Source organism: Benincasa hispida, chromosome 8 (assembly GCF_027475165.1).
Source record: "Benincasa hispida cultivar pf3 chromosome 8, pf3_genome.v1.1, whole genome shotgun sequence".
Classification (NCBI taxonomy): Eukaryota; Viridiplantae; Streptophyta; class Magnoliopsida; order Cucurbitales; family Cucurbitaceae; genus Benincasa; species Benincasa hispida.
The window spans coordinates 26,991,164-27,062,938 of NC_143485.1; the positions used below are offsets into that span (position 1 = coordinate 26,991,164).

The following is a 71,775-nucleotide window of genomic DNA, read 5'->3' on the forward strand; positions in this document are numbered from 1 at the left end:
CTGATGCATTAGCCAAAAGGGTTGAGAACATGGTCATTTCACATCTGATCATGGACTCATTGCAAAAATTGTTTGAACGTAAGTTCTGTCTTTTGAGCAAAAAGGGATGGATGACAAAGAAACTAGTAGTGTCAGTTCCAAAAAAAGTCTCCAGTCTTTCTTGAATGTCAAGAGACTAAAAGAGAAAGCAATTGTTGCTGACTCTGATAAAGTTCATCGATGAGAATTTTTCTCTGACATGGAACTTGGAGCTTATATAAGTTCTGATACTGATCTCACTACTTTCCAGAAGAGGAAGAAGTCTAAAGACAAGTTAAAGTCCTTAGACTAAAAGAGACGTGTTTGGTAGAGAATGATGATTCTGCCTGAATATTTGATTCAGGTGCTACTAATCACGTAAGTTCTTCCTACCAAGGATTTAGTTCCTAGAAAAAGTTGGAAGATGGAGAGTTGACTCTTCAAGTTGGTATTGGTGAGGTTGTTTCAGTTGTTGCTCTAGGCAGGCTAAAGTTATTTTTGGACAAGAAACGTTATCTGTTACTGGATAATATTTATGTAGTTCCTCATATCAAGAAGAACTTAATTTCAGTTTCTTGTCTGATTGAACAAGGTTATACCGTCTCTTTTTCTGAAAATAAAGTGTTTATTTTTAAGAATGGTATGGAGATTAGTTTTGGTTCAATGGAAAATCACTTATATGTACTAAATTCGTTACTCATAAAAGTCTTGCTTAATACTGAAATGTTCAAAACAATGACATATGAAAAAAAGACCAAAGGTTTATCCTAAGGAAAATGTCCATCTTTGGCATCTAAGTTAGGTCACATCAACCTCAACAGGATTGAGAAGTTAATGAAATGTGGACTTTTAAATGGTTTAGAAGAAAACTCTTTGCCGGTATATGAATCATGCCTTGAAGGAAAAATGACAAAACGACCTTTTACTGGAAAAGGTTATAGAGCCAAGGAGACCTTGGAGCTTATACATTCAGACCTCTGTGGTCCAATGAGTGTTAGAGCTCGAGATGGGTATGAATATTTCATCTCTTTCATAGATGATTATTCAAGATATGGGTATCTACACCGAATGCAATGTAAGTCTGGTGCTCTTGAAAAGTTCAAGGAGTATAAAACTGAAGATGAAAACTTGTTAGGTAAGAAGATAAAAACACTACGATCTAATCGTGGTGGAGAGTATATGGACTTAGAATTCCAGAACTATATGATAGAACATGGAATCACGTCCCAACTTTCAGCCCAAGGTACACCTTAGCAGAAGATGTATTAGAAAGGAGAAATATAACCATGTTGGACATGGTTCGTTCTGTGATGAGTTATGCTCATCTTCCAGACTCATTTTGGGGATTTGCAGTGGAGATTGCATGTTATATTTTGAACAACGTTCCCTCGAAAAGTGTTTCTGAAACACCTTTTGAGCTAAGAGGCTGTAAAGGTAGTTTACACCACTTCAGGATTTGGGGATGTTCGACCTACGTGCTTTTGAATAACCCGAAAAAGTTGGAACCGCATTCGAAAGTTTACCTATTTTTAGGCTACCCCTAAAAAAACGAGGGGTGGATACTTCTATGATCCAAGTGAGAACAAGGTGTTTGTATCGAAAAATGTTATCTTCTTGGAAAAAGACCACATCAAGGATCATAAACCACGAAGCAAGCTTGTTTTACATGAGATTTCTAATGAGACTACTGAGAGTTCAACAAGAGTTGTTGAACAGACTGATAGATCAACAAGAGTTGTTCATGTTGGTTTATCTAGTCAACCATCTCAAGAGTTGAGACTGCCTCGATGTAATGAGAGAGTTATAAACCCACCAGAATGCTACATGGGTTTGACTAAAGCCCAAAACATCATGTCTGATGATGGAATTGAGGATCCACTGTCTTATAAGCAAGCAATGGAAGACGTTGACAAAGATGAATGGATTAAAGCCATGAATCAGGAAATGGAGTCTATGTACTTCAATTCCGTCTGGGAACTTATGGCTCAGCTTGATGGGGTAAAACCTATAGGGTGTAAATAGATCTACAAGAGAAAACGAGATGTAGATGGAAAGGTGCAGACCTTTAAGGCTAAACTCGTGGCAAAGGGTTATACCCAGATCGAGGGAGTGGACTATAAGGAAACTTTCTCACCTATTGTCATGTTGAAGTCTATTAGGATTCTCCTATCCATAGCCACATTTTATGATTATGCGATATGAAAAATGGACATCAAAACTACCTTTTTGAATGGTAATCTTGAGGAGACCATCTACATGGTTCAACCAGAGGGGTTCGTTGTTCCAGATCAAGAGAAAAGTTTGCAAGCTTAATAGATGCATTTATGGGCTGAAACAAGCATCTAAATTTTGGAACATTAGGTTTGATAATGTGATCAAATCATTTTGCTTTTATCAGAATGTTGATGAGCCTTGGGTTTACAAGAAAATCATCAATAGCTCAATAGCTTTCCTAGTGTTATATGTGGATGATATCCTACTCATTAGGAATGATGTAGGTTTACTCGTTGACATTAAGAAGTGGTTAGCTGACCAATTCCAAATGAAATATTTAGGAGAGGTACGGTTTGTTCTAGGGATCCAGATCATTCGGGATCGTAAGAACAAAAGGTTGGCCTTGTCTCAGGCATCGTACATTGACAAGATGTTGATCAGGTACTTGATGCAGAATTCCAAGAGGGGTTTATTACCTTTCAGGTATGGAATTATTTTGTCTAAGGAGCAATGTCCTAAGACACCTCAAGAGTTGAAGAAATGAGACGGATTCCTTATGCTTTGGTTGTTGGAAGCCTTACATATGCAATGTTATGTACTAGACTTGAAATTTGCTGTGTAGTAGGGATTGTCAGTCGATATCAATCCAATCCAAGATTAGATCACTAGACAACGGTCAAAACGATTCTCAAGTATCTTCGGAGAACGAGAGACTATATGCTCGTATATGGAGATAAGGATTTGATCTTTACAGAATACACAGACTCTGACTTTTAAATTGATAGAGATTCTAAAAAATCGACATCAGGGTCAGTGTTCACTCTGAATGGAGGGGCTGTAGTTTGGCCAAGCATCAAGCAAGGATGTATTGTGAACTCCACCATAAAAGCCGAATACGTAGCAGTTTGTGAAGCTGCTAAAGAGGTTGTTTGGCTTAGGAAGTTCCTTACAGATTTAGAAGTTGTTCCAAATATGTCTTTATCCATCACATTCTATTGTGATAACAGTCGGGTTGTGGCAAATTCTAAGGAACCTCGGTGTTACCAGAGAGGCAAGCATATTGAATGGAAGTATCATTTGATTAGAAAGATTGTGCATCACGGTGATGTGATAGTCACGAAGATCGCGTCGGAGCACAACGTTACTGATCCATTTACAAAGGCTCTCACGACTAAAGTGTTCAAGGGTCATCTGGAGAGTCTGGGTCTACGAGACATACAACACCTTGTATAGTGGGACATGATATTGGGGTATAGAGTATGCCTTAGTTTATTGTATATTGTACTGTTTTTATGTATTGTACATTAGTCTCCTAAGGCATTGTGGGAGATTGTTGGGATTGGTGTCCTAATTCTCTCGGTGGTCTCGTAGTTTGTAAATATTTTGTACACACATTGTTATTAATAAAATAAGTGTTATTTTATAAGCATTTACTCAATCCAATAAACTAAGATCGTTGGTTATTTCATGTAACTCAAATATGTATGTGAGACATACAAGTGGATCATGCCTTAAGTAATAACCTAAATGGTTTGTAGTATAAGGATAAAGGAAGGATACCTTATCCTGGTGAGACTACAGATATGGCCTACTTTGTAGATGTTACAAGTATTGTAAAGTGCTACAAATGGTCTGATCTTGACCATTCATGTGAAGACATGCGAGCAGGGGTATCCTATACAAAATGTTTGTATAAGACTGAACCATGTGATGATTACTCTCTTTATATAACATCGTTGATAATTGAGACTTACATTTCACTAGGATGACCATAGGTGACATGATCTTAATCCTGAGTGAATTGGAAACTCCTGCCTATGAGGGTTGTCCTTTGATTAGTATGGGTGAGAGTCGCCAGATTTTCAACTCAACAAGCCTACCTGGGGATTTGTCTGATTGGGGAGCTGAGAACTCAGCTACACAAGACGAAATTCATTCCTTCCCCAAAGTAAGGGTAAGTAGATAAATTGCTCATTTAAGGGCTGATTTCGAGTCCTGAACATAGTGGCCACACCCTCTCTTTGGAAGAGATGACTCAATCATAGTAGGAATATAACTTATTGTACATTAGAGGAATCAGCGGTACTTAAGGAGTTAGATGTAACTATAGAGGCAAAACGATAAATTGGCCCAGTTGTACTTACGAGAAATTTATGAAGGGTTATTGCACTGTTGACTGATTATATCCAATGGACACAAAAATACATCTATAGTGCAGTTAACGGATGGTGGATCTCGTGATTAAAGAGTTTAGTCAGTTACCGTTAGAGCTTCAAGCTACAAGTCCATAAGGTCCCCTTGGTAGCTCAATGGATTCAAGTTGAGAATCAGTGTTTGGGTTAGTTTGAAGTATTCAAATTAACAAAAGGGAATTTGATTATATATGATATAATTAAATTGGTTCAATTATATGTGATACAATTGATTTGATGTATTAGATACATTAATTGGAGGAAGTATATAAATATGATTTATATTAAATAAAGGAGAAAAGAATTTTGGTTTAAATATTACATATGATGTGATATTAAAACTATAGATTATAAATATAATATGATAAGTTAGTTATCATATGTATTTATAATAAAAAAATTATGAGATAATTGTTTAGTTGGTTATTTTCTCCATTAACCGTAAAATGGGAAATTAATTTCAGTTTTCTAATAACTGAAGGATAAAATGAAAAGAGTTTTCATTTTATGAACGATCGCTTCATTTGAGTGAATTGTTAATCATTAACTCACGAAAGACTACACGATATCCTTCTAGCGAGAGTCTAAACGATTGACCGAGATTTGTTAGATGATCGTGTAAACGATTGAGCAAGATTTGCTTGACGAGCGAGATTTGCTAAACGATTGTTTAAACAATCTAGCAAAAGACTAAACGATTGTGTAAACGATCTAGCAAAAGTCTAAACAATCAAGCGAGAGTTAGCTAGTCGATTTCTAGCGAGAGCGAGATTTACTAAACGATCAAGTACTCAGTCTATGCGATAGACAGAACCTTTCTCCCACTTAATTGATCATGTAGTTCGATTGTTTTCTTCCTTCTTCCCTCTACCAAATTCACACAGAACCCACACCTCTTGGATTCTCACTCTGAGAATACCAAAGTTGTCGAGTGGTAGTGTTAAGAGGTTGCTATTCGTGGAACAGATAGTTCATGATTGCTAGTCGATTGGCTGTTCGATTGTGCACGAGAGCGAGAGGTTGTTGATCGTTTGTTCACGAGAGCGAGAGGTTGTTGATCGTTTGTTCACGAGAGTGAGAGATTTCTAGAAGAAGAGTTCTTCAAGGGAATGTCTTTCAATTCCTTTTGTATTTGTTTATGAAAGCATGTTATTATGTTTTTGAAGATGCATAAATGTTCTGTATGTTTGTGAATGTATTTATTCTTGCACAATGGGCTTGGAAAAATCTTGCTTCCACTCATTAATAAATATTTTAATTTTAATTTTTGAATTAGTGGGAGGGAAATAACTTCCTTCCCCTAATTTCTCTTAACTCATTATGTGTGAGGGAAAGTGGTTTTGGGATTTACGTCTTCTTCACAAAATTGGATGACAAGAGAATTTGACAAAACGATCTCTCTGCAAGAAATCTCTAGAAAAGTATACACCTTCCCTCTTTTCTCCTCTCAATTTTCCCTCTCTTCCATATACCTAAGAGCCCACAAAACTACTTAGAGATTCTCTTCCCTTAAAAAGAAGTTCTAAATGGTGGTGTCCAAATTAAGGTTGAGTTCGTGGCCATTTTTGGAGAAAAGGATTAATAGAAAGAAGATTAGATTTTCAAGGGTTAGTTTTCTATCTACTTATCTCTTTTCTTTTCTTCTAAAAGTATGCTGTAATTTTAGTTAAATGCATATTTGTTTGTATGTTTACTGTAAAATTGTGTGTTCTGTAAAATTAAGATTTAGGTCTGATTCCTGCTAGGTTTGATTCCTACTAGGTCTGACTCCTGCTTCTGCTCAAGAACCTTTTTCGGTTCCTTCTATAACATCCCACACCTTTTTATTTATTTATTAATAATGTAAAACTTTTCCCTTTTCAGTAATTGTCCTTAGTTGAAGGGCATGTTTGGAATTCTGAATTTAAAGTATAAATGCGAGGATTTAAGTGTTGTCATGGAATTTATTAAAAAATTATTCAATTTGAAAAGTTATGGCAGGAATTATTTATTTTTTTGGAAAAAGGAAAGGAATTAAATAGTATAAAGTGGGTTAAGGAAAGGATCTAATTAAAGTTATACTATTTTCCTTTTATTATTATTATTATCATTACTTTTATTATTTTTATTATTATCATTATCATTATTATTATTATTAGTATTTTTTTAAAAATAAAAAGGACCCCCCTCCTCACCTTCTCTCTCACTCACGCGAGCCCCCCCCCCTCCGTTTCTGCTTCCTCGCTGCCTCTCTACGCCACGTCTTTCAACAATCCTATCACAACCATTCGCCGGCTGGCCAGATCCCGTCGGTCAGACACGCCGTCAGTCCGCCCAGATTCGAGCCGTCGCACGTCCGCCGCTCTCAGTCCGCCCAGATTCGAGCCGCCGCACGTCCGCCGCTCTCCGCCGCCCAGATCCGAGCCGAGTCTCTCCTCCACCACCCACCGCGTCGCTGCAGGCTGCTTTCAGCGCCGCCAGCCCTGTTCGTTGCCACGACCCGCCTACACCACTAGACTTTTGCTTTGAGTAAGCGATTGATTATTTTTGGGCAAGATTTTGGTTGTTCTAGTTTGATTACCCATTTGGATTTTGGGTTAAAAATTTGTTATCTCTATATTTGGAATCTAGATCCAAGATTGGAGTACTTCAGAGTGCGCAACGTGTTGTTTAGCAGATTCGAGTTCATTCGGCAAGTATTTTTCGTAAGTGTTGTGATCCTTGTTGTTGATTGTTAGGCACTTTTGGTTGTTGAACTGATGGAGAGTTTTTTTTTGGTTTCTCAAAGGTTCCAAGTCGTCGTCCTTTGGGTTCTAAAATCTGCTAAGAGGAAATTTTGAGTTGAAACCTCGCAAGTGTTGGTTGATCAAGTTTCGTTGGGTAAGTTCATTGGTGATCCCAAAATTCAATTTGTATGTATGGATCTTGGTTCCAAGAATTTAAAATTTGTGTTATGTTATGTATTAGGGGACTTAGTTCAGGGGTTTTTGGTTGGAGATCATTAGCTTAGATTAAAAATCGGAATTTAATTTCAAGGTAAGTAATCTTACTACTGTAACTGCCCACGGGCCAGGCTTTAGTTGTATGCTAGCATGATAAGCGTATGTTATGATAAATGTTAGCATATTGATTGACAGTATGACCTGAATCAAAGTATGTTCTGGCACGAATTCTGAATTGTTTACATACACACCTAAGTACTTAATCGTTAATATGTGATAGTATGTGTTTTCATATGTCGATGTCTGATCTGCTGGTGTTGAGGCATACTTGCATGTTGTGGATTTATGATGTAAGTTAGGCATGGATGTGTATAATATGTTGTTAAGAAATATGTGTATGTGATGAAGCCATGGTATCAAGGATTTTTATGTATGTTTTAGAACTATACAATGTTGAATCTTAGCATGTTAAGACTGTGTGAATATCCTCATTGATTAGTTAGATGCTCACCAGTTTGTGTTTCCTTCGGGATCCACCAGTTTGTGTTTCCTTCGGGATTCACCAGTTTGTGTTTCCTTCGGGATTCACCAGTTTTGTGTTTCCTTCGGGATTCACCAGTTTTGTGTTTCCTTCGGGATTCACCAGTTTTGTGGGCATACTTAACTACAATAAGATAGGACTCAGTCTCTTATTTGTTACATGTATTTATGTGCCATAGGCGGGTATCTAGAGGACATAGATGCCTAGTTTAACCCTAGTGGTGGGGTTACTTACTGAGTATTTCATACTCATTCTTTCTGATGTTGATGTTTCAAGTAAGGGTAGAGATGCACCAGCGATGGCACAGCGAAATTCATGATCGAGCCACTAGGACTAGTTTTTATGCTTCCGCATCATGACCCAAAATCTTTATAGACAGAACCAATCATTAGTTCCCAACCATGGGGCGTATGGATAGAGTCCTTATTTTTCCCTTAATGTTTAGTTTTATTGTTTTAAACTTATTATTAAGGATTATTTCTTTTATATACTTTTAATAGTCTTTACGAATTATGGGTACCCTATTATTGTTTTAACAATTGCATTTAATAAATGTCTTTTGAACTTCTCTTGTTTAATTAACATTTATTTCAACATAATTGGGCGTCATTTTAAATTCTATGCATGCATTTATTTTAGTAACGAACTAACCTTAGTTCTAGGGGGTCGGGTCGTTACAGTTGGTATTAGAGCCCATGTTTTAAGTTCTGTAGACTGACTTACTACGTAAGTCTGGATAGTCCCTGTGGCCAGTAACGAATTCCTCGTCATCGCCGGGTACGTTCTACTAACGAAAATTTCCATGTGTATATGAGGATAATGATGTAGTGTTTTAAACGCATGATGTCTGAGAGAGGTCCAGAAATAGTTAGCTAACATACGAATTTATGACAGGACATGGCACCTAAACGTAGAACAAGGAAAATAGTTAGAGAAGAAATACAAGCAGAGAGAGAGAGGAGTAATCAAACTACTCTGGCGGCGCTAATTCCGCCTATGACCCAAGTGGATGAAAAGGCAATGGAAGCCCGAATTAGTGAAGCTGTTGCAACCGCTCTGATGAGGAAGCTGCAGGAACTGATCCATAGCACGATGGCAGGACAGCCTGCCCAGACTCAAACTCAAAAGGAACCGGTGCCACCCAAGCCGTTACAACAAATCCGTCCGCAGGACAAGGACACGTAGAGCCAGTCTCTCGAGGCCAAACATTTAAGGGATTTTTGAAAGTATGACCCTCGCCCCTTTGATGGATCGTTAGGAGAACCCACTAAGGCAGAACTGTGGTCGTCATCCATTGAGACAATTTTTCGTTTTATGAGGTGCACGGAAGAGCACAAACTGCAATGCGCAGTCTTCATGTTGACTGGTAACGCGGCAATCTGATGGTGTTCGGCAGAAAAGATGATCGATACTGGAGGTGACCTTGTAACCTGGGAACAGTTCAAGGAACGTTTTTATGAGGAGTACTTTTCGGCCAACACTCGATTCAATAAACAGGTAGAATTCTTAAATCTGAAGCAGGGCGTTACGTCAATAGAGGAATACGAGCAAGAATTCGATAAGTTATCTCAGTTTGCTCCTGAGTTAATGGCCACCGAGGCAGCAAGGATCGAGAGATTTACCCAGGGCCTGAGGAGCAGGTTGCAAGGGATGGTGCATGCCTTGGATCTCAAGACGTATGCCGCGGCACTGTGATCCGCTGTGAGGATTGATGCTGACTCCCAAGGAGGAGAGGAATACAGGAGGTCACTTAGGATTGGGACCTTCGCAGGGCAGAAAAGGAAGGCTGAGCACAGGACCCTTGAACATCAGCAGAGGGGTCAGAACACAGTGCATGCTCCACGTTAGTGGGGACAACAGAGCACCCAGGCTGGGAATGGCAAGGAGGATAGACCGATATGCACCACTTGCGGTAAGCAACACTAGGGACGTTGTTTAGCCGGCTCTGGGAACTGTTTCCAATGTGGCCAGAAGGGACATATGGCAGATAGATGCCCAAGGAAGAATGCGCCTGAGCATAAGAGCCAGCCCGTAGGATCGTTCCAGGGAGGCCCGAACCGCCAGCAAAAGTAGGGAAAGGTATTTTCTACCACTCGGCATGAGGCCGAGAAGTCAGGCATTGTGGTGACAGGTACACTTCCCATTTTGGGAGACCATGCTCTTGTTTTATTTGACTCTGGTTCTTCGCATTCGTTTATATCTGCTATATTTGTGAGACACGCCATGTTAGACTCAGAATCGTTGCCATTTGCATTGTCTATTTCCACTTCATCGGGAGAGATCATGTTAGCTACAGAAAACATTAAGGCATGTCAGGTAGAGGTAGTCAACCGCGCATTAGATGTAACCCTGATAATTTTAGATATGCGCGATTTTGATGTTATATTAGGCATGGATTGGTTAGTTGCTAACCATGCCAGCATAGATTGCTCTCGTAAGGAGGTTATCTTTAACCCTCCTACGAGAGCCAGTTTTAAGTTTAAAGGGGTTGAGACCGTAGTCCTGCCCAAGTTGATAACCGCATTGAAGGCCAGTAGGCTATTCGACCAAGGAGCTTGGGGCTTTATGGCCAGTGTGGTAGACACCAAGAAGAATGAAGTTACCTTGACTTCGGTGCCAGTAGTGAGGGATTTTCCAGATGTGTTTCCAGAAGACCTTCCCGGATTGCCCCCGCAGCGGGAGATAGATTTTGCAATTGAATTGGAGCCAGGCACAACCCTTATTTTGAGGGCCCCATACAAGATGGCCCCAGCAGAGTTGAAGGAACTGAAGGTCTAATTGCAGGAGTTGTTGGACAAGGGTTTCATTCGCCATAGCGTGTCACCATGGGGTGCACTCATTTTGTTTGTGAAAAAGAAGGATGGATCGTTACGTCTGTGCATTGACTACAGAGAGTTGAACAAGGTGACCGTCAAGAACAAATATCCCCTTCCCAGGATCGATGATTTGTTTGTCCAGTTACAGGGAGCTACGGTATTCTCTAAGATTGACCTACAGTCAGGGTACCACCAGTTGAAGATAAAGGACAGTGACATACCCAAGACAGCCTTTCGTTTGAGGTATGGACATTATGAGTTCATAGTGATATCATTCGACCTAAGGAATGTACCAAAGTGTTCATGGATCTGATGAATAGGGTGTTCAAGGAATTCCTCGACACCTTCGTGATTTTTTTTATTGATGATATTTTGATTTATTCCAAGACAGAGGCCAAGCATGGGGAACATTTGCGGAAAGTTTTAGAGACCTTAAGGGCCAATAAGCTATATGCTAAGTTTTCTAAATGTGAATTTTTGTTGAAGCAGGTGTCCTTTCTAGGGCATGTGGTATCCAAGGAAGGTGTCTCAATGGATCCTGCAAAAGTGGAGGCAGTTACAGGTTGAGCTTGTCCAACCACGGTCAGTGAGGTGCGCAGCTTTCTGGGGTTAGCAGGCTACTACAGACGGTTCGTGAAGGATTTCTCTCGCATAGCCGCCCCATTAACCCAGTTGACTTGGAAGGGAGCAACATTTGTTTGGAATGAGGCTTGTGAAAGCAGTTTCCAGGACCTCAAGCAGAGGCTGGTTGCAGCCCCAGTTCTCACAGTACCGAACGGATCAGGTGGTTTCGTCATTTTCAGTGATGCATCCAAGAAGGGGTTGGAATGCGTATTAATGCAGAAGGGTAGAGTAGTTGCTTACGCTTCACGTCAACTGAAGAAGCACGAACAGAATTATCCTACGCATGACTTGGAGTTAGTAGCGGTGGTTTTTGCTCTCAAGATCTGGAGACATTACTTGTATGGAGAAAAGATACAGATCTTCACCGACCACAAAAGTTTGAAGTACTTTTTCACTCAGAAGGAGCTAAACATGAGGCAAAGAAGATGGTTAGAATTAGTAAAGGATTATGACTGTGAAATTTTGTACGACTCGGGGAAAGCAAACGTAGTGGCAGATGCTTTAAGCAGAAAGGTGACCCATTCCGCAGCTCTCATTACCGGACAGACTCACCTATGCAGGGAACTGGAGAGGGCAGAGATTGCAGTAGTCGTGGGGAAGGTCACGGCACAGTTAGCACAGTTGTCGATGCAACCAAGCCTAAGGCAGAAGATTATTAATGCGCAGCGAGACGACCCTTATTTGGAGGAGAGAGTTCGTAGAGTGGAGTCAAGCCAGGATAGCGAATTCTCTGTGTCAGCAGAAGGTGGCCTCCTTTATTAGGGGCGTCTGTGTGTGCGAGCGGTTAGTGACATTAAGGATGAGCTATTGTCAGAGGCTCATAGTTCCCTATTCTCGGTCCACCCTCGTAGCAGCAAGATGTACCAGGATCTGAAACGTTACTATTGGTGGAATGATATGAAAAGAGAGGTTGCGGAGTTCGTCAGTAAGTGTTTGGTGTGCCAGCAAGTGAAAGCCCCAAGGCAGAGGCCAGTAAGCTTGTTACAACCATTAAATGTACTAGAATGGAAGTGGGAGCATGTGTCTATGGATTTCATCGTGGGATTGCCTCGGACAGTTAAAGGTTTCACTGTGATATGGGTCATTGTAGACAGACTTACAAAGCTAGCACATTTCATACCTAGAAAGTCCACCTTTTCAGTGAATAAGTGGGCATAGATATACATGAAGGAAGTGGTAAGATTGCATGGAGTACCCGTGTCCATTGTGTCGGATAGAGATCCTCGTTTCACGTCTAACTTCTGAAAGAGTCTCCAGCGGCATTAGGGACCCAGTTAAACTTCAGTATAGTGTTCCACCCTCAGACTGATGGGCAGACAGAGAGATTGAATCAGATACTGGAAGACATGTTGCGTGCCTATGCCATAGAGTTTTCTGGAAGTTGGGATGCTCACTTGCACTTAATGGAGTTTGCATACAATAACAGCTACCAATCCACTATTGGGATGTCACCCTTTGAGGCCCTATATGGGAAGAGTTGCAGGTCTCCTGTGTGTTGGGATGAGGTAGGAGAGAGGAGATTAGGACCTGAATTGGTGCAAACCATAAATGAGGCCATACAAAAGATCAAGGCTCGTATGCAGACAACCCAGAGCAGACAGAAGATCAGGACCTGGAATTTGAGACTGGGGTGAAAGTTTCTTAAAGGTGGCACCCATGAAGGGTATTCTGAGGTTTGGCAGGAAAAAAAAGTTGAGTCCGAGATTCATTGGACCTTTCGAGGTCCTGGAATAAGTTGGCCCTGTAGCTTACCGTTTAGCCTTGCCCCCAGTATTGTCTTCAGATCATAATGTCTTCCATGTTTCGATGCTAAGGAAGTATGTGGCAGACCCGTCCCATATAGTTGACTACGAGCCCTTACAGTTGAATGATAACTTGAGCTACGAGGAGAAGCCCATAGAGATTCTTGTCGGAAAAGTAAAGACATTGCGCCGTCGGGAAATTGCTTTTGTGAAAGTTTTATGGCAGAACCACCAGTTTATGGAAGCCACTTGGGAGCGAGAGGACGAAATGAAAGCCCAGTACCCAGAGCTTTTTCAAGGATAAACTTTCGAGGACGAAATTTCTTTGAGGGGGGAAGAATGTAACATCCCACACCTTTTTATTTATTTATTAATAATGTAAAACTTTTCCCTTTTCAGTAATTGTCCTTAGTTGAAGGGCATGTTTGAAATTCTGAATTTAAAGTATAAATGCAAGGATTTAAGTGTTGTCGTGGAATTTATTAAAAAATTATTCAATTTGAAAAGTTTGTCGTGGAATTTATTAAAAAATTATTCAATTTGAAAAGTTATGGTCGGAGTTAATTATTTTTTTGGAAAAAGGAAAGGAATTAAATAGTATAAAATGGGTTAAGGAAAGAATCTAATTAGAGTTATACTATTTTCCTTTTATTATTATTATTATTATTATTATTATTATTATTATTATTATTATTATTAGTTTTTTTAAAATAAAAAATAAAAAGGACCCCCCCACCTTCTCCCTCACTCACGCGAGCCTCCCCTCCATTTTCTGCTTCCTCGCTGCCTCTCTGCGTCGCGTCTCTCAGCCGTCTTATCGCTGCCGTTCGTGGGTTCTGGCTGGCCAGATCCCGTCAGTCAGACATGTCGTCAGTCCGCCAAGATTCGAGCCGCCGCACGTCCACCGCTTTTCGCCGCCCAGATCCGAGCCGAGTCTCTCCTCCGCCGCCACCGTGTCGCTACCAGCTGCTTCCAGCGCCGTCAGCCCTGTTCATCGCCAGGACCCACCTACACCACTAGACTTATGCTTTGAGTAAGCGATTGATTATTTTTGGGCAAGATTTTGGTTGATCTAGTTTGATTACCCATTTGGATTTTGGGTTAAAAATTTGTTATCTCTATATTTGGAATCCAGATCCAAGATTGGAGTACATTGGAGTGCGCAGCGTGTTGTTTAGCGGATTCGAGTTCGTTCAGCAAGTATTTTTTTGTAAGCATTGTGACCCTTGTTGTTGATTGTTAGGCACTTTTGGTTGTTAGATTGATGGAGAGTTTGGTTTTGGTTTCTCGAAGGTTCCAAGTCGTCGTCCTTTGGGTTCTAAAATCTGCTAAGAGGAAATTTTGAGTCGAAATCTTACGAGTGTTGGTTGATCAAGTTTCGTTGGGTAAGTTCATTGGTGATCCCAAAATTTAATTTGTATGTATGGATCTTGGTTCCAAGAATTTAAAATTTGTGTTATGTTCTGTATTAGGGGACTTAGTTCAGGGGTTTTTGGTTGGAGATCATTAGCTTAGATTAAAAATCGAAATTAATTTCAAGGTAAGTAATCTTACTACTGTAACTGCCCACGGGCCAGGCTTTAGTTGTATGCTAGCATGATAAGCGTATGTTATGGTAAATGTTAGCATATTGATTGACAGTATGACCTGAATCAAAGTATGTTCTGGCACGAATTCTGAATTGTTTACATACACACCTAAGTACTTAATCGTTAATATGTGATAGTATGTGTTTTCATATATAAGTTAGGCATGGATGTGTATAATATGTTGTTAAGAAATATGTGTATGTGATGAAGCCATGGTATCAAGGATTTTTATGTATGTTTTAGAACTGTACAGTGTTGAATCTTAGCACGTTAAGACTGTGTGAATATCCTCATTGATTAGTTAGATGCTCACTAGTTTGTATTTCCTTCGGGATTCACCAGTTTGTGTTTCCTTCGGATTCACCAGTTTGTGTTTCCTTCAGGATTCACCAGTTTGTGTTTCCTTCGGGCTTCACCAATTTTGTGTTTCCTTTGGGATTCACCAGTTTGTGTTTCCTTCGGGATTCACCAGTTTTGTATTTCCTTCGGGATTCACCCGTTTTGTGTTTCCTTCAGGATTAACCAGTTTTGTGGGCATACTTAACTACAATAGGATAGGACTCAGTCTCTTATTTGTTACATGTATTTATGTGCCATAGGCGGGTATTTAGAGGACATAGATGCCTAGCTTGACCCCAATGGTGGGGTTACTTACTGAGTATTTCATACTCATTCTTTCTTATGTTGATGTTTCAGGTAAGGGTAGAGATGCACCGGCGATGGCACAGTAGAATTCATGATCGAGCCACTGGGACTAGTTTTTATGCTTCCGCATCATGACATTTAGAGTCCTTATTTTTCCCTTAATGTTTAGTTTTATTGTTTTAAACTTATTATTAAGGATTATTTCTTTTATATACTTTTAATAGTCTTTACGAATTATGGGTACCCTATTATTGTTTTAACAATTGCATTTAATAAATGTCTTTTGAACTTCTTTTGTTTATTTAACATTTATTTCAACATAATTGGGCGTCGTTTTAAATTTTATGCATGCATTTATTTTAGTAACAACCTAACCTAAGTCCTAGGGGGTCGGGTCGTTACACCTTCAAACAAGAGTTATTAATATACTCAGGATTAAGACTAAGTTGCCTAGGTCATCCTATTGAAATAGAAACCTAACTAGTCAATGAAGTTACATCTAGTGGTTACCATTTCGTTGTCTGGTCTTATGCAAACTCACTGCATAGGACACCTCCATTCACATGTCTCGTACACAAACGTGTTGAATCATTACGTTTGTATCAAATACAGAGTAGGTATTATCCATAGTGTCACAAGGATAGGGTACCTAGCCTTATCCCTATACTATAGACTTTTTAGGGTATATCTTGAAGATTGATCCCTGTATGTCTCTACATATTGTTCAAGACTCATAAGAAAACCTGGGATGTTAGTTTATTAGATTTTAGGGTTAATATGACAAAATAATTACAACACAATCAATAGCACTTATTGAGATAACATCAATAACTCTTTATTAATGACGGTTAATTATTTACATTTACTATCAATGAGTTTTAGGGCATAAAACCCAACGGAACCAACATCAACAACTTTTATCGATGTACTAGCCTCTTCATCAACTCTTGTTGAAGTTTCAATACTTTCATTAGAAATTTCACCTAACATTATTTTGCTTTGTATTTTGTGGTCCCTCGTGTGGTCTTCTTCCAAAAAGGTAGCATTTTTCGATATAAATACTTTATTCCTTTTAGGATCAAAGAAGTACCCACCTCTTGTTTCCTTGGGATAGCCTACAAATAGGCACACTTTTGAACAAGGTTCCAACTTCTTTGAATTTGTCATTAGCACATGTGTCAGAAATTCCTAAATCTTGAAGTGGCGTAAATTGCCTTTACGACCTCTCCAAAGCTCAAAAAGTGTTCTAGAAACACTCCTTGATGAACCATTGTTTAAAATGTAAACTACAATCTCCACTGCATATCCCCAAAACGAATCAAGAAGTTCAGCATAGTTCATCATAGACTAAACCTTGTCCAACAAGGTTTTATTTCTCCTTTCTAATACACCATTTTTTTTAGGTGTACCAGGTGCTGAATGTTGGATGTTATTCCATGTTCTATTTGAACGGAGTTCTCCACGGAAGCATGTGAATGTCGTACAATTTGAGTTTAGTTTGTATACCGAAAATTTGAGAAGAAAACGTACATAAAAAATAGGTTAAATGTTCAAAACCTAAGCATGCTTTCTACAGGGAATTTAGAGAAAAGAGAAACTCACCCTTCACAAACCACAAAACTTCTTGAGGTCCTCTCATTTGCTTTGGTCTCAAACCCTTTTCGACTTCACATGATCACTAGTTCACGAACATAGTAAAGCCTCCAAATAAGAACACCACCACAAGTGAAACCTTGTTTCATAAGGAAACAGGGAAGATGGAAGTGTGGGCTCCAAAAGAGTTTTTAGTAGAGGGAAATTTTCAGAGAGTTTGAGAGAGTGAGAGAAGACTAAGAGCTTTTCTTTGATTCTTTTGTACTATGTTTCTCTCAACAACACAGATAAAGGAAGAGGGAGGGAGAGGAAGTTACGTTAACTCCCTCTCATGTTCGGTTGAAATAACTCCCCATCAGGGGAGTTATTATAAATATTATAAAATAAATAATATTAATATAATATTTATAATATGATTAAATAATTTTTAACAAACCATATTATATGCATTTATAGTCATATTATAATGCAACTTCCTCTTGTAACCTATAATTTTAATATGAATCAAGCTCACATTAAATTTTAGTCTATAGTATAAATCCTATTTATATATATAATATTTGCATCTCATTTAAATATTTTTTTAACACATATTTTATAGTTTTAATATAAATCATATTTATAATTAACTATATATTATAATGTCTCAATATACATTATATATTATATTAATCATATTAATATAATTAACTACTTAAATTACCATAAATAATTTTAATAATGCAAATTATTCCAATAAATAATTATCCCTTGTTTTTATCTTTGTGATCTAACAAGGGGATCTTATGGACCTACAGATTAGAAGCTTCAATGATACGAGATTAATCAACTAAAATTTTTAATTGGATTAATCAACATTCATTAACTGTTGGTCACTCCACTAAAGACCGGCAGTTGCACTATTCGCACTGTAGATATATTTCTTTGTTCATTGTATATAACCAATCAACAATAAATGGACCCTTCACAAATTGCTCATAACTACAACTGGGTTAAAATTACTGTTTTACCCCTGTAGTTACATCTAACTCCTTAAATGTCACTGATTCTTCTGATGAACACTGATTCTTCTAATGAACAATCTTATGTAGTTGTGTTACTAGCTCCCTATTCTGATAAACCCTCAAAATGGTAGGCATATTGGGTCGATGAAATTGGCTACTCTCACCCATACAAATCAAAGGACTGCCCTCATAGACAGGAGTTCACAATCCACTTAGGATAAAGTTTGGGTTATCTATGATCATTCTAGTGAAAAGTTAGTTTCTTCAAGCAATGGTGTTATACTAAGAAACTTATCATTTTGTCTGGTCTTATATAAACTTTTTATACAGGATACCTCACTCTCCACATGAACAATATAAATCATATTGTCTGTAACACTTACAAGTAATGTAACAATTGCAAAGTGGGTTGTATCCACAGTGTCACCAAAATAAGACACCCAACCTTAACCATACATTACAGACTTTTTAGGTTATTACTTGAACATGATCCACATGTAAGTCTACCACATATGTTCAATTTTCAGTAAACAACCTTGGATCTTAGTTAATTGGATTGAGTTAATGCTATTTAAATGTCAAATAAAGTACTTCTTATTTTATTAAATAAATATATTGTATTGACAGCATACAAACTACAAAGTGAATGAAATTTGGGACATTAAATCCAACAATCTCCCAGTTGTCCTAAAGCGAGTGGGGTGAACAGTACAAGCTACTATATAAAGTGCGATACAATAAACTAGGGCATCCTCTAAATCCCAAAAATATTCCACTTGCCCTAGATAAGATGACACATATCCTGTAGATCCAGACTCTCTAGGGGTCCCTAAAAAACCTTAGTCATGAGAGCCTTTATAAAAGGATCAACAATGTTGTGCTCTAAAGTGATTTTTGTTACGATCACATCTCCTTATTGCATAAATTTTCTAATGAGATGATACTTGCACTCAATGTGATTTCCTCGTAATGGCTTCGAGACTTCTTGAAGTGCCACAACACCACTATTATCACAATATAGAGTGATGGCCATTCACATGTTTGGAACAACTTCGAAATCTGTTAAACACTTCTTAAGCTAGATAGCTTATTTAGCAGCTACATACTCTGCCTTTATGGTAGAGTCAACAATACAGCCTTGCTTGATGTTACGCCATACTATAGCTCCTCGTTAAGATGAACACTGATCCTGATGTGCATTTTCTGAAATCTTTACCAGTCTAAAAATCAAGTTAATATACCTTGTAAGGATCAAATCTTTAGCACCATACACGAGCATATAGTTTCTCATTCTCCTAAGATACTTGAGAATAGTTTTAATCACCGTCCAATGATCAAATCCTGGATTGGATTGACATCTACTGACTTTCCACTGCATAGCAAATATCCGACCTAGTACACAACATGACATACATAAGGCTACCTACTGTAGTTGCATAGGGAATCTATCTCATCTCTTCAAATTCTTGAGGTGCCTTAAGACATCTTTCCTTAGACAAAATAATTCCATGCCTGAAAGATAATAATCATTTCTTGGAATTATGCATCGAATACCTGACAAGCATTTTGTCGATGTACAATATTTGAGACAAGGTTAGTGTTTTGTTCTTATCTCCCTAATGATTTAGATCTCTAAAACAAACTGTGTTTCACCTAAATCTTTCATTTGCAACTCAGCAGCTAGCCATTTCTTAATATCAATCAAGAAACCTACACCATCCCAATGAGTAGGATATCATCCACATATAACATCAGGAAAGCTATTGAATTCTTGATGATCTTCTTGCAAACATAAGGTTCATCAACATTTTGATCAAAGCCATAAGATTTGATTAGTGTCAAACCTTATATTCCAAGATCGAGATATTTGACACAATCTATAAATTGATCGATTAAGCTAGCAAACATTTTACTCTTGGCCTTGTTCAATGAATCCTTCTAGTTGATTCATGTTGGTCTCATTAAGATTACCATTCAAAAGGCAGTTTTGACGTCCATTTGCCATATTTCATAGTCATAATATGTGGCGATGGACAAGAGAATCCGAATAAATTTAAGCATGAAAACAGGTGAAAATGTTTCTTCATAGTCTACTCCCTCAACCTAGGTATAACTCTTTGCTGCTAATCTAGCCTTAAAGGTTTGCACCTTTCATTCTATACCTCTCTTTCTCTTGTAGATCCATTTGCAACCTATAGATTTTACCCTAAAAGGATGATCTACAAGTGACTAGATGAAATTGAAGTATATAGACTCCATTACCTGATTCATGGCTTTAACCTATTCATCTTTGTCCAAATCAACCATTGCATGCTTGTAGGCTAATGGATCCTCGACATCATCATCTAGTATGACGATTTGAGTTTTTGCCAAACCTAAATAACGAGCAGGTTGGGTTATAACCTTCCCACTATGTTTAGGCTCCCTCAACTATTGAGAAGGATGTGTGTGATTGGATGGAGCAACATCAACAACTCTTGTTGAAGTGCTTGGTTCTTCAACAATCCCTAATGAAGATCCTGTAGTTTCATTGGAAATCTCATTTAATATGATACTTCTTAGTTTATAATCTGTAATTTGGTCTTCCTCCAAGAAAGTAGCATTGTCGATACAAACACTTCATTGTCTTTTAGATCATAAAAGAGACCACCTCTTGTTTCCTTTGAGTAGCCTACAAAGAGGCACAACTTTGAATGTGGTTCCAGCTTCTTTGGGTTAGTCACTAGCATATAGGTCGGACACTCCCAAATCCTGAGATGTTGTAAACTAATTTCCTGATCCCTCCATAGTTCAAAAGGTGTTCCATAAACACCTTTTTTTTATCGAACTTGGCTCAAAAGATAGGCTACAGTCTCCACTGCATAACCCCAAAACGATCTAGGGTTGGAAGCATAGCTCATCATCGACTGAACCATGTCTAACACGATTCTGTTTCTCCTTTCTAATAGACCATTTTGTTGGGGTAAGCCAGGTGCTGAGAGTTGAGATGTGATTCCATGTTCTATCAAATAGTTCTAGAATCTCATATCAATGTACTCTCCACCTCAATCAGATTGAAGTGGTTTTATCTTTTTACCTAATAAATTCTCATCTACCTTGTACTCCTTGAACTTTTCAAGTGTATCGGACTTGTGTTGCATTATGTAAATATACTAATATCTTAAGTAACCATCTACAAAAGTAATGAAATATTCATACCCTCCCCTTGCCTTAACACTTATCGAACCACAAAGGTTTGAATGTAAAAATTTCAAGGGTTCTTTGACTCTATGACCTTTTTTCAGTAAAAGGTCATTTTGTCATTTTATCTTTTAGACAAGATTCACATACAAAGAATTTTCTTCTAACTCTTTTAGAAGTCCATTATTGACCAACCTCTCAATCTTATTGAGATTTATGTGACCTAGTCTTATGTTGGGATTGGTTTCCTAAATCTCCCGGAGTCTCGTAGTTTGTAATTTATACACATTGTTATGAATAAAATAAGAGTTATTTTATCTGGCATTTACTCATATCCAATAAACAAAGCTCCATGGTTATTGTTTGTAATCTTAAGCATGTATATGAGATGTACAAGTGGATCATGCCTTAAGTGATAACCTAAATAGGTCTGTAGTATAAGGATTAAGGAGGGATTCCTGATCTTGGTGACACTACGGATACGGCCTGCTTTGTAGAGGTTTATAAGTGTTGTGAACTACTACAAATGGTAGATCCTGACCATTCATGTGGAGACATGCAAGTAAGGGTGTCCTATACAAAGAGTTTGTATAAGACTGGACCACGAGATGGTTCGTCTCTGTATATAACGTCGTTGATACTAGAGACTTACATCTCACCTAAACGACCATAGGTGACATGACCTCAATCTGAGTGTTTTGAGAACTTCTGCCTTTGAGGGTGGTCCTTTGAATAGTATGGGTGAGAGTGGCCAAATTGCCAACTCAACATGCCTACTACTATGGGGACTTGTCTGATTTGGGAGTTGGGAACTCAGTTATACAAGATGAAATTCACTCCTTCCCCGAAGCAAGGGTAAGTAGATAGATTGCTCCCTTAAGGGTTGATTCTGGGGCTTAAACATAGTGGCTACTGTTGGATCGACATCATCAAGCAGCGGAAGAAATCAGGATCCATATGCATTCTAATTCATTAATTTTAGTTAAAAAGAAACATGTTAAAACAGAGTATAATAGGTTTCAAAAACATACCTTGGCCGAACCATCGAAATCTCTATTTCCAGCTACTAAATCCTCCAAATCCTTATGTAAACCACCACAAGATCTTCCCTACTATCTCTTGGTGCTCTAGATTGAGTTGTGGGACTCAAAATAAGATGAAATCAAAGAGAATATGGAGAAAGCTCACTGAACCAACCTATTGAAGAACACCTTCTTCATTCGAATTTTTCAGCAAAAATTCAATCAATACATCATCCAATTCTTCACTCCAATCTCATCAATATATTGCAGACTATCATGCAAAGAGATGTGTTGCATGGGCAGTCATGCTTGAAGTAAATCAAGGAAGAGGTGGTGGGTTCCTTGTAAGCTAGTTGAAGATGAACTTTAAAAAACCAATTTTCCAAGTTTGTGTAATTTTTCAATTTCCAAAAATCTATTTTGATTTTAAAATCATATTTTATTTCTAAAATCAAATTATAATTTTACAAATAAATTTCATAAATTAATTTTCAAATAAAATTAATAAATAATTATTTAAAAATTTTAAATAATTCTAATTAATTTAATATCCAATATTGAATTAATTTTTACACAAATTCATCTTCATATATTTAAATCATATTTAAATATATTTTCTCCAATTCCGTTTGATTCTAATTTGAACATTTCAAATTAACTTATCACGATACTCTAGAGTTAATCTATTTCTGAGTTAGTAGGGGGACCTCATGGACCTACAGATCCTAGGCTCCAACGATCCGAGATTAATCGGCTAAACTCATTAGACTGATTTAACCCTCATTCGTTAACTAATGGGTCACTCCACTAAAGCCCATAGTTGAACTTCCTTCACTATAGATATATTATGTCCACTCGATATAACCATGATGAGTAAGTTAACCCTTCACAAGTTGTTTGTAATAACGGTTGGGTCAAATCTCTGTTTTACCCTCGAAATTACCTCTTGTTCCTTAAGTTCCTACTGATCCCCTAATGAACAATTATTTTGTGATCCAATCACAAAACTAAGTCCCTCTCATGCCAAATGAGAGGGCGAGATCCCTTGTTCAAGCCCTAGAATAATCACTTAAGGGAACAACCTCTCTACTATCCTTAAAGCGGATAGGAGTGAATTCCCTCTTGCACCTTATGTCCCCAGCTATCTATCCAGTCTTACACCTGAAATGGCAGTCTTATTGAGTCGGCGCTGTTGAGCCAACCCTCACCTATGTAAATCTAAGGGCAATCCTGAATAAACAGGAGTTCATAGTTAGCTCAGGATTAAGGTTAAGTTACCTAGGTCATTGCTTTGAAATAGTCAGTCTTAAACAGTAAACAACGTTATAAAGTAAGAGTGACTCATTTCGTGATCCGATCTTGTACAAACTCTTTTGCACAAGGACACCCCCACTCCTCATGTCCAACATGAATGAATTAGGATCACTTCGTTTGTAGCACTTTACAACTCCTTGTAACAACTACAAAGCAGGTCGCATCCAATAGTGTTACCAGAATAAGGTACCCAACCTTATCTATGTACTATAGACCATTTTGACTATTTGCTCGAACCTGATCCACCTTTATGTCTCCACATAAAGTTTAAGTACTCATCCAATAGTCAAGGGACTTTTAGGTTTATTGGATTTCTATTCAATCAATAGATTTATTCAATAACACATTTATTGAATTATCATAATAAGCTCCATTGTTTACATACCACGAGTTTTAGGACATAAAACACAACAGTCATCGCTTCTCTTTGGAAGATAGGACTCGGTCATAGTAGGACTATGACTTATGTTCATTAAAGGGATCAATGGTACTTAAGGAGTTAGATGTAACTATAGGGGTATAACGATTATCGGCCCAGTTGTACTTAGGAGTGATCTATGAAGAGTTATCACACTATTGATTGGTTGATATGGACACATAATATATTTGAAGTAAGGAGAGTTCAGCTATCGGTCTTTAGTGAAGTGTCTGATAGTTAATGGATGGTAGATCCCGTGACCAAAGAGTTTAGTCAGCTATTCACGTACCGCTGAGGTTTCGAGCTATAGGTTCATAAGGTCCCCTTGGTAGCTCAATGGATTTAATTTGAGGATTAGTTCTTGGTGTTAATTTGAAGTGTTCAAATTGACAAGAGGTAATTCGATTATATATGATATGATCGGTGTGGTGTATGAGATACATCAAGCGGAGGACAAATGTAAATGAGATTTACATTAAGTACCATGGATTAAAAAAAGAGCTATGGTTTATATATTTCATGAGATGAAATATTAAAACTATAGGTTATAAATATAGTATGGTAAGTTGGTTATCATATATATTTATAATAATATTAATTTCTGGATAATTATCTGTTTTTCTCTAATAACCAATTGAGTGGGAGGTTATTGGTGGTTTCATTGTAATCGTGAGATAAAAAGGAAAAATGTTTTCCTAAATTTAGTAGTTGTTGAAATGAGACTTTCTATTCTTGAAAGTTCTCATGGTGGCTATCAAGTAAATATGATTTACTAAACGACAGCTGAAGAGAGACTAGACGATCGTGGAGTGACTCTACACGATAGTCACTTAGTTGGCTGATTAGCTAAACGATCATGCAGCTTTTGCTAAACGATCGCATAGCTTTTGTTAAACGATTGGGCATCATCTATATGATAGACCTTGTCATCTCCCACTTGATCAATCGTTTACACGATTGTTTCTCCATCATCCTCTAACCAAGTCCATATAGAGCCCACACTTTTGGATTCTCACATCAAAAATACCAAGATAAACATTATGGCGGTGTCGTACTCAACTCGACTATCGAGGTTTATTTTGGAGGTTGTTCGTTGAGTTCGCGGTGTTCATGTGGTGGTTGTCGATTGCTCGTGATCTTGGAGATCGCTGAGTTCGAGCATTCGTGTGTTGCAGTCTTGAAGTCTGTTCGAGCATTCATGATCAAGGGAGATTGAAGATGAGCCTTCAAAGGTACATGTATTCTTTCCCTTGATTGTATAGTAAAGCATGTTGTAATTTCGGTTTTGCTCATAGCCTGTATGTTTTCGTTTCTTGATTGTAATTATTAATGTTCATATACAAATGAAAATTGGAACAATCATTCCGCTGCTCATGGAAATCCTCATATCCGATTTCCTTCATCTTAGATGTCAAAGATGTGCATTTTATTTTGAAGAAACTTTAAGTCTTTTGTTTTGCATGGTTGCAATGTTGAACATTTCAATGTTATGGAGCATTTTAGATGCTAATGGTCTTAGAATGTATAAGTTATTTTTGTTTGTTGTTGAACATATATTAATACCATTTTTTGAGATAAATGCTTTATCATAAACAAAAGATAAGATATGTAAACCTCAAACCCTATTTTTTCTACTTAAGTAAGTTAACTAACATGTAAATCAAGATTAAGTATAAGTTAATAATATGTTTGTAGGGAAGGATTGAAGAGGAAGAAGAAGGAAAAATGTTCTAAGTGTTGAACATTATGGGCCTCGGGTAGCAAGATATTGAAGCATTTTGTAAGGAAATTTTTGGGTAAGTATAGTAGCCTTGCGTTGGAAGCTTTGATGTGTTGCCTAGGTGTGCGGCAGCCATGTTTCATAAAGCTTATTTTGACACATGATATGTTGAAAATGGTGTCCTAAATCTCCTTGTAGTCTCGTAGTTTGTAAACACTGTATAAACATATTGTTATTAATAAAATAAGTGTTATAAGCATTTACTCAATCCAATAAACTAAGATCTAAGGTTATTTTATGTAAATTTAAACATATAGAGACGTACAGGTGGATCTTGTTTAAATAATAACCTAAATGGTCTATAGTATATGGATAAATGAGGGATACCTTATCTTGGTGACACTACGGATACAGCCCACTTTGTAGATGTTACAAGTGTTGTAAAGTGCTACAAATAAAATGATCCTGATCTTTCATGTGGAGACATGCAAGCAAGGGTATCATATACAAAGAGTTTGTATAAGACCGAACCACGAAATAATTAGTCTCTTTATATAACACCGTTGATATTAGAGATTTACATTTCACTAGGATGACCATAGGTGACATGACCTGAATCCTGATTGAGTTGGGAACTCCTGCTCATGAAGGCGATCCTTTGATTTGTATGGGTGAGAGTGGCCAGATTGCCAACTCAACAAGCCTACCATTTTGGGGATTTGCCTGATTGGGGAGTTGGGAACTCAGCTACACAAGACGGAATTCATTTCTTCTCCGATGTAGGGGTAAGTAGATAAATTACTCCCTTAAAGGCTGATTCTGGGTCTTGAACATAGTGGCCACACCCTCACTTGGGAAGAAAGGACTTAGTCATAGTGGGACTTTGACTTATTGTTCATTTGAGAAATCAGTGGTACTTAAGGATTTAGATGTAACTATAGGGGCAAAACGGTAAATTGACTCAGTTGTACTTACGAGCGATTTGTGAAGGATCATCGAACTGTTGATTGGTTATATCCAATGGTCACAGAAATATATCTCAGTGCAAAGAGTGCAACTATCGGTCTTTAGTGGAGTGCCCGACAGTTAATGGATGGTGGATATCGTGATTAAAGAGCTTAATCAGTTATTCACATACCATTGAAGCTTCAAGCTACAGGTCCATAAGATCCTCTTGTAGCTCAATGGATTTAAGTTTAGAATTAGTTTTTGGGTTAGTTTGAAGTGTTCAAATTAATAAGAGAGAATTTGATTATATATGATATTATTAAATTAATTCAATTATATATGATATAATTGATATAATGTATTTGATACATTATTGGAGGAATTAATATAAATATGATTTATATTAAATACTATAAAATAGAAAAAGAACTATGGTTTATATGTTGCATATGATGCAATATTAAAACTATAGGTTATAAATACATATGATAAGTTAGTTATTGTATTTATTTATAATTTATTAATTATATGATAATTAATATTTATTTTTCTCAATAATCGACTTGAGTGGGAGGTTATTTGCGGTTTTATTGTAACTGTGAGATAAAAAGGAAAAAAGGTTTTTCAAATCAGAAGAACACACATTTCGAATCGTCACACAAAAGAATTCACTATCAAGTAAAAAGGTTTTAATGTACAATAAGAGACTAAACGATCAAACGTCGAGTTACTATACGATAGTGCTCGTTATTACACGATCGAGTATCAAGTGTATGCGATAGACTTCTTCTTCTACACGATCGATATCAAGTCTATACGATAGGCTTTTTCTTCTACATGATCGTTTGATTGCATACTTGATCATCTACTCGATCTTTTACCTCCTCCTTCCCTCTATCCAAAATCATATAGAGACCACAACTCCTGGATTCTCACATCGAGAATACCAAGGTAATCTTGTGGTGGTGTCGAGTTCTTTTCGAGGGTTGGGGATTGAGTTGTACTCACTGGTGATCGAGGATCTTCCAGTTAATCGTTGCATTTATGTTGTTTGGACGCGTTGCTAACTGATTGAGGGAAATACGTGAAGAAAGGGTTCTTCAAAGGTATTATCACTCGATCCTTAGTATTCAATTTATGAAGCATGCTGTAATTTATTCTTTAATGCATAACCTATTTTGAATGACTGTAAATATATGTGTTCTTTCACAATGGAGTTTGGAATGATATGCTTCTATTAACAGGTTCTCTAATTTTAGAGTTCCTTCAATTGATATCAGAGTCAGGTTGTTCTGGTATTCCGAATTCCATTGTTGCATTGAATGTCATTTACAATCTTGGTGGGTTTGAATTATTCTACAATACGTTTAAGTGTTGCATGTGGTTGTGGATACTATGGTTGATGGATAATTTCAGAATAATTGCCTCTGTTTAAAGCTTTCTTTACATTTCCAAAGTTAATTTGTAAGGACCCTTGCATTTTTGGGCATTATTAACAAGCGATCGAGTCTATATTCAAGTTTTTTATGTTGTTTGCTTCAAGGAAGTAGACCATTCATTGGTTGCATCATATGGCTTAAGCTAAACGATCGTTTAGATTTAGCTATGCAATCATGTAGAAAAGTTCTACTCGATCGTGTAGTATTTGCTAAATGATCGCATAGCCTATGCTATGTGATCGAGTAAAGAGTTTACTCGATCGTGTTGCGTTGGCTACTCGATCACGTAGATGCTTGGGGTAAACGATTGTTGAGTATATGATACTCGATGCATGGCACGCATGCTAAATAACTGAGTAGACTAGCATGCTCATCGCATAGTCACTAGCTTCTTGATCACTTGGTATAAGATACTCGACACTTGCTCCACGATCGTTTAGACAATCATGCTTCATCGCATAGTCATTGCCTACTCGATCGCATAGCATGCGTTGCTCGATGTGCGCTGCATGATCGCATGGGCCTTCATGCTCATCGCATAGTCACTAGCATGCGATCCACACTAAACAATCGTTTATACTCACTAAGCGTTACTCGACGATCTGAAGGAGTTGCTACATGATCAAGTGACGAGGCTTCGCCTGGGTGGTTCAAGACCCGGTTCACCTGTTTGAATTGGTTGACTCGATGTTTTATGTAATAGTTTGCTTTATTTATTCGGCTTTGAGGCTAATTATCCCGGTCCAATTTTTATTTAATGTACATGTGATGTATGTTAGTTTATATGCCATAACATATGACATCTAGTTTCAAAACACACTATAGGTTATGCATATTATTCATGCATCATCTTTATATTATAAGTGTTATAATATAGTAGTTTGCATGATTAAATTACATTAAAGCATGATCATGCATCATATAATATAAAAATTATAATATATATATGCATTAAGTATATCCATGCATCATCTTTATATTATAAGTGTTATAGTATAAGAATGTATGTTAGCATGTATGCTTAGTTCATTACAAGTTATATAAAAGTTATATATAGTAATGAATGAACATTGCATGAAGCATGACACTTAGGTTTATTTATAAAAGTTATAAATGCCTTGTGTTTGTATAACTTAGCAATGTGATTGATTTTAGTTTCATTTTTTATAAGACTTATAATTAATGAAATTAGAATTAAAATCAATAACCAAGAGTTGCATGCAAACTTAGGTAAAATCCTGTTTTAAAAGAGTTTTAAAATTTGATTCAGATAAACCTAAGCTCATGAATTTCTAATGAGATTAGAAATTAGTTTAATCTTTTAAATCGATTTAATAAGATTAAATTGATTTCAATAAAATATTAAATTTGTAATAAATCTATCTATAAGGGACATTTTGTCTAAGGCGAGTTCTGGCTAGGCTGGGGTACATAAGCTGACGGAAACGGAACACCCCTATCTGGGAACCTACCTAGAAAAGTGAATTAGATAGATTTGCTACAAGCATGCAATTGTTGATTAATATTTGTTAAAATGTTTAATGAATGTTGATCAAAATTTGTTAACTTTCCAAAGTAAGTGTTACTTTTGGGCAAACTTAAATAGTCACTTAGTAAAAATAATTCACCGTATTTTTCTAAGTAAATTAAACCCTAGGTTGTTAAAATACTCAGTGGGAGAAAAAGATATATATGATATGTCAATTCTACTCACGTTTCTCCCTTAATGTTCACACTGTGAGTTCATGCTTGGCCTTGTGGTGCCCTGGGAGCATCCCCTTTCGAATGGTGTTTGCATAGGTCAATATCAAGGTGAATGGAGATAGTATTTATAGTAAGTGGGAGAAGGATGTGTGTCCACATGTCCTGTAGTCACTTTCATTTTTTTTCACCATGAGACCTTCTTGCACGGCCTCGTGACACCCTAGGAGCATCCCCCTTCGGATGGTTTGTGCGGTTGATCAATATCAAGGCGAACTTCAGAAATGGATACGGTCGCTTTAGTTTTTGCTCCAATCGATTTTTCCCTTCGGTTGGCTACTTAGGGCAGAACTCTAGGATCTAAAATGAAGGGTCATACTTACGGCTAATCGTTGGCAGAACTCTCCAATCAATGATGGCTAATCGTTATAGGAATAAGAGTTATTCTGGAGTAATGATTAGTTGAGAGTGTCTCAATTCAGTGAAGGGAGAAATTGACTACCCTGCGGTGGCTTTTGTCCTAAATCACTGAAGCATCATTGCAGAACTAGATGTAATATGGGGTTCATTTAGATTTTGCTAAACCGAATTGGATTTTTTTAAAAGAGTAATGTTAAAATCTAACGTAGATCAATATGTTTGTTTTTACAGCAACATGTCAATGTATGATTTTTTGTTAGTTGCCTTTTCTACTTTGACCAGTTTTAATTACATAATGTGGAAAGAGTCTATTAAAATATTTTTCATGGTAAACGACCTCGTGTTTGTCATGTTTGAGGAATGTCCTCAAGTCCCAACCCCTGATGCACCGTGAATTGTTCGTAATGTATATAAGGTGTGGATGAAGACTAATTCGAAGGCCCGACTTCACATTTTGGCAAGCATACCTGATACATTGTCCAAAAGAGTTGAGAACATGGTCATTGCACGTGAGATCATGTACTCGTTGCAAGAATTGTTTGGATGTCAGATCTCACTTTTTAAGCAAAATGGGATTGATGACAATGAAACTAATTGTGTTAGTTCCCAAGATAATCTCCGGTCCTTATTGAATGTCAAGGGACTAACAAAGAAAGCAATTGTTCCTAACTTTGATGAAGTTCATCGACAAGGACTGTCCTCTGAAATGAAACTTGGAGTTTATAATATAGGTTCTGATACTGATCCCACTACACTCTAGAAAAAAGAAGAAATCTGAAGACGATAAATGTGATTTATTTTTCTTGGAGACGTACCTGGTAGAGAAATAACAATTTTTTTATACAGAATTTACAAATTACGAGAATATAAGAAAGATTTAGGACACCAATCCCAACACATAATTTCACGAGTTAAAATTCATTCATTACTGACTTTAGGGTAAATAGATAAGTGTTCCCTTAACTGGTGTCTCTGAAACTTGAACAAAGGATTCTACCTTCTCACTGGTCTAAGAAAGGTTTCTATTTAATGGTTGGACCATAAACAGGTTGTTCATTAGAGGAGCACTAATACTTAAGGATATAGAGGTAACTCAGGGGTAAAATAGTAATTTAATCAAGCTAATGTTACGGACACTCGTGAAGGATTAATTTGCTATCATTGGTCAATATCCGTGGATACAAAAAATATATCTGTAGTGAGAAGAGTACAACCGTGGGTCTATAATGGAGTGTGCCCACAATTAACGAATATTGATTAACTTGGTTAACGAGTTCAGGCAATTAATCCCATATCGTTAGAGCTTCTAATCTATAGGTCCATTAGGTCCCACTGGTAGCTCATAAAGGGTATAAAGGTAATTAAAGTAATTTGAAATGTTCAAATTTACTAAGGGAAAGAATATAATGTATGGTGATACATTATAATATAAAGTTTATATTTTAATTAAACTTTATAATATAAATTTATTTTGAATTTGATTCAAAAATTAATTTATCGGAGAATTAAATATTTGAAGAAGTTCAAATATTAAATTCAATGTGAATAGAATTCATATTAAAACTATAGGTTAATATTAATGCACAATAGATGCACATTAAAACTATAGGTAATATGAGAGAACATAATTGAATATGATTCAATTATAAGTTTAAGTTAAATATGTGATAGAGGAGAAGAAAAAAATAGAATTATAGATCAGGAGCCCTAGTCATCATCGCGCATGGAGGAACAAGGAAACAGGGAGTGAGCCCTAGTCGTCTTCATGCATGGAGGAGGATGGAAGGAGAAGCCTAGCCGTCTTTGCGTCGCATCACCTCTCGACCAGCAGTCGCACCATCGTTGAGCTCCGATGTTCGTTGCTCCATCGAAGCTGACGGTGTTGTCTATCTGCATTTTCAGCGTTTCATTGGACAAACGTGAAGCTAGTCGTGCCGTCACCGAGACCAAGTATTGTTGTCACTTCTTCCAAATGTTGCCTAGCCCGTTTGTCGCCATCTGAAGCCACCGCGTCATTTCTCTTCTCCGTCTAGCCACCGGTGATTTGATTTTTCTTGCTGAAATCTTATTTTTTGTTGGGGTTGGATCTGGGACGATGGTGCGTAAATGGTCACCTTTAAGACTAAAGGAGAATAATGGAGCTCATATGGCACGACAACCCTTTCATCTTCTTAAATCGGAGGTTGAAGGACTTTGGGGTGTCTGATGGTCGTTCTGAAAAGGGTGAAGGGTCTGGTACGAGGAGTGTTGTCGGAGTTAGGATGGAAAGTTTGACATTCAGTGATCCAGCGACGCTCAAAGGGATGAAGACGCCTCTGTCCTCTAACCTAGAACCAGAATCGAACCGAGTTGGGGAGAACCAAGATTTGGGTGAACCAGTGGGATGGGTATTGGGTCAGGTGGTGGCCAAGGGAGTTTGAGCTCTAGTGGAGATGGGGCCCAGGTTGTGAAGAATGTGTCTGGGTTGGGTCTAGAAGGAGTTGGGGTGAATGTTGCTAAGGTGTTGGGGGGTCTGCGAGATGGGGGTGGGCCTGATAGGAGTGGGCTGTAAGAAGGGAGTAGGTTGGAAAAAGTGGAGAAGGGGAAAGGGACGAATGGCTTGGGTGTTATAACGGGTGGGCCAAGAGGTGTTGGGTCAGAGATGGGGGTCGCGGAGGGGCTGAAGTTAATCTATGAGGAGGTAAATCGGGTTGGGTTTGTGGGGAGTGTTGAGCGTCTGATGTCTATAAACAAGAGTGAGGTGTCGGTTCAGTGAGAGATGTGGTTCAAAGACGAACCGATTAGGTTCAATGGGGGAGCGATTGGGTTCTGTTGGGTCCGATTCTGGTTTGAAAGGGGGAAATTCATGGGCGGCCCTTTTTGGGTCCAAGTTGAGGGGAAATTTAGAGTTTACCCCCCTCCCCCTACCCCCTCCGGTTAGTTGAAAATGATATAGTGGTTGTTAAGCCTTGTGAAGAGGTTCTTGATGTGAGTGTTTGTTTATGGAAAAAATCTTTGGTGGGTTAGTTTGTGGATGCAAAACTCCTGTATTATGTTATTTGTCGCCTTATTCAGAGAATTTGGGGACGTAGAGATGCCAACTATTACCTTGCTAGAGAACGGATTGATTATCTTTAAATTTCAAAAGGCAGAGTCAAGGGATTAGGTGCTGGAGAATGGTCTGTGGCACTTGGGTGGCAAACCCATCTTACTACGACAGTGGTCACCAGGTATTGTTCTTGAAACATTTTTTTTATTTTGTTTCTATCTGGATCAAACTGGAGCATGTTCCCTTAGAGCTGTGAATGGTTAGGGGTTTAGTAGTGTTGGCTAGTGCCATGGGTAAGCCTGTTTCTTGATATTGCAACTAGAGAGCGACGTCGGTTATCGTATGTGAGAGTTTGTGTTCAGGTGGATAGTGATTCGTTATTACCCCCTTCATTCACTGTTAAAATGTGGGATCGAGAGTTTATTATTCCATTATATGAGTGGAAGCCTCTAAGCGTGCTTGTTGTGGCTCTTTTGGGATACTGAGACAATGTGTGAGAAACAAGGTGTGGCAAAGGGTCAGAATTTGAGTTGTGACGGTTAATGAGGGGTGTTTAGGGGAGAAGGGTGGCCTTGAGAGTGTAAAGAAGGGTTAGGAGTTGAGTACTGGTGGGAAGGGAACTAGCCTAGTGGTTGGGAATAGGAGTGTAGGGTGTGATGACGAGTTTACTATGGTTAGCCGTCTCGGTGTGATAGAGGAGCTGTAGAACGCAGGAGTGGCAGTAGGTCATTAGGATCGACTCTCTTGAGGAGCAGAGTAGTTTATAGCTTCCCTGGGATTACAGGGTTTATTAAGCATGTTGATGATCGTAATCAGTTTGACGTTCTGAGTGATGAGGGGGGAGACTCGTTGGCACTGGCATTAGTGTAGTCTGATCCTGATCCATTGTCTATTTTGGATAGGATGTTTAGGAGTTCGAGCAAAAGCCCAGTGAGGAGTGGTAAGTGTGATTTCTTACAAGTTTCATTATCTAGTGTTCCTAGAATGTTAAGGGGTTGAATGACTCTGTCAAATGTAGGGTGGTGGCGGATTTTTTTTCTTCTTCATCTGTTACTTTCTGCTGTTTGCTTAAGATGAGGGTTCGTCGCGAGAACTTTGGTATAGTGGCGGGTAGGTTTGGTGATGCTTGGAGTTGTGTGAGTAACTATAGTGTGAGGGGAGTTAGGAGGATTTGGGTGATGTGGCGGAAGAATGTCTATGCTTTTATTCTGGATGTCAGTGGGGATCAGTTCATTTCTGGTACTTTGGTGGATATTGTATCTAGTGCTAGGGTACATATTGGTGTTATGTATGCCTCTAATCACGTGAATGATAGAAGGAACTTGTGGACCCAGTTGATTGATGTATGTGCCTCGTGGCAGCTTCTTGGAGTTGTTATGGGTGATTTTAATGCTATTTGTAGTAGTTCAGAGGATCTTGGTGGTTGCCCTAACTTGAGGGAGAGGGAGGAGTTTGATGGGGCGTTGTTGGAGGTGGATCTGGTTGAAATGGGTGTGATAGGTAATTGGTTTACTTGGAATAGTAAAGTTCAAGGGAATGTTATCTTGCGCCGGTTGGATCGTTGCTTGACTAAAGAGGTGGAAGGTGTCTTTTTGGTATTCGAAGGTTAGGGTTGGGCAGTGGGGGATTTCTGATCATAGCCTTCTTCTGGTCTCTACAGGGGAGACGAGGTGTAGGCCGCCTCCTACATTTTGATATTTTACTCATTGGGTAGAGGTAGATGGTTTTATTGATACTCTAAGGATGTGTCCCCTATGGTTAGCTTTGTGTGAAATTTGAAGGCAGTGAAGCTGGTTTTACGTGCCTCATTTGGTAGGTATATCTCTATGTTATTTGATGAGGTGTGAGTTGCCAGGTAGGTTATAGAGGTTGTTCAGGCCGAGTTGGAGAGGGATCCTTTCTCATAGTCTGTGTGTGCGAAGGCAGCTCGGGCCACTGAGGTATTCTGGTCAGTGGCTAGATTGGAGAAGGCATCACTTCGGCAGAAGGCTAGGGTGAGGTGGATGGAGTTAAGCGATATGAACATGGCATTCTTTCATCATTGTGTTCGCTCTCGCCGTGGTTGTAGTGGTTTATTCTCAGTTGTGGATGTTGGGGGGATTCACCAGACGGTGCATGACAGGGTGTCAGGGGTGGCAGTGGATTTCTTTCATGGTAGTTTGGGGTCTCGACGTGTAGGGTATAAGGATCTTACTTCTCGGATTGGGGATATTGTGTAGTTTAGTTGGTCCGCGGAAGGGGTGGAGGCGCTTGGTCACCAAGTAAGTCGAGATGAGATCAGAAGGTTTTATTCTCAATGAAGTCTGGGAAGGCTCCTGGGCCTAATGGGTTTTAGTGGATTTTTACAGAGCTGCTTGGAATGTGGTTGGGGATGATTTCTGTGATGATGATATGACCTTTCTTGAGTTTTGTTATCTGCCTAGTGGAGTTAACTCTACTATTATTACTCTTATCCCAAAGAGGTGGGGAGTTTATCGTATGGAGGACTTTCGTCCTATTTCTTGTTGCAATGTTGTGTATAAGTGTATTTCAAGGGTCCTAGCTGAAAGATTGCGATTGTGGTTGCCATCTTTCATTAGTGGTAACCAGTCCGCGTTTGTTCCTAGTAGGTCGATTTTTTATAACATTTTATTGTGTCAGGAGTTTGTGGAGAGGCTATAAGGTGAGCAGAGGGAAGTTGCGTTGTGTGTTGAAGGTTGACTTTCAGAAGGCGTATGATTCGGTCAATTGGGATTTCTATTTGGTGTGTTGTTTGCTATAGGTATGCCCCTTCAGTTTGTTAGTTAGGTGAGGGCTTGTGTTATTTCGCCTACGTTCTCTGTGATGATTAATGGTTCCCTTAAGGGTTTTTCCCTAGTAAGAAGGGGTTGAGGCAGGGGGATCCGTTGTCTCTATTTTTGTTTGTGATGGGGATGGAGGTTCTGTCCAACTTGTTAAATAATTCTTCTGTGTAGTTTAGGTTCCATGATCGGCATGAGCATGTGGGCCTAACTCATTTGACTTTTCCAGATGATTTAATGATTTCTTGTGCAACTGAGAGGGGTTCTTTGGAGTTTGTGAGGTAGGTTCTGGCAAAGTTTGCAGAGTTGTCTAGGTTAGTTGCAAATGTTGGGAAGAGTTCCATGTTTGTTGCAAGTGTGGAGTCGAGTTCCATATTTGTTGCAAGTGTGGAGTCTGGTGAGGTAGAGAAGCTTGTTGCTTTTATGGGATTCTCTCTTGGTTCGCTGCCTGTTAGGTATCTGGGATTACCTTTATTAGATGGTTGGCTAAGGGTTATGGACTGTGCACCTTTGATACAGAGGGTTACAGCTCGTATTAGAAGTTGGGTGGCTCGGTCCCTCTCTTTTGCTGGGAGGTTGCAGCTTGTCAGGTCTGTCTCACAGTCCTTTCAGGTGTTTTGGTGTAGCATATTTGTGTTGCCTGCATGTGTAACTCCTGAAGTTGATCATCTGTTGCGTAGTTATTTATGAAAGTGCAGTGAGGAGAGTCGGGGTGGTGCGCAAGTGGCATGAGATGAGGTGTGCTTGCCAAAGGGTAGGGGTGAAACATGTGGCTTCATGGAATCAGGCTGCTATTATGAAGCTGCTCTGGCTTCTTTTAATTAAATCAGGCTCATTATGGGTGGCGTGAGTGGATGCATATGTTTTGTGTGAACGGTCTTTGTGGATTGTTCGGTGTGAGGTTAGGAGGTCTTGGTGCTTGAGGGCTATCTTGCGTTGTAGGGATAGATTTAAACATCTAGTGGGTGGGCAATGGAAGGTCATGTTTTGTTTGATGGGATCCTTGGTTGTCGGGAGGGTGCAATTATGGATTCATATGGGCCTACGGTGGTCTATGATGCAGAGAGTAGTATGGAGGTGCGGTTATCAGTTTATGGATGGTGAGGGAGGTTGGAGGTGGCCTTCAATGTCATGGGAGTTGCTTGAGATCTGGGGTCTTATTCAGGTAATGGGGCCTAGGGTGAGGGGGGAGGATTATTGGGTTTGGATGCCGGGTATTAGTGATCAGTTTTCTATCACCAGTGCGTGGGAGAGTTTGCATCCTCGTCGTCTTAGGGTATCTTGGGCAGGTCTTTTGTGGTCTAGGGGTGGTATTCCACGTCACTCCTTCTGTGTGTGGTTAGCTGTGAGGGACAGGTTGGGTATGCAGGATTGGTTGAGGAATTGGGATGTGTTGTTAGAGGGAGGGTGTCTTTTGTGTGGGGGAAATGTGGAGTCGCGGGATCATCTATTTTGTTAGTGTGGGTATGGGAGAGAGGTGTGGTTAGGTGTGTTGCGTCAGTTGGGTTCGACTCATCGAGTGGCGGGTTGGGTTGTCAAGTTGAGTTGGTTGTGCCAAGTGGGGTCGGGTAAGGGGGTGCGTAGTAAGCTATTTCGTGTCTTCCGGTGTGCTTCCATCTACTACATTTGGCAGGAGCATAATCACCAGCTTCATGAGGGTAGACCGAGGACAGTGTCTGCTCTGTTTCATCTTATGGTCTCTACAGTTTGTGCTCGTGCTGTTTCCTAGCGAGTTAATCTTCTCGGTCTTATCTAGTGCGTTTACAAATGCTTTTCCTTTTTTTGTACATATCGATGTTCTTTGTTTGGTTGTTGGCCTTAGTTGGTGGGGTTTTGTTTCCTTTTCTCCGTTTTCTCCCAAGTGGATGGTGTTGTTTTGTGTTTATTTTGGCTTTGTTTCGGTCGAGTCTTGTCTTTACTTGTGCTTTGTTGCTTTGATGCCTTGATCTGGGCTATGAGATCCTCCTTGTTGTTGTATAATAATATCACCTATTCTCAAAAAAATAAAATTAAATATGTGATATTTAATTTAATGATTAATTAATTAATTAATTTTAATTTAATTTATTTTAATTTGATTTGATTTAATTAAATTAATTGAATTAAAACTATAAGTCATGAGAGAGGGATGTATTAGAATATGATTATAATGCACCTTTAATTAAATATAAGATATTTAGTTACTATTAATTAAGTTGATTAATTAATAATTATTTGATTTATTTTAATAAATTAAATTTTTATTTAATTTAATTTTTAAATTAAATGAATTTATTGTTATTTAATTTAATAAATTAAGTTTGATTTAATTTATTGGTTAAATAAATTTAAATAAATTTGTTGTAACTAACTCCCTAATGTGGGGAGTTATATGGGAGTGAGAGAGATCTTCTCCCAAAACTTCCTTCTTTCTAGTTCGTTCTCGGCATCCCTGAAGAAAAGGCCAAAATTTTTTCTCTTGGCTTTTGACTTTATGAGATTTTCTGAGATTTTTTATCGGTAGAAAATTCCCTCCAAAGATAAATTCCCTCTTCCACTTGATTTGCAGTAGAGGAATCAAGATATAGACCCAATAGTTGGTGAAGCCCTTTAGAGCCGTCAACGAAAGTAAGAGATTCTAAATTTTATTTTCGTTAATTTGTTATTAAAATCTGAAAATGGTTTGGATTTTTTTCGTTGCGCTTAGGATTTCAACCCAGCAACTCTAACTCCCATCCACGTGAAGAATAACTCTCCTATGTGGGGAGTTATTAATGGTATAATAATATAAAATTACATTATATTATAACAAACTTTATAATATAAATGATTAATTAACTAACTTAATTAAACGATCATATTATATGCTTTTTAATTACATTAAAATGCACATCTCTCATATAACTTATAGTTTTAATATGAATCATATTCACATTAAATTTTAACCTATAGTAATTATATAAATCTTATTTATAAGAATAAGACTTTAATCTCATTCAAATATTTCTTTTGCATACTATATAGCTTTAATTATAAATCATGTTTTAATTAACTATATATTATAATGTATCAATATACATTATACTTTAAATTAATCATATTAATATAATTAATAGCTTCAGCTCCCTTAAATAATTTGAACAATTCAAATTATTTCAAATACCATTATCCCTTGTTTTTATCCTTAGTGAGTTAACCAGGAAACCTTATGGATCTACAAATTAAAATCTCTAGTTATACAAGATTAATCAATTAAACTCTTTAATTAGATTAATCAACATTCATTAACTGTGAGTCACTCCATTCATGACCGATAACTGTACTCTTTGTACTGTAGATATATTTTTGTGTCTATGTATATAACCAATCGACAGTAAGTTCCCCTTCACTAATTGCTTATAACTACAACTGGGTCAAATTACCATTTTATCCCTATAGTTACATCTAACTCTTTACATACCATTGATTCTTCTAACGAACAAAATAGTTTATAGTCTAATTATAAACTAACCCCTCTCGAACTAGTGAGAGGGTGAAACGCCTCATTATTCAATACTTGGAATCAGCCTTTAAGAGAGCACTTCATCTACTTTTCCTTAAGACGGAATTGAACGAATTCCATCTGGTGTTGTTGTATTCTCAGCTCCTTGTTCGAACAATTCCCCTAAATGGTGGGCATAATGAGTCGACGATTCTGGCTACTCTCACCCATACAGATCAAAAGATTGCCCTCATAGGCAAGAGTTCACAACTTATCAGGATTAAAGTCAAGTCACCTCTGATCATCCTAGTGAAATGTAAGTCTCTTCAAGTAATAGTGTTATAAAGAGAGACTAATCATCTTGTGATCCGGTCCTATACAAAGAACCTAAACTCCATGTCTCCACATGAACGATCAAGATCAGATCAGTTATAACACTTTACAACTATTGTAACAATTATAGAGCGAGTCATATCCATAGTATCTTATCTATATACTTCAGACCGTTCAGGTTATTACTTAAATATGATCCGTTTGTATGTCAAATGCATACATGTTTAAGTTACATAAAATAACCTTGGATCCTAATTTATTAGATTGAGTTAATGCAAATTAAATGTCAAATAAAATAAAACTTTATTGTATTAAATAAATAATTTGTGTATAAATAATTTACAAACTACGAAGTCTACGAGATTTATAGCATCAATCCCAACAATTTTCCACTTATCCTAAAGATAGTGAGGTGTAAAATACAAACCATAATACAAAGTAAGGTACACAAAACAATAAACTAGGACATATACTGCATAATACTTCAAATGTAAGTTTCCTTCTTCTTCTCTCTAGTTCTTATTATTTCATGCTTAACCTATATTGCATTGTGAATGCATATTCTTTTCTGCGTTCTAAATTTCTAAAATAAAATCGAAAGCAAAGCTATCACTCGCTTCCACTGCAGGATTCAACCTTAAAAACATAGACATTGTTGAAATGAGTTTAGCCTTATTATCTCATTGCTCTTTAAATCTTAAATTTTTTTACGATGCTTTTTCTACTGCAGTTTATTTGATTAATAGACTTCCTACATTAGTCCATCAAAAGATATCTCCCTTGGAAAAGATTTTTGGAACAAAACTAAACTACTCATTCCTAAAGACCTTTGGTTGTCTATGTGATCCATCATTATATAACAAACACAAACTTGATCTTAGATCAACCCGTTGTATTCTTTTTAGGTATAGTTCCATTCACAAAGGTTACAAATGCCTATCTAATATTGGCTGATTGTATGTGTCTAAACATGTCTTATTTGATGAGACAAAGTTTCCTTCCATGTCTTTCTTCAGTCAAAACAATCATCCTCAAATATCTATTCAAATCCAAGCAACTTACCAATTTTTCAACCCAATTATCCATCCATTATTCAACTTAGTATATCAACTTTATGTCCAGTCAATGACCCATCAAATCCATCTTCAACAGAGGCTTTACACTTTATTAATCTGTGTACAAATCAAATATCCAATAGTTCCTTAGCTTCTCCTCTTCCATCTGATGTTCCTTCCTCGAATACTTCACAACCCTTCTCAATGTTGCACCAACCTCTGCCTCAACTACATCTCCTTCTCTTTCTCAAACTTCCTCTGCAAATCATTTTGATCCTATTAACAGTGAGAGTTCATTCAATGTTGCACCTCTGCTTGATTGATCTCATGTTGTTAATAATCATCAAATGGTTACAAGGGGAAAGAATGAAAATTTTAAGCCCACGGTATTGTTAGTGGAATATCTTGACATTAAGCCTCCAAATGTTAAATAAGCTCTAGAATGTCCGTGCTGGGTAAAAGCAATGATAAAGGAATACAATGCTTTATTAGCAAATGAAACATGGGCTTTAGCCACAGCTAACTAATAAAAAGGTGATTAAATGCAAATGGGTATTCAAGATCAAAAGAAACTCAAATGGATCTATAGCTAAAAATAAAGTAAGGTTAGTAGCTCAAGAATATAATCAAGTTACAGATGTTGATTACACTGAAAGATTTAGCTATGTCGTAAAATTCGAGTTTTGTTTACTTTTGCTTTATATTATGGCTGGGAATTAAGACAGTTTGATATAAATAATGCATGTCTTCATGGATTGTTAGAAGATGAAATATATATGGCTCAACTACCAGGTATCATAGACTTCAAAGCTCCTATAATGGTTTGTAAACTGAAGAAAGTATTATTTGATTTGAAACAGGTTCCTCATGCTTGGTTTGATAGATTGACTTCTTTTCTACATTCACTGGAATTCACAAATTCTAAAGTTGATTCTTCTCTTCTGATTTATCATAAAAATATAATATTTTATTACATTCTAGTATAAATAGATTATATTGTCATCACTGGTAGTTCAAAATAGATGGTTGATAAACTCATTGTTGATTTAACTAATTAGTTCTCCCTTAAAAATCTTGGTTTGTTAAATTATTTTTTAGGAGTTGAAGTTTCATACCCAGAAGCTCGAGGTCTTTTTCTCTCACAAAAGAAATATGTTTCAAAACTTTTGTATAAGGCAAAGATACAAGATGTTAGAGCAATATATACTCCTATGGTTAGCGACTCAGTTCTGTCTGCAAATCATGGTGAAAGATTTGATGATATTCGACTATATAGGAGCATAGTTAGAGCTTTGCAATATGTAACTAAGTGTGCCAATTCATGCATTCTCCAAATCAATTCCATTGGCAAGCAGTAAAACATATTCTCAAATATTTGGCAGGAACTCTTGAGCATGGTTTGTTGTTTAAGAAATCAAAAGATCTAAATATTCATGGTTTTGCTGATGCTGGCTAGACTTCAGACCTAGATGATAAAAAATCAACTTCAGGAGTTTGTATTTATTTTTGAGGGAATTTAATGCAATGAGCTTCAAAGAAACAAACAGTAACATCAAAATCTAGTACAGAAGCAAAATACAAAAGTTTAGTTTTTTTTTTTTTTTTAAGAACTGATTTGGTTAAATTCTTTGTTCGATAATTCAAATTGCTAATTATGTCAATCTCCAATACTATGGTGTGAAAATTTGAACGTTGTTCATTTAAGTGCCAATCTAGTTCTTCATTCTAGCACCAAACATGTTGAATTGACATTATTTTGTGAGAGATCTAGTACAACAAAAGAAAGTTCGAATTCAACATTTTCTAGCTCATGGACAAATTGCAGATGTGTTTATCAAGCCACTCTCAATTACAAAGTTTCTTCCTCTAAAAGATAAACTCAATGTATGCTCTTCTCACCATATAGACTTGGGGGAGAGGGGGGAGTAATTAAGAGAGTTGATTAAGCTGGGATTTATGTATTTATATTTATTACAGCTGATCAGTTTATTTTCATTAGTTTGTTAGTCAGTTGTACATTTTGTTTATTAGTTTTTACATAATCTACCTTTTATATAAAAGTCATTGTGCTTGATTATTATCATCAATGAAATACTACATCATTTGTGATCCTCCCTTGTTTACATTTTGAAACTCTTTGGACCAAACCACCAAACAAAAAGAATCCACCAACGACGAATGACTATTCCATCCCTCAAGCCCCAACATAATTTCGAATTTGGCGAAAACTCTAAACATAATTTCAAATTTGGCAATCAACAATGGCTCTACAACAGTCCGGCCATTGAGGTTGTTATGTATAATACTGGTGCTACATGGGAAGCAATGGGAAACATCTATTTTATCCCTTTAATCCATCAACCTTGTTCTTCGAACCATGATTGGGATTGAGAAGACGAGGATCCATCCTTGATTTCTAGTTTGTGATGGAACTAAGAAGAGGTCGGAGAAGATGAGCAAAAAAAAAAAAAGTCTTTACTTAACCTATTTTATATCTCTTTTAACTTTTCTTAAAATTAATTTTGTAATTGTTTTTTCAAGTAATCAAATACAATTAACACATCATCAAATATGATTACCATCAAGCCCGTACTTAAATAGGCAAGGTCATCATTTTGATTTGAAATTTTAAAAATCAAAAGTGCATTTTATCCCATATATAAATAAAATTCAGATTGGTTTGATTTTTTATGGTTTTTTAAACTACTGAACCAAGGACATGACAGAGATAACCAATTCTCAATGTGAATGAACCAAAGAACTCAAAAAATTAGAAAACTAGACCGAAACAGCAGGTTGGGTCCGGTTCGTCAGTTTGGACCGAATGTTGAACCCCATCAATATTCAATCTAACACGTGGCAACTTTATGACAAAATTCAAAATTTGAAAAACACACATCTCAAACTTTTTGTCCCGCTGCGGACCCCACTTCATTTCATCATCCACCAATCAGTGTGTACATGTGGGCTCCACTCACTAGATTTGTTCAAACTTTAAACGGGCACTTCTCACTCACTCTCATTCAAAAATATCTGGTGGATAAGTAAAATAGAAATCCCCTGTAAAAGCCCCTACCACAATCTTCCTGATCTTCACTACACGTGTACAGACCAAATCAATCGATTGATCACATCCCCATAATACATCCATCCTCACCATTCAATTTCAAACGATACACCTGTTCAAAATACATCGCGTCACACACAAATATAGCTCCGCCACTCAGCCGTTTCCCAGCCCCGAGAAAAACGAGTTGAAACGGCGTCGTTTCTAGCAACGGCGTGCGTTTCAATTTTGTTCATCCCAGAGCGCCAAAACAGTTGCCAGAACTGAAGAAAAAGGATAAAAATCAGAGAAGAGTTGATAGTAGAGAGAGTTGTAGAGTCGTGATAATCCGGTGGATCTTTTTCAAGTTTTGAATTTCATTTCTCTGATTCTGTTTCAAAGATGGAGATTGGATCGGGTGCGATCGGGTCTTGCTCGAAAGAGCAGCTTAAGATCTTTCAGGAATGGTTCGGTTTGGCCGACTCAGGTATTTTTCTATCCTCAATCGGTGTTTCTTGTTCTATTTTACTCATCAACGATGTTTATCGTTTTGTTTTCTGTTCTTCTCTTTCCGTGTAGATGGAGATGGTCGTGTTACTGGAAATGATGCCATACAGTTCTTCTCCATGTCTCATCTTTCTCGCCCTGAGCTCAAACAGGTATCCCACTTGTTTTTTTTTAAGTCCATTGAGTTTAATAGCTCAATCTAGCGTTGACGCCTGGATACTGGATAGATTAGAGAATTGTGATCCTTTTCTGTTCATTTTAATTGTTGTTAAGTTTAACTTCGATGTTTTTAGTAGGATGTCCGAATTCGATGTGCTTAGGGGTGGATAATCAGTATTGAAAACTTTCTTATTTGAACGAGAATTCAAGAAACTTTTTTATTTGTTTATTTGGTCAAATATTATTTTTACTTTCATTTGTTATGTGGTCATAGATTTTCATTTGGTTTTGTTTTTAAAAATTTTGTGCTTATTGTTTTTCTATCTTTTTTTCCAAGTCACGATTGAGGATTTTTTTTTTATGGTAAACTTAGGAGCATTTTAACTATATATGCATCAATAAGTTAAATGCTAACACTGCATTTATTGCATCGAGTATATGCTTGTGCTGTCTGTTTTTCTTTGTATGACATGGGTAGTTGCACATTGAGTAAAGAGTTTTGCTCGGATCGTAAGCACAACTTTGGGGGGTTTACTTATTTGGGTGTATGATATGTATTGGATTCTTGAGTTACATCTTCTTCCCTTTTCTACGATGCCATAAGTGAAACTAATGTGATATTTCATTTCCTGTTTAAAGGTTTGGGCTATTGCAGACTCCAAACGACAAGGATATTTAGGGTTCAATGAGTTCGTTACTGCTATGCAGGTTCTATATTACTTTATTTGGAGTTTATTACATTAACCAGTACATGGAGCTTTTTCTAATTCTAACATTGTTTTGATAACAACCAGCTTATTTCTTTAGCACAAGCAGGGTATGACCTGAACTCAGACATCCTCAAGAAAGCAGGCAAGTTGAATGATGTGTTTCATATTTGTCTTTTACTTTTAACAATTTGAAGTTCTTTTGGCTTTTATTCTTGATTGTAACCGATGAATTTCTGGTCTGGCTCAAGACATCAAATAATACAGATATCTTCTGCCAGAATCTTTAATTCTGTGGCATGTCAGTATTTAAATAAGTGGTATGTTAGGTCTATAGATTAGTTTTACTTTATCTTCCTAATCCTCGAAATGTGACAATGCTTTCATGGTATATAATTCAAGAGGAAGCATAATCTAAGCAAATTTCTTGTAGACTGCCCAGGTGATAATATTGTGATTCAGGGCCAGTAATTATTTCTGACCAGTTAATCCATCCTCTAATAGTTGGTTCCTTGATTGATTTTATTGCATATTATTGAGCTAGATTATTTGAAAACTATTAGTGAAAGGTTCAGGTAGAAACGGATAAATCTGATTCATAGATTGTAACCAGAAAGTGCTTTCTTTGAATTCAAACATTGTGTTCATGTGCTTACATAACACTTTGCAAAGAAAAGGCACTACTTGTTTACTGTTCACTATAAATTGACGCCGTTCTATTTCCTTACAGCCGGCATGGAGGAAATTAAACTTCCAGTGCTAGAAGGCTTGGACGCTTTAGTTGTTGTAAGTAATATCACTCATCTGACAATGTTGAATTTCCATTGGAATACAGAAAAATTAATGTAAGCTTATCATTTTTCTGATTCTCTTTTCAGAAGACTAAGAGATTAACAATATCTAGCCAACACGAAACAAATGGTTGGAAAATTTCTGATCATTGAATTCCCATTATAAAATTGCCAACTTGGTCTGTGATTTAAATTGGTACTCTGCTAATTTAGGAACTGTTCAACCTATGCCACCGTCATCAAATCCATGGTTTGCTTCAAAATCTGGGAGCAAGGTACTATGGGTTCTTTTCTGTTGACTTTTTTTCTTTTTCTAGTTTGCCTATGTTTGTTATGTTTGTTTTAGACATTTTTTAATTTGTTCCAGATCTAATTTTTGCATGATAATAATGATATGAAATTGCAAATGTTAACCTATTCATCTGTGGTAATGTTATCCTCTGCATTATTTCTTGTTAAGATATCCCATACTGCGGTTACATCAATAATTGACGGTTTGAAGAAACTGTACAATGAAAAGCTGAAGCCTCTGGAAGCTACTTATCGGTTTAATGATTTTGTGTCCCCATTCCTGGTGAGTAGATTGGGAAACATCTTGTCCACTTAAAATTTTTAAGTAAAGATGGAAGAAGAGTTATTGCAAGGTTACTGACATTGTGTATAATGCTCTCCTTCAATGCCTTTCAAATTCTTTTTGACTTTGCAGACAAGCAGTGATTTTGATGCTAAGCCAATGGTAATGTTGCTGGGCCAATATTCAACTGGAAAGACAACATTCATCAAACACTTGTTAAAATGTAATTATCCAGGTGAGTTGAATTTTCTTTATCACCTTTTGTAATCTGCATATATAAACTTTGAATTATGACTTATTATTTATTTAATCTTTTTTTTTTCTTTCAGGAGCTCACATAGGACCTGAGCCAACAACTGATAGATTTGTAGTAGTTATGGTAAGGGAAACCCTTTCTTTGTTGTTAAATAATAGTATTGAACTCATCAATAATAAGTATTGTGTTAAACTATTTGCTTATCACTGCAGATGATCTTTCTCCTCTTTGTTTTTTTGTTTAAGGAAAGATATGGATTTAGTGTGTCTAATTCCATATTCACTTTTATATGTTTTTTTCTCCTTGTTGAATGTGTTTTTTATCAGTTCTCAACCGAAGAAAAGTTGGCAGAAAAGACTTAAAGTTTTGTTTTACTTCCCACTGTGTGAAGTTTGTTTTCACCGAAACTACTTTAGTCGATAACCCAAAATCAGATAAAATTTTGAGTCATCAAAGGGGCGTTTGGGGTAAGGAGTGTAGTTGTAAAGTTTGAGTTGTGAACGTCTTCTACCAAACAAGAAGTGGTATTCATAATTCCACTCTTCTAACTCCAACTCGTCGGGCCAAATAATCCCCAAACTTTACTCATGTAATCAAACTGGATGATATATTCTTAACAAGGGGGCATATGCTAACACGTTCATGGTTCCATTGGTTTATTGTGAATTTCTACTCAGTCTGGACCAGATGAGAGAAGTGTTCCCGGAAACACTATTGCTGTTCAAGCAGACATGCCATTCTCTGGTTTGACAACCTTTGGTGGAGCGTTCTTGTCAAAGTTTGAATGTTCTCAAATGCCGCATCCTGTATGTTGAAGTTTTTAATGGCTTAGTTAAAAAAATTTAATACCGTCAGTTCATTTTTTTCCTCTTAAATTTATGCAGTTGCAGTTTCATTTTGCTAAATTGGTATAATGAAGCTAATACTTTTCACCTATACTTTCAGCTCCTCGATCAAATTACATTTGTGGATACTCCTGGGGTTCTATCTGGGGAAAAGCAACGCACACAGAGAAGCTATGATTTCACAGGGGTTATATCATGGTTTGCAGCAAAATGCGATCTCATCCTTCTTTTGTTTGATCCCCATAAACTGGATATCAGCGACGAGTTCAAGCGTGTGATAGGATCTCTTCGTGGTCAAGATGATAAGATTCGAGTTGTTCTCAATAAAGCAGATCAAGTTGATACTCAACAAGTAAGATTTAATTATTTTCTTCTTTGCATTGTCCTTTACTGGAGGATTGTATATAATGTATAATTTTTACTTTCCATCATTCTAGTTAATGAGAGTATATGGAGCATTGATGTGGTCTCTCGGTAAAGTGTTGAATACTCCAGAAGTCGTTCGTGTTTATATTGGGTAGGTTCTTTGATTCACTCTACTCTATAGTTGTGTCTGTGTGTGTGTTTTGACGGGGGTTGCAGTTTACATAGTTGTCGTTTAATTATTTTAATTTATTGTTAACTTGATATTTCTTTTGGATATTGTGTTTGATGTTGACCTCAACCATTTTGATTCTCAATTGATTTACTTCGATCGTCTACCATATTTACTGATTTATATAAACTATAACGTCTGCTTCCTAACTGATCCATGACAGTTTGAGTGCTATTACATTCCTCAGCATTCCAGTTGTTTTTTAATCCAATTCTACATGACTCATCTCTGACCTTCATCGGTATCATCATTTTCTAGCATTTCTTGGTTAACTTTATTATCTGATTTTATCAGGTCATTTAACGATAAGCCTGTTAACGAAGCCTCTGTTGGCCCAATTGGTCGCGATCTTTTTGTGAAGGAACAAGATGACCTCTTAGCAGACTTGATTGATATTCCAAAGAAAGCATGTGACCGTCGGGTATAATTCTAAAAATACATGTTTTTGAGTGCATATGCAATAAGCATTGATATCTACCTTTTTTTCCCTTTTGGCATCACTATGGCCTAGATAACGAAGTTTTGATTTTCTCACATTCCAGATTAACGAATTTGTAAAACGCGCCAGAGCGGCTAAGATTCATGCCTATATAATCAGCCACCTTAAAAAGGAGATGCCTGCCATGATGGGCAAAGCTAAAACTCAACAACGGCTTATTGATAATCTTGAAGATGAATTTGGAAAGGTAGCTAAGCGCACTCTCTATATGTATAGGTTAAGTTGTAAAAAAAAAAAAACCCTTTTAACTTTCTCGTCTTTGTCCTATGTTTAAAAAATATCATCTATACTTTCAAAAAGTTACAATATTACTCTTGACCTTTTACCAAATTTCAATTTGGTACCGGAGAGGAGACTTGGAACGGTGTGACATTGCCCTAGAACAAAAATTTGGATCGTCACCTTGTTTTAGATCACCGTCACACTATTTTAGGTCTCAATTTTCGTCTAGCATTCTACTCCAAAGATGATTTTGAAATGTTTATGAAAAATGAAGGATAATATTGTAACTTTTGAAAGTGTAGTGTAATTTTGAAACAAAGTGTAATATTTAGGGGTATTTATTTATTTATATAATTTACTTAGATATATATCTCGATGAATTTCTATGTGAGGTGTAAATCATAATAAGTGAGAAATTCTTTGAAATATTTATGAAAAGTGAAGGATAATATTGAAACTTTTGAAGTATAGGGGCACTTTTGAAACAACGTACAAAATACGAAGTTTTGTTTTGTTTTTTTTAGACTTTTTATAATTTAACCAGATATATATCTCCATGAATTTCTATGTGAGGCATAACTGAAAGCTCGGGTTTTCACAGGTTCAAAGGGAGTACCACCTACCGGCCGGGGACTTCCCAAATGTGGAGCATTTTAGGGAGGTATTAAATGGGTATAGTATTGATAAATTTGAGAAATTGAAGCCTAAAATGATTCAAGCTGTGGATGACATGCTTGGCTATGACATCCCAGAGCTTCTGAAGAACTTCAAAAATCCTTATGAGTAAAAAAAAATATTAAATATCAATCTCAATCTCTCTAATTGCATTGCTACTTGCAATGAAAGTTGATGATGCAAAGTTTTGTTAGAATTCAAAATTTTGGGAACTTTTTATTATCTTTTTATTTCTATCTTCCTTTCAATTAATGCTCAAATGTATGTGTATCTCGTGGTTGAGCATTTTGATGTAATCTTCAAGTTTTTGGGTTTATTATAGAAACTAAAAGAGAATGGGGTTCTTCGTAGTTCATTCCATGGGTGAAAATAGTTGCTTTTTCTATTGAGAGTTTGTTGGCAGTTCGTGGCTTGTTGTAAGATAATTTATTATGTTTTATTAATGGTAACTCCATTTGTGCAATTGGTCCAAATAAATCGTTAAAACCAAGATGACGGAACCAAGGAAGATATATTAAATATCTAAGCTTGGTTTTATTGGTTAAAATATTTTTGTGGTTTTCTAGAAAAAAAAAAAAAAAAAACCTCTAATTGAATATAAATATCACGTATTTATACTCATTGAAAGACACGTACGATATCACGTATTTATATTCATTGAAAGGCATGTACGATACATGTAGCTTGAAATGTCTACTAAAGTTTAATGACAATTTTAATTTTGATTAAATTTATTTTTCATTGAATTTAATTAGTAAATATTTATTATGAACTTGAATAATTAGTAAATGTCTCTTGTTTTGAGTTAATTTACTGTGTAAATGAAATTTATTGATGTGCTAAAAAGTTTTTGAGACAAATTTTAATAGGGGAATAAGATTTTGAATAATTATACTTATAATCAAGTTTAAATTTTAAATATTTGACATGAAATTTTAAATTATAGAAAGATAGAACAAAGTATAAAAATATATGAATAAAGAAAATTAATATATGATGTAATTTGAATAAAATTTTTAATTTGGAGATAACAAAGCTACCTCTTTATCTACGAAAATAAAATTGTGGATTTTCAAAACTCTATTTTGACATGGTTCAATATTTTCTTTATAAGTAATAAAAAAAATTAATTTCAATTTTTTTAAAAAAACTTTAATCTCTTTTGCAAGAGAAACCATTTTTTTGTGACATATTGAAACTGTATTTTATTTATTTCTATGAAATGTGGTGTATAATTTTTGTTTAATGGATTGCATGAGTTCAAAATTGAATTACTAGTATTGGAAACAAAAATAAGAGATAAATTTTTGTTTGCGCTATTATGTATGATGGAAAGGTCTAAAATTAAAAAGAAAATCAAAAGGAAAAATAAGATACAAAATTTTGTTTTTGCTACTGTGTTTGTGAAAGAAATATAAATTTGGAAAAGAAAAGTTAAAAAGATTAAAAAAATGTTTTGGTCTTGAGAATTACTTGTTGAAAAAAAAAGTCTTACAAAAAAAAAAAAAGAAAAGGTACAAAGAAAAGGGCATTTTATATGGTTATTTGTCATAGGAATAATGTTGTAGTTTTATGTTTCTTTAAAAAAAAAAATGTTATATAGATGGCAACAAGTGAACCTAAGCATAATTTTATTATTTATATTATATATTTTCGATCTAGAGGTAAAAGATTTACATCTCAAAAATATATGATATAACCCATAAAACTATGCTTAGGATTCTAATTAAGATTGGTAAAAGATTCATCCATCTCCTATTCACGTGTCAAATTAAAAAGAAACTTGATGATGTCATGATAGCATTAATGAAATAAAATAAATACGATAATAACCCATTAAATTCAATTCTTCAAATTTGAATCTAGGATTCTAATTCAACTTTCTTATCTCTATATAAACATATATTCGGGAGATAATAACATTACTTATTAAAATATTAAAAAATTATTTTAAATTATAAAACTAGTAAAAATATTTATAAATATAATAAATATCACATTCTATCAAATTGTTATATTATATAAATATTTTAATTCATTTAACCATTCTAAAATATTCTCATAATTAAAATATCCGATTCTCAATATCCCAATCTTGTTCTTACTTCTTAGATAGAAAAAACCAATCCTTCCCGGCAAAAGTATATAAATAATAGTAATAATAATAATAAGGCATTGATCAGAAAACCTCGGCCCGAGATTTGTTGAACGGAGAGCCAAAAAATGGATAATAGGAAGATGGGGAAAAGGTTTGAGGGGAAGGTCGCCATTGTTACTGCTTCAACTCAAGGTATCGGCTTCCAAATTGCTCACCGTCTCGCCTTGGAAGGCGCCTCCGTCGTTATTTCTTCCCGCAGACAGGTTAATTCATACTCCCTAATCAACGCCCTTGATTCTGCTGTTTTCCTTTGTGATTCTCTTGAGGTTTTTTAAATCATCGACTTCTAATCGTCGTTTTACGTTGATCAAGTCGGAACGACGATTCTCGAACTCTTTCTTTTCATTAGAAAGCAATATTACTTGCAGGATGACTTTGTTCGTTGTAATCTTAACCTCTGCCTCAGATCTTCTCTTAGTTACTTAAATCTCGCCTTATTTGATTTTAGTCTTTATTTTATCAATTATTTTCTGTCTTTTCTTTTGAATTTTGTATACTCTTTTCGATCTCTATAGGGAAAGCACAATGTTGGATTTGTGCTTTGAAATACACAACAGTGTTTGAACATAGATCATATCAGATGTCTGTTTGGTGTAGTACAAAAAATTTTACCAACAAGGACAGAAAACAGATTTTATGAAATTTCAAAAGTTAAGACGGCATCTTGGATTATGAATATGAAAAATTGAATGAATTAGACAATTGAAGAATCAAGATAGGATTTAAGTTTTCTTTTTTGCTGCCAAATTTGAGATAGCTCAATACTATTGGATATAGCTTCTACACCACACTTAAAAGCTCACCTTCTAATCTCTTGTCATAGAGAGAAGAAATTTTCTTCATAAAGAGTAGCGATGATAAACATAAAGTAGACAAGATATCAACTTAAACAAGAATCTTACTGTCAACCACTTCTATCAATTTGGTTAATATATGTTCTATGGTAAAGTGTCATTTTCTTTTAATAACTGGTTGATGTACAAAATGTTGAAGACTTAAATGGACAGCAGGAGATAAAAACTTTTCTATTCAATATTTATGTGAAGCATAAATCATGAATGTTATGGAAACTATAACATAAAGTTTGTGGATGCTTCATTTCTTAGTCATATTCCTGTTGTTGGCCATTAGTGCATCCTTCCTGACTATTCAATAATAATGATAATAATGAGCAAATGGAGAAAAGGAAACGGAGTCGGAGGAAAGGAAGGCAAGAATTAAAAAACTAGATATATTTTGGTTATTTCGAATTTGTTTTCAGCAATCAGCAACAACTTTCTGGTTTTGCGAACGAAACTTCAATGGTGACATGTTTGCTTAATTCTTTTTTGGTTTCCCTATACTTTGTTCTTACAGATGGTTTCTTTTTGAAGTACTTTTGAAATATTTCTTTTTTTTTGGGGCTTATGAATTTGTAGTAATTTTTTTCAACAAGAAACAAAAGAATGAGTAGTAATTTTAAATGCACAAGAACTCGATCCAATTGATCACAATTCTTAAATGCAGTTTGTTTTCACTTTACTCGTTAACCTCATTACCTCTACTAACTACAATGAATTTACTTCTGCATTTACTTTTATGTTTTATGAACTCTTCTCAAATCAAATGTTCTTATAGATAAATGTCGACGAGGCAGTTGAAAAACTCAAAGCTCAAGGACTTGAAGTGTTAGGGATCGTTTGTCATGTATCAAATGCACAGCAAAGGAAGAATCTGGTGGAAAAGACTATTCAGGTGACAGTAGTTTTATGCTTGCTTTCTAAGTTCTCCTGAACCTAGTGAAAACTGAAAGTGGTTATAATAGATGATCCTTTAACATTACGTTATTGGTAGGTTCAAACTCATAAGGTTTTTGTTTCCAAAGACAATTAAAATTCTCATTTCATTAACTAAAAAACGTTGCCAGATTTTCGTTATTTCTCTTGTATTTTTGTTGATAATTAAGAATAAAGTCATATCAAGCTCAGAGTCAATGATGTAATCCTGCTACAGTATCTCTAACTCGCTGCTCTTGTATATGGTGTTATCAATAAGACAATAATGTTACAGTTTTCTTTTGGGTAAGAAACCTGTATATATGTACCTGTTCTCTTTCCCATTGCATATTTCAGTTATTAGTTTGAGGTTAATTGACATTCATTGGTTTGCTTACAGAAATATGGAAAAATAGATGTAGTTGTATCGAATGCAGCTGTCAATCCATCAGTCGAATCCATCTTGCAAACTCAAGAATCCGTCCTTGAAAAACTGTGGGACATAAATGTTAAAGCTTCAGTCCTCCTTCTGCAGGTACTACACCGAAGCACAATTTTTCAGAATATTGTCATGATTCAGGGCTTTTTGAAAATAAAGAATATTTCTATTTGAGATGGCATTCTATTTTGTATGAGAGTTCGATTATTTGTCCACTTAACACGTCTTTTGTACTACTCTCCTAACTTCTCAAGTCCTTATTCACTCACCAAAATATTGCCTATCTTCTCTATTCTTCTCCTCCTCTATTTATAACCACAAGTATAACAAACTCCCTAGCTAATTACTAATACACCCTTAATACTCTAATAACAGCCTCTAATATCATTCCTATCAGAACACTACTTGTGTATATATTTGAATTTTGTAAATTTCTGCCACAGGAAGTAGCTCCTCACTTGCAGAAAGGCTCTTCAGTTGTTCTGATTTCCTCCATTGAAGGATACCAGCCTTCTGCCTTATTGGCCATGTATGGAGTGACAAAAACAGCCCTTCTTGGACTGACAAAGGTTAAACAATGGCTTTACATGCTTTTTTTCTCCGACTCTTGTAACTTTTGAATAATAAATAGCTATATATTTTTCTGCTTATTATTCTTCTTGATTGATTTCCTTCAGGCTCTTGCTGCGGAGATGGCCCCTGACACTCGTGTAAACTGTGTCGCTCCTGGTTTCGTGCCAACACACTTTGCTGGTTTTCTTGTGACTAATGAAGCCGTTGTAAGTAACTGTTTTAATGCCTTGGCCTTTTTATTGCTCTGGTAAATATGTTTTAAGTTCTAAAGATAGTATCATTCGATTTGAACCAAATTCAGAGGAAGGGGGTTGAGTCAAAGACTTTACTCAACCGGCTTGGTACGACTGAAGACATGGCTGCTGCCACTGCCTTCCTGGCATCAGACGACGCTTCATATATTACCGGGGAAACTCTGGTTGTAGCTGGGGGGATGCCTTCCAGACTCTAGGCTCCTTTGCACTGTATCCTCAAGTTAAATAAATTAGAACTGGAGGGTGTTGGTTGGTTTTCTTTCTTGATTAGGAATTCAGAAATAAATATCTATATAAGCTCTCGTTTGCCTTTTTGCCTTCTTACTTATTTTGGGTTAGCTTTTGTAACAGAAAAAAAAGAAATCTCATTTATCTCAATAAATTTTATAGTGATATTTAATGTGTAAATATGGCAACTTCTTGTTTGCCCGTTAATCTCCAAGAAAGAAGGTAGTGCAGTTTTTGGTTGTGTTGTTTATCTAAGTGAAGTGTTTTTTTCGATTCGTCCTGAATACTTGATGGGTTGATTTATTTTTCATTTTGCTTGAATCAATATTACATTATAGACTAAATTATATAAAATATTCTCTGTGTTACGAGGTGTTTTAAAAAGCCCTTTGGATGCTGGCCTAGGCTCAAGGTGCAGGTATGGCGTCTCGCACTAGGCTTACAAAATAATTAGTTGCCTTTAGATGTGCACCTTCTTTGAAGTCCCAATGCGTTAGGCTCTGAGTTTGGGGTTTTTTTCATTATTTTTTAAAATGGTAACAATTGAGGTTTTTCTTCTTTATTAACTAAAAAAAATTAAATTTACTAAGTCTAAATGTAAAATTTCTTGTGTTTAGGTATTTTTTTTTCATATTTCCACATCAACTATGCTGTATTACATTTATATATAATGCGCCTCAAAAAAAAAAAAAAAAAAACTGCCCTTTTTTTCCAACTTGTGTTTGGTTTTATTGTGCTTGAGCTTTAAAAACATACAATATAATAAATATTATTTTTGACATGTCATAAACATTTCAAAACTATTTTTGGAATAAAAATCCTTTAGAATTTCAAATGAAAATCAAAATATGGAAGGACGATGACTTAGAACAGCATGGTAATTAAAATATTCATTTTTGTCTGAAATTCTAAAGATTTTCTAGTTCAAATGTGATTTTGAAACAAAGTTGGGTAATATTATGATTTAAAAAAAAATTAATCTATATTATGCCATTTCATTACTTGAAAGGATTGAGTGTAACAATCTCATTCTTTGGCTCTTGCACAGTACATTAATCTCTCTTCTTCTTGCATATAAGATTCCACCATCTTCATCTCAAATAATAATAATAATAATAATGTATATATGTTCTTCATTTTTAGGCATCTAAGTCCATTTCTACACACTACAAGCACTGATTTCGTTACCAACAAGGGTATTCTCGAGGATTTTTATGGTGCAATGGGAGCAAAGATTCGAACCTCATATTCTTTTAGTCATTACCACATATTTTATATCATTTGAGTTAAACTTATTTTTTCATTTTGATAATTGGGCACAAATTTCTCCCAAAATATCAACGGTATTAAATATTTTATTGGGTTAGGTGTATTTTATTGCATATTAATGATTTATGTTTCTAAGTTGGAAGTGGCCAATACTAGAGAAACAAAAGCGAGAGAACAAAAGCACATGGAAGTAATATCCAAAGAAACAATTTATGCTATGTTTGGGAGTGCACCAGAAATATTTTTATTCAAATAACTTGACAACCCAGATAATTCAGACTATCCAACAAAAATGTAAGGATTGGATTGGGTTGAATTATTCTATTTTTATTGGGTTAGATTAGATTGTGAGTTAGCTAAAAAAAATTGGAATAATAAGATAAATAGTAGTAATTATACTATCATTTGAAAAAATAGCAAACGGCAGAGTAGTTTTGAATTATAGCAAGACGCGTGGAGATCACATGAGTCAAACTTTTGGAAATCCTAAAATGTCATTATCGTCTCTTTTAAAAATGTAATTAATTCGACATTTGTATTAATGAGACTGTAATTAATTCAACTATATATTCCAACAAATTTTCAACGGCAACTAACTTGATTATTTCAAGCTGATAATCGTCCTTAAATTTCGCGATTTTAACCGTTATGAATTTATGTATCAAATTTAATATTTATTTTGAATTTTCAAATCTTCTACAACAACTAATTTTTAAATCTTTGTTTGAAATTTAAATTATCATATTTTATTAATGATCTCAACTTAAATTTATTGTTTTTATTATACTTTCTATTAAACTTAATCAAGAATCACAGTTTTAAAATACTTTTGAACATCATATTTATTATCGTTTTCTTCATCCTTTCGACATTTTCTTCTTATGATTGTTAAACCATTAAGAGTTTTGTTCAATGATAAGTAAGATGAAAATAATTACTATCATGACTTCCGATTTATAGAAGTTTCTATTGCTTCAAACACATATTTTAAACATCTTGTCGATCTAATCCAATATGAGGTTTTTCAACTTCTGAATGTATTATTTGTCGATTAACAATCAGGATGGTTGCAGAAATCCTAATGTGATTAGAATTGTGGAAGACAAAGATGTGAAATCCTAATGTGATTATAATCGTGGAAGACAACTGACGACAAGTCTACTTTGCAGGATGAAAGACTTGGCTTAATCGGTCATGAATAATAGTTCAAGTCGCAGAGTCTCTTCTTTCTAAAGTGATTCCTATCAAGCCATTGTGAAAAGGTATGCCAAGCATATAGATGGTGTTGGTATTAACCTGTTTGCCTTGGGAGTCTTATACCTACCTTGACTGATTCGATCAAGGAAGGATGTACCAACCTCGAATATTGTTTGTTTCTCTTCTATTAATTAGATCTCCATGATTGACATCAACACCACATCATAATTGGTTAGTAATTTCAATTGACGATTTTTAATTGGGATTTTCACACTCTAATCTAAATCGGTTTCTTTCTTCATGAATGCAATTATTTAGATAAAGTTTTTATTAGTCCAGTCCTCACTTTCTAAACTAATATTTTGGTCTAGAACCAAGAAAAAGTATTGTTACATAATTTTGGATAAGTTCAACATCGATGTAGATGGTTTAGTTGAGTGATTTTCAATTGCAGTGTATTTGTTTTTAAGTTTAATGTATAGTTTGGAAACTAATTACACTGTATTTATAGGTCACATAAATATCTCATTGGAAGTATCGCAAAAAACTTTCAAAAGATCTTTGATGACTACAAAACCTTTGTCCAAATTATAGTGTAATTAATTTTTCTTTAACCCTAAAATGCCCCCATCTGGATTTTCATAATTTTTAGTAGGGTGGAGGAAATTATGGTTGCGATGATAGATTTAGAGACAACAATTCTATTCACGACTAAACCATTGTTGGCGGAGGAGCCGATTTCGGAGAGAAAAATGGTGGCAACTTGGTTGGAGAAGGGGTCGGTGGAGTGATTAGAGCCTAGCCAACCGATAATCTCTAGATGTTAATTTTAATTACAATATAATTATAAATATTTCTTAATAAGTCAATTGCAATATCATTTGGATGGCTAGGGGTAGTTTAGACTTTTATAAATTCGTTATTTTTTATTTTTAATTTATTTTTCTTTTTTTGTGAATGAAATGATGATTTGCTATATATATATACATGTACATGTATTTCTCTTTATTTAAAATTTGATTACTTTGTATTAATTAATTTGTGAATTTTTAATATTTTCTTTTAAAATTATTATGATATTTGTATTTGTTTAAAGTTTGCAATGAATATCATAGATATTTAGTATTTAGCATTTGATTTTATGAGTTTTTTTAGTTATTAGTAATGTGTTGTATATAAATTTTTCATATTTTTCATTAAAAATAAAAAAATAAGTTATAACCTGATAACCCAACCCAACCAAAATTTTGGGATTGAGTTGGGTTTAGTTAAAAACTTTATTTGGTTTATTTGGGTTGTCAATTCAACCAACCCGAATTTTCAGATTGGTCGAAATAACACTCTCAATCCAACCAACCCGAATTTTCAGGTTGATCGAAATAACACTTTCAATCCAACCTAACCCATATACACCCCTACTTGTTTCAAAGTAATCTATTATAGTCCACTTGAACTTAGTTCGATAGTCAAGACCTTAGCAAAGGTTATATGTTTGACATTCTTATTAATTTATTCTAAAAAATACATGTATTAAATCAAAATGAACTTTACTTAGTGGTACTGGTATACACCTCGATTCAAGAGGTCAAAGTTTCAATCTCTTACATTGCATCTGCTGTACCAAAAAAAATGCATTATTAAAAGAAATCTTTTGTAGTTGCTTTAATAACATATTTTATTATAACTAGCAAAAAATGCATGTATATTGCACATGAAATTTCATAGTTTTATATTGAAGTATAGAAACATACCAATGATTAATAGCTATAAGTTAGGGAAAAAAAAACATTTTTAGTCTTTGAGTTTTTTTTGCTTGAAATAACTTTTTTAGTCCCAAAGTTTTTAAGAAAAGGTTTAGAATGATTAATAAGTAATTTTTTTTTTTTACTAATATTTTAAATGTAGACATGACATTTTTAAATTATTAAAAAATGAGAGTGTAAGAGAAAAGAGAATATATATATATATATATATATATATATAATTTTTATTTTTAATTTAAACCATGGTTCAAATTTTGTCTAATAATATATTTATAAATCATGAAACTAGATACCAATTAAATATTGAGTTAATATAATTTATTATTAATTAATTTTTTTTGAAACACTATTATCAATTAGTTTATGAATATGTTTTATCTATATTATATAAAGGGTAACGAGAAACATTTGATTTCTTCTTTTGCTCCTTTTAATTGATGGTCATTTAGATATCTTTGAGTAAAAGCTCATTAAAAACCATATCGTAGGGTGACACAAGCAAAGGTGTCTCAAGGTCGAGCATAAAAGTTTACTGTAAACTAATGAAGAAGACCGTGGGATGTGTTGACAAACATCCCTTTCCTACGTTGTCTCACATTTAAATCATCAGAAAGATCTCATTGTATCTCTAATATCTATTCTACATGAAATAAAGGAAGAACAATTTTTTTTAAAAAAAATCATATTTTATCCTCTAATCTCTTATTCATAATTTTTTTATAAAAAAAAAATCGCATTTTATCTCAAATATCTAAAGCTATATAAAGATAAACAAAATTAAAACAAATAACATATTATCACCTGATTTCTTATTCACAATTTTTTTTTTCTAAAAAGCGTATTTAATCACTAATAATCTCTACTTCATATTAAATAAATGAATTTTCTTTTTAAAAAATAATATCAAATTATAATTTGAAATCTAAAATTTCTATGTAAATAGCTAATTTCAACCTCTCATTTTTCATTAGGTATATTTTTTTAAAAAAAAAAAATTTGTTAACCAGTTCTATCTAACTCTTTGCTTTCTTTATTTTCTTCTTCTTTTGGTTTTTAGAAATTTTGTTATAGGTATTTTTTTTTTAACTTCTTTAATAGCAACATCTTTTCCAATATTTATTTTCTTTCTTTAAAAAAATTTAATTTCTATGTTAAGATAACACCCTTTCATCTGATTAACACGTGTCCTCTTTTTCATTTTTTTTTTTCACTTTTAAATTTTGTAAAAGCATATAGAGTGATTTAATATAATTTTTTTATAAGCTTTTATAGTTTTTTTTATGCACGCATTAGATTCACCTAGTGATCCTACTAATCCTCACATATTGAAGAGGATGGAGAAAAGACCTTACTTTTGAGGTCAAGAAATTTCTCAAAGTTCAAGCTATTTAAACACCGACAAAGTGACGGAGAAGAGAGTGAGTTTTAATACTTCTGTAGTTTTTTTTTTTCCATGTTTTGTTATTTCTTTTCTTTTCAAATATGTTGTAAGTACACACCAATTCATTAAAATTTCAAACAAAGTTTAAAATCAAGAAGAAGATGTTGCAAATCGAAAAGAGATTTTTTTAGAGCTTCTGTTTGCATAGAAAAAATTATATTTTAGTTGAAATTAAAATTTGAAAAAACTAGTTAAAATTATGAGGATAATCAAAATTTCTTTTCCAATTAAGAAGGAATCATTGTGAGATTTTATTCAAAAAAATAATTTATTTTAAATAAAGTTTGAAATTAAAAAAGATATTCATATCATCCCAACCAATTAAATAAATATAGATAAGAGTATAACAAAAAAATAATAATATTATGCTTTAAACTAAAGTTTAAGATTAAGAGAATAATTACATCATCCAATTCAAAATAATTAAAAAAATATTTTGATTTAATTTAAATTTTTAGAATTAGGAGGCTTATCAAATCATCCAATAAATTTTTTATTAAATAAAAAAATTAGCACGTATTCTTTTCTTTAAAATTCTTTTTAAATCAAAGTTTGAAATTAATAAGTTAATCAATTTATCAAAATACAGTTAAAAAAATAAAAAACTAAGAGATTATTATCACGAAATTTTAAAAAAATATATTTTAGTTTAATATAATGTTTAAAAGTAGGAGGGTAATCAAATCATCTAATAAAAAAGTTTTTTTTTAAAAAAATTATCACGCAATATATTTTTCTAAAAAATCTTGGTTTAAATTAAAATTTGAAATTAAGAAAATAATCAAATCATTAAAATGAAAAAAGAAAAATCACATTTGATCTCTAACTAATATCTACTTCACATTAAATAAAGAATTATTTTTTTTATTTTAGAAAAATTGCATTTCATCCCTAACTAATATCTTAAATAAAAGGAAAAATATTTTGTTTAAAAAAACAACATTTTATCTCTAACTAATATCTATATCATGTTAAATAAAGGAATTTTTTTAGAAAACAAAATCACATTTTATGTCTAGATCACAAATTTATATCTAACTAATATCTACTTCACCTTAAATAAATATATATTTTTAATATAATAAAAGACAATCACATTTTATCTCAATCAAATATCCACTTCACATTAAATAAAGGCAACATTTTCAAAAAATCACATTTTATCTTTAACTAATATCTATTTTATTTTTTTTTTATTTTTTTTAGAAATTTGTAATAGCTACTTCACATTCTATTAAGGAAAAATAATTTTCTAAAAAATCACATTTTATCTCTAATTAATATCAAATCAACCCAATTTTTTTTTTTTTTTTAAAAAAAAAATCACATTAGGAAATTCTTTTTTAAAAAATCACATCTTATCTCTAACTAATATCTACTTTTTTTTCTTTTTTCTTTTTAGAAACTGTAAAAACTATTTTTTAAAAAAGTCACATTTTATCATTTTATTTCTAGTTAATATATACTTCATGTTAAATAAATAAAATATTAAAAAAAATCACATTTCATCTCTAATTAGTGTCGTAGCACGTTAAATAAAAGGATTTTTTTTAAAAAAAAAACCAATCTATCTAAATTATTTTTGTAAAATCAAATTTGGAATTCAAATCTAAATTTTCTCCACGAACATTTGAGTTAAACTTTTAGTTTCCATTAGGCATCTTTCTCTTTTTTCTTTTTTTTTTTTTTCTTGTATTGGTTTTAATTTTATTAACCTCACTCTTTATTTTTTGATTGAATTTTTTTGTAGCTTAATTTCTTTAAGTATCATCGCCACGTTTTTGTATTTTTTGCTTATTTATTTTTTAGGACAAGAATTACTTTTTAGGACAAGAATTACATTTTTTTTGTGCTTAAGGTATGTTATCTTTTTAATTTTTTTTAATAACGTAAATTGTATTTTTTTTATATTTATGTGAGAATAAAATTTAGATTGAATAGTATTTTTAATTTATATATATACATGATATATGACATTTTCAACGTTATGAAATACGTGCTCCCACTAATATTATAAAATTCGTATAATTATCAATTTACAATGTTATATAATTACTCATTTTATGAACTCGATGACTTGAACATAAATAAAAGTTCAAATTACATAACAGGCCCCAAATTATCTAGTATTCCTGTGGTAGTTACTCATTTCATTAACATTTAACAACATAATTAACAAATACATTGTCTTATTAAATAATAAATATATTGTTTTATTGTATAAGATCCACGTAATAGATAATTTTTATTTTTGGATAAAATACCATGCTCATCCTTCACTTATGGGAGTTGTTTAATTTTATTCTCCTACTTTTAAATGTTGAATTTTAGTTATTATATTTTTAATAAATCATAAATTTAGTTTCAAAGTTAGTTTATGGTTTATTTTTACACATTTTTTATTATCTATTATCATTTTCATAATAAACTTTGGAAATATATATTATATTTTCTTGCACAAAACTTGTTTTTATCATTTAACCAATTTCGATTAAGAAAAAAAAGCTTTGAAGACCAAATTTATGATTTATTGAGAATATAGTAATTAAAATTAGATATTTAAAAGTACATAGAATAAAATTGACCAAACTTCAAAGTAGGGAGATCGAAATACATTTAAACATATATTATATTTAATATGAATACTCCTTTTATTACTTTAATTGAAAGCATGGCATTATATGAAATAATATTAAACAAACACAACTCCTAAATATGACATTGAGAATATAAGTTTGTTGAACTAAAAAAGAAAAGAAAAACATTTAGAAAACTTATCGCTCAAGCAAGCTTTAAAAAGTGCAATTAAGTCTAAAAAATGCAATCATAAAATAACTACTCAATCAAAATGGAATCTTCACCAAACATTACTATGTTAGTCAACAATTAATTATTTAAAGAGATTGAACATTATTTTGTTTGAATTTGAATGAAGCCTAAATCTTAAGGCTTCCATTAATGATATGAACAAAGGAAATTTTATACTTTACCATCATTAAAATAGGAATAGACTTATTTTTATAGATTGGATAGGGTTGGCAACGGGGTCGGGCGGGGTGGGGTGGGGGGCATCCTCCATCCCCGGCCCTGTAGGGGAAATTATCCCCCATCCCTGCCTCATCCCCGCCATTTGAAGGCGGGGATGGGGGCGGGGATTCCCTGTCGGGGAAATGGGGTCCCCACGGGGCCCCATTCGTGGCAGACTTCAACGGAGTGGGAGGGATGAGCGAGAGGGGAGAGATGTTTTGTTGCAAACTGCAGAGAGCGAGAAGGGACTGAGGGATAAAAAAATATATATAAATTCGGGATCGGGGATTAATCGGAATCGGGATCGCAGTCGGAGTAGGGGCAGGGATACTGTCCCCATCCCCACCCCGTCCTCAGATGGGGCCTCGAATAAATTCTCCGATTTGACTCCATCCTCGGTCAAACCGGGGAATCCCTGGCCCGAATGGCGGGGACCCGACCCTCGGGTTTTTTTGGCAACCCTAAGATTGGATATACTACTAGGGATGTCACTACAAAAAATCATTGAAAAATGCATAGATGATAGACTTGTATTTTGACATTTTATCAATATTTATAGGACAAAAATGCCCCTCAACCCAGATTTTGGTTTTTAAATTAAATTTAACCAACTAACCCCCATCCTTACAATTGAGGACACCTAGTTAATCAAAAGTAGAAATAAATACAAACATGATAAAATTCCTAATTTTCACAATATCAGAGCCATGTATATACATAAAATTACAGTTTAATAAACCTAACAATAAAAAATGTTGGTTTTTCACTGTATATATAATGAAACTTAATTAACATAGAATGTACCTTACTTGTATTGGAAGTACTGGATGACTCAAAATTTAATATATGAATAAATTTCATTGTATGTATAGGAATGGAAACATTGAAATGCATATATATAAAAAATTTTATAGGGTACTTAAAAAAGGAAAACACTATTTTTAATTAAAAAAATTAGTCCAAAACAAGAGCAAGTGCTAGACTACAAGCTGCTAGTGTTATTCCATCAATGAAAAATAAGTAGTAGGAGTGTTCATAGGTTGGGTTGGGTTGAAAGACTTTTTAGACCCAATCCAATTGTGCGGGGTTGTAAATTTCTTTAACTCAAATAACCCTTATTAAAAAATGAATTCAATCCAATCCAACCACGAAATATTTGGGTTGGGTTGATTCGAGTTAATCGGGTCATTTATTTAAAATTTTGTTATAAAAAGAAGCAAAACTTAAATGTGTAAAATTCTAATTTATTTTTATATATTGAATTAAGATTAACAACTCTATTTCAATTTATATAGTGAAAATTTTCTTTCTAAAGTACAAAGAAACTACTTCTAAGAGTGGTTGAAGAATAAATTATTCAAAAAATATTTGAATTAAATAAAATTAAAATCAATATATATATAAATAATTGTGTTATAAGTAACAAAAGAAATATATTTTAAAGTTAATAATAAACTCGGGTTGGTTCGGGTTAGTTGGGTTAGATTAGGTGAACCCATGAACCAACTTAACCCATAAAATTTTCATTTATTTGAACCCAACTCAACCCACATGAGTTGATAACCCAACCCAAACCGCACAGGTTGGTTGGAATGATCGGTTTGGGTTGGGTTATCAACTCATGTGGGTTGAGTTGGGTTCAAATAATTGGTTGGAATGATCGGTTTTTTTGGGTTATCAAGTTTTTTGAACACCTCTAAGAAGCAGGGTTCACAGTCAAAGTGGGTAGCGATAATGAGGTATATCGAGTGGTATACAACAACTTATAATCTTCTTATATATTTTATTCATTAATTTTTTTAATTATGTATGAATAGGAGCATGAATCAAGTATGGCAGAAAGCAGGGCACATGGCAAATGGCAGGTGAAAAAGGGTGTAAAAAGAGATAGAGACATACCAAACGCTGTAAAGAAGGGAGGTTATAAAGCCAAAAACAAGAAAACCAAGGAAGTGGAAGAAACACATTCTACCACAATAGATATAAGTAACTTAAAGTAACTACATGAACATTGATTGTATTAACTGATCATAATCAGTTTGACGTACTGAGTGATGAGAGGGTGAATTGTTGGCACTGGCATTAGTGCAGTCTGATTATGATCCGTTGTCTGTATTGGATGGGAGGGTTGAAAGTTCGGGCAAAAGCCTAGTGGGAGGTGGTAGGTGTGACTTCTTGTAAGTTTCATGATTTGGTGTTCCTGGAATGTTAGGAGGTTGAATGACCCAGTCAAGTGTAGGGTGGAGGCGGATTTTCAGTCCTTCTCCTCTGTTACTTTCTGTTGTTTGCTTGAGACAAGGGTTCGCCGTGAAAACTTTGGTACGGTGGTGGGTAAGTTTGGTGATGCTTGGAGTTGTGTGAGTAGCTACAGTGTGAGAGGAGTTGGGAGGATCTGGGTGATGTGGCAGAAGAGTGTCTACAATTTTATTCTGAATGTCAGTGGGGATCAACTCTTTTCTAGAACTTTGGTGGATATTGTATCTAGTGCTAGGTTACATATTGGTGCTGTGTATGCCTCTAATCACGTGAGTAATAGGCAGAAATTGTGGACCCAGTTGATTAATGTATGTGCCTCGTGGCAGCTTCGTAAAGTTGTTATGGGTGATTTTAATGCTATTCGTAGTAGTTCGGAGGATCTTGGTGGTTGCCCTAGCTTGAGGGAGATGGAGGAGTTTGATGGGGCGTTGTTGGAGGCGTATCTGGTTGAGATGGGTGTGATAAGTAACTAGTTTACCTGGACTAGTAAAGTTCAGGAGAATGGTATCTTGCACCAGTTGGATTACGACTTAATTAATGAGGCATGAAAGGTGACTTTTTCGTATTCAGAGGTTAGAGTTGGAAGTGGGGGATTACTGATCATAACCCTCTTCTGGTGTCTACAGGAGAGATGAGGAATAGTCACCTCCTATATTCCACTATTTTACTCATTGGGCGGAGGCAAATGGTTTTATTGATACTATCAGGTCAGTGTGGAGAAGGTTTGAGGATGTATCTCCTATAGTTAGCTTTGTGTGAAATCTGAAGGTAGTGAAGCGAGTTTTATGTGTCTCGTTTGGTAGATGTATCTCTGTGTTATCTAATGAGGTGCGGGTTGCTAGGCAGGTTATGGAGGATGCTCAGGCCAAGTTGGAGAGGGATCCTTTTTCAGAGTCGGTGTGTGTGGAGGCAGCTCGGGCCACTAAGGTATTCTGGTCAGTGGCTAGATTGAAGGAGGCGTCGCTTCGGCAGAAGGCTAGGGTGAGGTGGTTGGAGTTGGAAGATATGAACACGATGTTTTTTCATTGTTGTGTCCGTTCTCGCCATAGTTGTAGTGGTTTATTCTCAGTTGTGGATGTTGGGGGGACTCGTTAGACGGTGCATGACAGGGTGTCGGGGGTGGCAGTGGATTTTTTTTGTAGTAGTTTAGGATCTCAACATATGGGATATAGGGATCTTACTGCTCGGATTTGGGATATTGTGTAGTTCAGTTGGTTCGCGGAGGCGGGGACGTAGGGGAAATTTTCCCCCATCCCCGCCCCCATCCCCGCCATTTGAAGGCGGGGACGAGGGCGGGGATTCCCCGTCGGGGAAACGGGGTCCCCGCGGGGCCCCATTCGTGGCAAACTTCAACGGAGAGGAGGGATGAGCGAGAGCGGGAGGGGAGGAATGTAAAGAGCGGAGGGGACTGAGGGATAAAAATATATATATAAATTCGGGGTCGGGGATTAATCAGGGTCGGGGTCGAGACGGGGATGCTATCCCCATCCCCGCCCCGTCCTTGGACAGGGCCCCAAATAAATTTCCCGATTTGACCCCATTCCCGACCCGAACGCGGGGACCCTCCCCATCGGATTTTTTCGCCAACCTTAGATCATGCCTTAAGTGGTAACCTAAATAGGTCTGTAGTATAAGGATTAAGGAGGGATTCCTGATCCTTGTGACACTACGAATACGACCCACTTTGTAAGGGTTTACAAGTGTTGTAAACTATTACAGATGGTAGATCCTGACCATTCATGTGGAGACATGCGAGCAGGGGTGTCCTCTACAAAGAGTTTGTATAAGACCGGACCACGAGATGATTCATCTTTATATATAACAACGTTGATACTGGAGACTTACATCCCACCTAAACGACCATAGGTGACATGACCTCAATCCTAAGTGTTTTGAGAACTCCTGCCTTTGAGGGCAGTTCTTTGATTAGTATCAGTGAGAGTGGCCAAATTGCCAACTCAATATACCTACCTTTTTGGGGACTTGTCTGATCTGAGAGTTGGGAACTTAATTACACAAGATGGAATTCACTCCTTCCCCGAAGCAGGAATAAGTAGATAAATTGCTCCCTTAAGGACTGATTCGGGGCTTGAACATAGTGGCCATAACTTCTCTTTGGAAGAGAGGACTCAATCATAGTAGGACTATGACTTATGTTCATTAGAGGGATCAGTGGTACTTAAAGAGTTAGATATAACTATAGGGGCATAACGATTATTGGCCGAGCTGTACTTACGAGCGATCTGTGAAGAGTTGTCGCACTATTGATTAGTTAAGATGAACATATAATATATCTGTAGTAAGGAGAGTTCAGTTGTCGGTCTTTAGTGGAGTGTCTAGCAGTTAACGGATGGTAGATCTTGTGACTAAAGAGTTTAGTCAGTTATTCACGTACCGTTGGAGCTTCGAGCTATAGGTCCATAAGGTCCCCTTGGTAGCTCAATGGATTCAAGTTGAGAATCAGTTCTTGGTGTTGGTTTGAAATGTTCAAATTGACAAGAGGTATTTTGATTATATATGATATGATCAGTGTGGTGTACATCAAGTGGAGGGTTAATGTAAATGAGATTTACATTAAGGACCATGAAATAGAAAAAGAGCTATGGTTTGTATGTTTCCTGAGATGAAATATTAAAATTATAGGTTATAAATATAGTATGATAAGTTGGTTATCATTTATATTTATAATAATATTAATTATTTGATAATTATCTCTTTTTCTCTAATAACCAATTAAGTGGGAGGTTATTGGTGGTTTCATGGTAACTGTGAGATAAAAGGAAAAATGTTTTCCTAAATTAAGTAAGATGTTGATTTGATTTTTCCAATCTCGGAAAGTTCTCACGAAAAATACTGTTAAGTAAATCAGATTTACTAAAGACGGTTGGGAGAGACTAGACGATCGTGGAGTGTTCCTACACAATAGACACTCAACTAGCCAATGAGCTAAACGATCGCATAGCTTTAGCTAGGCAATCGTATAGCTTTTGGTAAACGATTGGACATCGACCTATACGATAGGCTTTATCATCTCCTACTTGCTCAATCGTTTACACGATTGTTCTCCTCTGGTCTCATGCTCTAACAAAGTCCACACAGAGCTCACACTCTGGATTCTCATATCAAGAATATCAAGGTAACCTTTTTGGTGGTGTCATACTCAACTCGACACAGTCGAGGTTCTGTGGAGGCCATTCGTGGTGTTCGGGGTGTTCGAGTTTCCTGTGATCGTGTTGTGTAACGATCGTAGTGTTCGAGCATTCGTGTGTTCCGTATTGTCGTTGTTCGAGCATTCATAATCAAGGGTCTTGAAGATGAGTCTTTAAAAGTATGTTAATTCCTTCCCTTAATCGTGTAGTAAAACATGTTGTAATTTCTGTTTTGCACATCACCTGTTGTTTCCGTTTGTGACTGTAATTATGTATGTTCATATATGATTGAAATTTGGAAAGATCCTTCTGCTGCTCATAGAAATCCTCATGTCTGATTTCCTTCAGATACACTATTCTGCTAAGGTATACCAGGTACTGAGAGTTGGGATACAATTTCATGCTCTATGAAATAGTCTTAGAATTTCAAATCCATATACTCTCGACCTTAATCAAATCAAAATGTTTTAATTGTTTTACTTAAGTATTTTCAACTTCAGCCTTGTACTCCTTGAACTTTTCAAGGACTTTAAACTTATGTTGCATTAAGTAAACATACCTATATTTTGATCATCTATGAAGGTGATGAAATATTCAAACAATTCTCTTGCCTTAATATTTATAGGACCACAAAAGTCTGAATGTACAAGTTCCAAGGGATCTTTGGCCCTATCACCTTTTTCAGTAAATGGTCTCTTAGTCATTTTGCCTTCAAGGCATGACTCACACACTGGTAGAGAATTTTTTTCTAACTCACTTAGAAGTCCATTTTTAACCAATCTCTCATTCCTATTGAGATTTATGTGACGTTATCTTATGTGCCAAAGTTGGGCATCTTGAGGAGAAATTTTTTTTCTTTTGTTTTGAGTTATCGTAGTTCTAAACAATTCAATATTTAAGAGGGCCTTAGCACATAAAGTTTATATTCTAATTTTGCAGAACAAATCTCAACACCATTTTTGTAAATAAACACTTATTTACATTAAAAGTTGAAGAATAATTTTGTTCTAACAAGCATTTTACAGAAATCAAATTCCTTTTTGAATTAAGAACAACATATACATTTTCTAATAAAATATATGATTTCTATAAACAAAGTAGAAATCCTCCCAAGATGAGATGACGTGCCCAATTCCAACATGCATTGTCATCTCACCAGTCTCTAGCTATAGCCAGAAACTAATTCCCTTAGATGAAGAACATATATGGTTAGTGGCATTTGAATCAATTATCTAGGTAGGATCATCTTTCTCTACTAAACAGGTTTCTAACACTAGTAAATCATACTTACCTTATTTGGCCTTCTTCTTTTCCGCCAAATATTTGGGACAATTCCTCTTCCAATGTCCCTCTTTAGTTGCAATAGAAACAAATTCCCTTTGCAGCCTTAACTTTCTTGCCTTTTTGGGCAGCAACAAGGTTAACCCCTGATCTCTCTACTTCTTCCATTTTTTTCGTGTCGAAAGAAGAGGACGCAACTTAGTTCAAAGGTCAAACCTTTGTAGAATTTCTTAAAGGATGAGAAAATATATTTCTCACCCTTCTATTCCTTGACTTTCATCAAGGACTTATAAGTTTGTAGCCATTTAGCAGGGTGGTCAAGTTGTAGTCAATTTTGTTCATAATATCATTATACAGAATTGTAGGAAACTTTCAGGTAAAGTTTCTAGGATGAAGCTAATCTGATTGGCCTCATCAATGACAGACACATTCATATCTACCATATTAAAGTGGACCATCATGTTCAGAACAAGTTCGTAAACAGAGGTCCCCTCTTGCATACAAGCATTGAAGATATATTTAAGAGCATCGTGTGAGCTGAGTGGATGGTAATCCAAACATTCCCCTCAGGGACTCCATGATCTCACGGACCGTGAGCATAGGCTCATGCTTCTTGACCAAAACTTCAGATAAGCTAGCCAGGATATATGTTTGGGCCTTTTTATTCGTCCTGACCCATTGCTCATACGCCTCTTGAACATTTCGGGTGGTATTGACAGGTGGGACTTGAGGACACTCCTGTATGAGGATGGATTGCAATTCATTGATTATAAGAATAATATTGATAGTATTTTTCTATTTAACGTAGTTATTGTTGTTAAGTTTGTTGACGACAAGCAAATTTAATGTAGCGATTGTCATTTTGAAATTGCTGAAGACGTATAATTTATTTATATTAGTTATACATGCATTACTCGATTAAACAATCAATCAATTTTTTTTAAAAAAAACAAATGCACCCTATGTAACATCTATTTTGTAATGATGCTTCAATGGGGCAAGGTAAAAGCCTGATCAGTTACCCCTTCACCGAATTGAGACTATCTCAACCAATAATTATACTAGAACAACTCTTGTTCCTATAATTATTAGTCACCATTGTTTGATCTAGAAATTGTTAACTTGATTAACATTTTCTTATAAGTGTAAACCCTCATTTTAGATTATAGAGTTCTACCCCAATGAGCCAACCGTAGTGATAAATCGATTGAGGCAAAAACTAAAGCATTCCTATCCATTTTTGGAGTTTGAGTAAAAGTTCATGCAAATGTCATCCATAGGGGGACACAAGCAAAGGTGTCTCGAGGTCAAGCATGAAAGTTTACTACAAACTAATGAGAGAGATCTTGGGATGTGTTGACACACGTCCTGCTCCCACTTACTATAAACACCC

At 35.4% G+C, this 71,775-nt stretch overlaps 5 protein-coding genes across 6 annotated transcripts; all 5 read left to right on the forward strand.

Moving 5' to 3' along the window:
* Positions 1-10,109: 10,109 nt before the first annotated feature.
* LOC150034471 (uncharacterized) lies at positions 10,110-12,088 on the forward strand. Its single transcript, XM_090316751.1, has 4 exons — positions 10,110-10,658; positions 11,192-11,264; positions 11,319-11,702; positions 11,808-12,088. Exons 1-4 carry the CDS (start codon positions 10,110-10,112, stop codon positions 12,086-12,088), a joined length of 1,287 nt encoding a protein of 428 aa, XP_090172877.1.
* Positions 12,089-12,184: 96 nt separating this feature from the next.
* LOC150034472 (uncharacterized) lies at positions 12,185-13,372 on the forward strand. Its single transcript, XM_090316752.1, has 3 exons — positions 12,185-12,298; positions 12,631-12,734; positions 13,141-13,372. Exons 1-3 carry the CDS (start codon positions 12,185-12,187, stop codon positions 13,370-13,372), a joined length of 450 nt encoding a protein of 149 aa, XP_090172878.1.
* Positions 13,373-32,850: 19,478 nt separating this feature from the next.
* Positions 32,851-36,559, forward strand: LOC150034473 (uncharacterized). The gene is made up of 8 exons (XM_090316753.1): positions 32,851-32,976; positions 33,068-33,087; positions 33,193-33,270; positions 34,108-34,684; positions 35,012-35,304; positions 35,438-35,683; positions 35,730-35,832; positions 36,155-36,559. The coding sequence occupies exons 1-8, from the start codon at positions 32,851-32,853 to the stop codon at positions 36,557-36,559; spliced, it is 1,848 nt and encodes a 615-aa protein (XP_090172879.1).
* A 7,179-nt stretch (positions 36,560-43,738) lies between these two features.
* Positions 43,739-50,056, forward strand: LOC120084217 (EH domain-containing protein 1-like). 2 transcript variants are annotated; one of them, XM_039040121.2, is made up of 16 exons: positions 43,739-44,250; positions 44,343-44,422; positions 45,069-45,137; positions 45,224-45,281; positions 45,867-45,922; positions 46,015-46,057; positions 46,141-46,202; positions 46,388-46,501; positions 46,634-46,736; positions 46,831-46,880; positions 47,435-47,563; positions 47,703-47,954; positions 48,040-48,119; positions 48,492-48,618; positions 48,740-48,883; positions 49,520-50,056. In XM_039040121.2, exons 1-16 carry the CDS (start codon positions 44,166-44,168, stop codon positions 49,703-49,705), a joined length of 1,638 nt encoding a protein of 545 aa, XP_038896049.1. In that variant the 5' UTR covers positions 43,739-44,165; the 3' UTR covers positions 49,706-50,056. The 2 variants fall into 2 exon arrangements, with proteins under 2 accessions (XP_038896049.1, XP_038896050.1); XM_039040122.2 differs by having other exon boundaries at positions 43,955-44,250; positions 46,018-46,057.
* A 1,556-nt stretch (positions 50,057-51,612) lies between these two features.
* On the forward strand, positions 51,613-55,179 carry IBR1 (indole-3-butyric acid response 1). Its single transcript, XM_039037991.2, has 6 exons — positions 51,613-51,954; positions 53,369-53,485; positions 53,906-54,040; positions 54,388-54,513; positions 54,622-54,723; positions 54,819-55,179. Exons 1-6 carry the CDS (start codon positions 51,817-51,819, stop codon positions 54,966-54,968), a joined length of 768 nt encoding a protein of 255 aa, XP_038893919.1. The 5' UTR covers positions 51,613-51,816; the 3' UTR covers positions 54,969-55,179.
* The last annotated feature ends 16,596 nt before the right edge of the window (positions 55,180-71,775 follow it).

Bases quoted from the DNA above. Each gene is read 5' to 3' on its own strand.
- LOC120084217 (XM_039040121.2), top strand. From the start codon at position 44,166: ATGGAGATTGGATCGGGTGCGATCGGGTCTTGCTCGAAAGAGCAGCTT. The intron at 45,923-46,014 runs GTAAGTAATATC...TTCTCTTTTCAG, and splicing joins GCTTGGACGCTTTAGTTGTT to AAGACTAAGAGATTAACAAT. The intron at 48,619-48,739 runs GTATAATTCTAA...CTCACATTCCAG, and splicing joins AGAAAGCATGTGACCGTCGG to ATTAACGAATTTGTAAAACG.
- IBR1 (XM_039037991.2), top strand. From the start codon at position 51,817: ATGGATAATAGGAAGATGGGGAAAAGGTTTGAGGGGAAGGTCGCCATT. The intron at 51,955-53,368 runs GTTAATTCATAC...ATGTTCTTATAG, and splicing joins TTATTTCTTCCCGCAGACAG to ATAAATGTCGACGAGGCAGT. The intron at 53,486-53,905 runs GTGACAGTAGTT...GTTTGCTTACAG, and splicing joins TGGTGGAAAAGACTATTCAG to AAATATGGAAAAATAGATGT.
- LOC150034471 (XM_090316751.1), top strand. From the start codon at position 10,110: ATGTTAGACTCAGAATCGTTGCCATTTGCATTGTCTATTTCCACTTCA. The intron at 10,659-11,191 runs GTCTAATTGCAG...TTGTTGAAGCAG, and splicing joins CAGAGTTGAAGGAACTGAAG to GTGTCCTTTCTAGGGCATGT. The intron at 11,265-11,318 runs GTTGAGCTTGTC...TGGGGTTAGCAG, and splicing joins AAAAGTGGAGGCAGTTACAG to GCTACTACAGACGGTTCGTG.
- LOC150034472 (XM_090316752.1), top strand. From the start codon at position 12,185: ATGTACCAGGATCTGAAACGTTACTATTGGTGGAATGATATGAAAAGA. The intron at 12,299-12,630 runs GTAAGCTTGTTA...TTCCACCCTCAG, and splicing joins AAGCCCCAAGGCAGAGGCCA to ACTGATGGGCAGACAGAGAG. The intron at 12,735-13,140 runs GTTTGCATACAA...TTCGATGCTAAG, and splicing joins GCTCACTTGCACTTAATGGA to GAAGTATGTGGCAGACCCGT.
- LOC150034473 (XM_090316753.1), top strand. From the start codon at position 32,851: ATGGGGGAGCGATTGGGTTCTGTTGGGTCCGATTCTGGTTTGAAAGGG. The intron at 32,977-33,067 runs GTTAGTTGAAAA...TTGGTGGGTTAG, and splicing joins CCCTCCCCCTACCCCCTCCG to TTTGTGGATGCAAAACTCCT. The intron at 34,685-35,011 runs GTATTCGAAGGT...GTGTGTGCGAAG, and splicing joins AGGTGGAAGGTGTCTTTTTG to GCAGCTCGGGCCACTGAGGT.